The sequence below is a fragment of the Tympanuchus pallidicinctus genome, unplaced genomic scaffold (genome assembly GCF_026119805.1).
Source record: "Tympanuchus pallidicinctus isolate F22 unplaced genomic scaffold, pur_lepc_1.0 scaffold1, whole genome shotgun sequence".
NCBI lineage: Eukaryota > Metazoa > Chordata > Aves > Galliformes > Phasianidae > Tympanuchus > Tympanuchus pallidicinctus.
The window spans coordinates 86,318,857-86,384,408 of record NW_026294618.1 but is presented as its reverse complement, the minus strand read 5'-3'; the positions used below and the strand labels follow the sequence as shown (position 1 = coordinate 86,384,408).

At 38.7% G+C, this 65,552-nt stretch overlaps 1 long non-coding RNA gene across 1 annotated transcript; it reads left to right on the top strand.

Moving 5' to 3' along the window:
- The first annotated feature begins 8,078 nt into the window (after nucleotides 1–8,078).
- LOC128089250 (uncharacterized) lies at nucleotides 8,079–34,331 on the top strand. Its single transcript, XR_008210470.1, has 3 exons — nucleotides 8,079–8,147; nucleotides 31,737–31,932; nucleotides 34,202–34,331. It is a non-coding gene; the product is annotated as an uncharacterized LOC128089250 (long non-coding RNA).
- Nucleotides 34,332–65,552: the final 31,221 nt, after the last annotated feature.

Genomic DNA, 65,552 nt, shown 5'->3' with positions numbered 1-65,552 from the left:
GAATAGGCATTTGTTCCCTATTGCATAATGGTCATTTTTCCACGAATACTGCTTGAAGCAGTATAGAGAATACATTTGCATAAACCATTTGTTAGCAACAGAAGACTCTTTGTGAAGAACTATTAAAAAAACCACATAATCTACTTTTCTGTTCTTATGCAGGTTCCAGTGAGAACACAGAGCTCCTTTGTAAACAGAATCTAAATACAAGGGCTGGGTATGTTTTTCCTGCAATCAAGATTCCATAAATAATAAAATTGGAGTTCAAAACCAGAAGTACCTGATATTGTTAAATGTAATGTTAATGATTTCCTGGCAGTAGCTGAAATTCAGAAAGTTTAACACTACTAGCGTCCGTGCTACTTTGACCGAGGTGAACCCCTGCTCCCCAAGTTCTGCTAAATAAAGCTGTAATTAATCTGCAGTACAAATTTTGGTATCTCCAGTTCCTGGGGAAAAGCATTTTTATAATACATCAGGGGAAGCTTATTCTGTAAATTCAGTTGTGGGTTTTAATAGCCTTCATAACTCATTGCTGTCTCAATGATTGTCTGCTTTTATTGCCCATCTGAGCCCTTTCGTCGAGATAGGTGGCCTGGAAGGTTGCCTTTTTATGATACCACCTTTCCTCCTTAACGTTTCATTGCCCTTCCCCAGTAGCTGATCTCGTGCACGCTTCAAGAGGCCCTCCACCACCTCCATGATCACACGGATTGGGATAAGTAAGCCAGATAAGTCAAGGCAAACAAAGCCCAAGTGTGGCACACTGAACAGCCAAAGAGATTACTGCTCATGCGATTAACATCTTTTCATGCTCCTTCTCCCACTGCAAGATGGTCTTGTTTCCTTTTCACTGGACAAAAAAGTTCAAGTGCTTACTTGTTGCCCATCCCTGCAGTGAATTACTGTTGTGCTTCTCCCTATTCCAGGGAGCCCTTTTGGGGCTAGGAAAACGTGGGGCAGCACTGCATGCAAGGAAGCCCTGGAAAAAAGCTCTGCATGTGTTTTGCCAGGCCACCTATGAAGCGAACACATTAATGCAATCGCTTTCTGTTTTATTAATGGATAACTCCACTTTTGAAAAGAAATATGAAACTTCTGCAGATAACATATGCCTTCAGTGTACAGTAACAACTATTGGGGTTAATACAATGCAGCCACTTACTGCAATTATTACCTACAGTCAGGTGGACTAACTATGTATCGCTTTCAATCTGAGTGTATCAGTGCCCTGCCAGCATTCATTTACATTGGCCAGCTATGCTGGGTGCCGAATGCCTCCCGGCATCCCCAAAGCCAAGGTGCCCTCACTTTTTGTGGGGCAAGGCTGGACCTGGCTGCAAGCCTCACGTCACTGTGTCCTCTCCGCTGGATGTTCCAGCTGACTGCCTTCAACATTGTGAATGGAAAATAAATAAATCAACATTTTTTAAGTTGAAAAAAAAAAAAAAAAAGAAAGAAAGAGAAAAACGTAGGCAGCAACAAATGCAGGAGGCCTCTTCTCAATTATATGATCATTTCAATTATCCTCATTTAAATTAGTATCGTGATGATGTATAGTTAACATTGTTCTAGCCTCAGCAGAGCACCCACACAAAAGCCCTCTGAGATTACTGCTGCACTGCAGGCCAAACCCAACCTTAAACAGACAGAAATATTCCTTGTCCACCCCTTATGGTGCACCCCAGGCTTGGGAAAAGTCAGGATCCTTGATCCATTAACTTCTTAGTTATACAAAACAGCACACATTCAGCAAGAGGAACTGATATCTCTCTTTCTCAGCAGCTAGAGGACGATTAAATTTTGTCCTTCCTGGATTTTAAATGAATTTTTTTGGCTCACACTTGTTTGGTGTTTGCTTTCCATAATGTTTGTGTGATTAGACTTTGCTGGCTCAAATATTTGCAGAAAGTGGATTACTGGAAAACCTGAGGAAACACATTTCAAAGTAAGCATGAAATTATTCTTTCCGGATATGTCTGTTCACACATTCCATGCAGACACGGAGCCAAACCCATCTGAGGTCATTTGCCCAATCTCCACCAACCAGCACAGCCCAATGCAGTTTACCAGCTAATCCAGCTGAAAACTAAAAGCATGTCTGATTAACTGGACTGATTTGCAATCAACTTACATGCATTCAAAAAATCACACAAAGTCTTTAAGGGCTTTCTGCAGCCCCAGCTGAAGCTGATGGATGATTTTGCCTGTGAGGTTCACACTCCGGGATACAGAACACATCTCATGACTGCCTTCATCTCTGCTTCCCTCTCCTCCTGTCGCAGCTCATGGTGAGGAGGTGTTTAAAGCTATCCGTTGCCTCCCTGGCCAAACTGACCAAGGAGTGATAGCACTCAGTGGGAATAGGAAGGATTTAATTTCAGCTGACGTTTGATCAGGCCCTGGGGGGTTTGTTAAATGCCAAGTGGAAGTCACGTAAGATAATCAGAAGCAGTAAATGCCAAATGGAAAGCATGTAAGATAATCAGAAGCAGGTTTAAATATTTTAAAATGCATTGATGGCAGTATCAATATTGCTTTCACGATTCTTTGTTAACAATCTGTTTGTATTTTTCCTTCAAATTGCTTTCAAGACAAAATGAAAGAAGTGCCTATTTTATTCCCAGATTTATTCCACAGCAGATGGGCTTTAGACACTTTTTTTTTTTTTCTCTTTTCTTAGAAGGGTACGTCTGTATTCAACTCTAGAACATAAGAGCTCATTCAGTACTGGTCAACAAAGTAAATTTGGTGAATGATGGCGCAGACAGAGAACTGAACAATAAACTCTGAGGTTGGTAGTAGAAGCATATCACACGTATTTATTCTTCCTTAAATCTGTAGATCTGAGAGCTTGAAGACAGCATCCCTGAATTCAACAGTGAGCATCCATGTTAGAATGCAGAATTGGCCATGTAATAACGTTTTCTATTTACAGCATTAATATGGGATAGATTGGGTGGCTTCAAGCAGGCAGCTGCTCTGTGGTGGTGTGGGGGCTTTGTATTGTAAAAAATGCATGCTGCTCAGAGATCTCTCTTTTTTTTTTTTTTTTTTTTTTTTTTTTTTTTTATGTGTTTATGAAGTATACTGGCTGGGCTTCAGAACAGTCACTTTTCAAAAGTGTAAAGTTCCGCTTGGTTTTACGTTTGTTAACTGTGGTTTTCTGTCTGTCTCTGTAAAGCCCTGGCAAGAATAGAACTTATTTTCTGTTGGGTCCTTGAACTGATGGCTGTCACATGGGCCTTTCAGGCTGAGATTTTTTGAGTGATTTTTGTAGCCAGACACCTAACGGCATTTAGCAGAATTCCTGAGCTCCTCCAAAAATCCCAGCCTTTCCAATTCAGTCAAGATTTGGGTTCCTTCGTGGGCCAGCTGAAATTACTCTACAGAATAACTGTGCATAACAATGGATAAAGGGCAAGTCTACACATATTTTGTGCACTATTGCTCTTCTGGCTGCAGTGACTTGGGACTGGTGGAAAGAATTTGGGCAGCCAGTTGGAAAACTCAATCTTGCATATTTTTCTAAAAATAAATAATTGCTCTTTAAAAGAAAAAGACGAAAACATTATGAAAATAGTCCATTTATTCACAGTAAGCTATATGTTCCACATAGCCCGTATTCCACATTTATACTGATTTAAAATTGTATCTGTGTAATTCTTCACTCACAAATGTGTTAATTGAACATACATTTGTACTGAGAAAATGAATTATAAAAAAACAGTGCTACAAATGAAAGATATATTTTATGGTATGATGCAGGGAGGGTGATTAATGTGAGCCCCAAACACAAGAGCAAAGAGGATTACAGGCTTTTCCCTTCACACCCCAACAGAAGTGTTTTTCAGAATGGGTGCCTGGCCAGGGCACAGGGTTTCATGAGCTCTTGCATCTGTTCTCTCTGTCTGGTCTGACTTGTGTCCAAACTGAGGTAGTAGCAGTCAGCAAGTTGCTGTGTATCTTGCAGGAGCACTAACTTGTTAGATGAGTGATGATTCCAGACTCAGCATTCCCTCAGCTCTCACGTGTGACAGTGATTGCCAAGTCTAGTAGTGAACTAGATAACGTGGGAGGAACAAGCAACACTACTACTTTGGATTCCTTTTGAATTTTTGAACAGTGACACATCATATGGCCCTGTATTCTTTAGATAGCCTATGGCCATACACTGGCCGAGGAAGAATGCAGAGTCATTATTTCTCACTGTTTTCAGGCTTGAAATTAAAACTCTTCAGTTCATTGCTTGAGCAGCAGCCATGATCACCTTTTATCACAACCTGATTAAAGATGAGGTTAGCAGAGTAGCTATAATTTTTAGGAGAGACTGGGTATCTCTGGGTAATAATAGAAAAGGGCAGGATGCAAGGGGCAAGGCAGCAGTGGTACAGTTTTTCTGGGAAGGCTAAGACAGTACTCAGGCACAAAGTGGGAGAACAAGTTCTGCTGGAGGCATCTTTGCTGGTGCACTTAGGGGGACATGGCGTAGGTGTTGCTTGACCCTCATTATTGCTGAAGCCATTGGCTCTACTCATTTCAGGCCTGTGCCCTCCATAGAATAATGGAAAGCTGAGATGCAAACCTGCCTTTTAAGCTGGTGTTCCAGATGAAGCAAATTCATCCATGACAGAGCTGGAATGGGTAGAACCATCACAGGAAAGGGGTAGTCTCATTTATCTGACAATAATTCATTCTAATACTCCCAAGACACCCACCTACAGTATTTAATATTCGAACAGAAGAGTAACAGCCACCTCAGTGTGACAGCATCACCTCTTTTTTGGGCATCCCTTCTACCTGTTAAATTTACTGCTTTTTCAACCACTAATGCATCTGGGAATCCTTTCCAAATTCATGTGAGTTTTATTAAATGCTGGGTAATACATGACCCCATCAAGGGAATGCAGTGTCCACTTGGGAGATTTTTGTTATATTCAAACAGTTGTTGGCAATGCAGCAAACTCTGCTGTGGACTGCCGGGGGGCAGTCAGCCCAGGTTGAGCCTCACAATGATTGATTTGCACAATAGGAACAAAAATATTCCTGAAACTCTGAGATCACTCAACCCTTCCTGCCAGACTTCCATGAAATATAACATGCAATCAATTTAGCTTACAGCCAAATTCTCCCCTTTCAGCCCCTTCTTTCCTTTGGTGTGTCAGCGAAGATAGATGAAAGAAGCAACAAGGAATACAAACAGCAGTAGCAATGAGAGCAGCAATTGCTTGTGTAGGGAGGACTCGTGGTGCCAGGCCACAGCAGAACCCACAACTTGACCAAACACAGGAATGAATGAAAGGTCCTTTTCAAGGGGCAAAAGAACCGTGCTGACCTCTTGGCAGAAAGAAGAGACTTCAAAGGGTTTACAACAGTTAAATACCCAGTTACACACAGCAAAAATGGCTTGCTTTGGATGCTAACACAGTGAAACTAAACTACATCATAGTAAGAGATATAGCAAAAGGTGGAGGGGGTTACTTTCTGCTAGCCATTGGACAAATGTAGAAAAGGCTAATTCTGTCAGTTTGGTGTTAGGCACAGGATTTCAAAGCTGTGCATGTGAGGAAAGCATAGAAGTTTAGACAGAACAGACTTGGAAAAGTTAGGCACATGTTTTCTTTTCATTTTTCTCATCATACGCTTCTTTTGGAAACATTTGGCAGTTCCTTAGGTATGACAGAAACTATATTTGAGGAAGTTAGAACTAATGAAATGGGGTATTTAAAGAGAAAACTTCTGAATGATCCGAGTGTTTTATATGATTCATGAAAACTGTATTTAAAAGATGAAAAAAGTGCTAATTGCTTGAGATAGTTCTTTCTGCTGTTTTTCTTCACCTGAGGTTCAGGCTTTTCACTTGCTCAGTACTGCTTGGAAAGTATTTAATCACATGTGCAATTTTAAGCACAAGAGAGAGGACTTCTGCCTGCAGGGAGACTCTGCTCAGTTAGCAAGTGCATGAAACCTTTTGCTGGACTTGCAGTACTTAATGTCTGGATTACAAGGATTTGAGAGCAAGTCAGTCAGAGCACTTCAATGAATAAAGACTTTCCTCTTCAATCTACTCTAGCTGAGTAAAATAAGACCTCAAATAGAAATTAATTCATCTAGACTAGATTATGCATTAAGATAAGCATAATACGATAAGGACCAACTGACACAACTTCCATAAGGGCAAATTGTGCCACTCCATCTTTAAGGAATTCCTGGAAAAAGTGCATAAAGTGAGGAATGAAACAAACCTTTGGAACATAATTTATGTGGAATTTCAAATGGCTTCCAACACGACCCCATATGAGAGAGTTTGAAATAAATAGCACCTTCCATAGCAAATCAAAACCCACAGGATGCTGGGAATATCCAATTTTTATGAAGAAGCTAATGACAAAACATATTGGTTTATTATTTTAACTATTTAACTATTTTGGAAAAAGAGATTTAATTCTATTTGCCAACAAATGATTCTGAATCTTGATCAGCTAAAGAAGACCATCATATGCTCCTCAAAATAGTTGTATTCTCTGGAACTATTTGTTTTTCCATCCATCAGCATGCTCACAGCTCTAATGGAAAGTAATATATGTTAGAAAATATAACAAACTTCTCATCATTGTAATGGACTTTAATCTAACACAATTCCCTGAAGAAACAGATTTGAATCATTGTGAGTACTACAATTTAATGAATATGCCTTTCCAAAATAAACTAAGAGATGGATTAGGGAAATACTTTACAGAAGTAATATCTCACTGTAGTAATGATTTAACTGAAAACTATAATGATACATTTCCAGTTGCACCCTAGCTTGGTTTTGGATTCTTCAATATAAATTGACATGATATGAATAGAAAGCATCAGGAGAGGAATAACAAAACAATTCAAATTGTGAAGATTCATGAGTGATGACTTCAACTATGTGCATTTGACATCCTAAAGACAAGGTTAACTAAATATCAGGCAAAATATGCTTTCTTAAGTTTGAATTTTGGTATGCCTGCATTTAAATTAGTGGGCTTTTTATGTGCTCAAAATAAGCATATGCTTTCCAGACACATGGTTACTTTTTTCAGCCTTAGATAGGAATGCACTTTCCTGTCAGCCATTTGCATTGTTTTTTGGTTGCTACCTTCAACAGACTTTTCACACAACAGGCTGTAAGTCCCTGGTATTCACAGACCACGAGCTATGTAAATCAGAAGATCGATTTACATGGGACTTAAAGGTGATTTCAAACACAAAATATTATCAGTTAGAAGAGCAATCATCCATTTCTTCTTTGCCCCATTATATAATCATCAGAAAGCATCTCATACAATGCATGTAATACATTCAGAACATATAATTCTTTAAATTAAAGGAATTGTCACTTTGAATAGTATCAGTAGTAGTTAACTAGAGATGGTACATGCATTAGCCTGTTGATTCACAGACACTGATTATTGCTTATGTGTACAGCTGCAGTAGCTTGAAGATTGATTGCTATAGCACATAGGCAGCAGCTGCCATTTACAAATGCCAGCTAGTGCTTCTCATGGGAATTTGTGATGGAATACAGAAATAAGACAGAATTACTGCTCTTAACTGAACATCGTTTCTTTTCTTGCTTTTTTTTCCCCCTGCAGTCATACTACATGCCACCACAAAATCTTTTTACAACTCTAGCTGATTTTCAAATAAATTTGGCAGAGACACCTGAAGTTTCGAAGGAAATTAAGACCTTACAAGAAGTGTAAAAATAAGTGATCAAGAAGGAAAAAGGGGTTTTGAAGTGTCTTGTTTAAAGGAAGGGCTGCCACGTGTGTAGATCTAGGAATCTATGTATCCAAGAACTCTGAATGCTCCAAACAACAAGGTTTTGTAATTATATTAGATGCAAGCAATACTTTGTCTAGACAAATGTATGGTAACCATGTATGGTAACCATAGAGTCACAGCCTGAACCACTGATGGAGCAGCTGGAGAAAAGACTTGGTCAGCCATGGGAGCACAGGTGAAGGCAATTCAGCTGTGTGACTGGAAGGGTGGAGCCTGGCTGTACCTCTCAGACCTCATTTAAGGGCTGACTGAAACAGGGCAAAGGATCTTTTGTAGAGATCCCTTCATGGTGGAGCTTTTCTTTGCAATCCTGGAATCTTCTGATGTGGGTAAGTAAGCTTCTTCTTTTAAGCACTTTTCTTTTGTGCCAATTGTTCTACTGTTGTACCTCCGGTGAAGCACCTTTTTCCATCATGTTAAGCTATCTAGTTGCCATATGTGTGAATTTGTATTGTGCATTGTCTTGTGATCATGCAGCAGTTCTCTTTCTGTGGCTATTTTGCATGTAAGAGGCATAAACAATTCCCTTTCTTTTTGTAAAGATGCAGTTTCCTTGATTCAAGGTTAACAGAGATATAACTGCTTGATGGTTTGTATAATAAGGTATGGTCATACTAGAACTGTGTTTAGTTCAGGACCTGGTGCAGTACTTATAACAGTTTCTGTCTATGTGTGTATGCAGATATATGTGTGTGTACATGCATATATTTTACACAGTGTGTATCTGCATAGGACTAACCAGGAGTATTAGGTTGGAAACTTTAGTGTATTCAGTTTTAAACAGAACGTATTTCTGCCAGCTTTCCTCGCACTGAATAATATCTACTGGTGGCTTACTCTATTTATTTATATCAGATTACACATGGACTAAAGAGCTAAATCAGCAGGAGGAAAAAACACTGTCAAGCTTTTCAATTTTATCACCAAGTCTTGTGGTATTTGTTTTTTTTGTTCTGTGCCTGAGCTGCTGGAATAAGGGAAGTTCTTGAAAATCTAAGCTTCCTTTAAATAGAGTGACTTGCTAGCCTTCCAGCATGCAGATAAAAGTTGAACATATGAAGCAAATAACCTTGTGGGGTCAAGAAATGAGAAGTCATATATAAACATTTTTCTTTCTTCAGACACTCTCATGATATCTCATAATTTTGCAGTGCCAGTGATGAATGAATAATGATGTCAGGATTTCTTCCTCAAACTTTAAAATGCTATGTGGGGATCACTTCAGCCAAGAAGAAATATAGGCATTTGGTTTCTCTGCATGAAGAGATAGATCCACATAAACAATATGCGGGGCTGAAAGAAAAACAAATTGTACTATTACTATTGGGCATAAGTATGGTCCTTCATCTATGACAATTGTCAGAACTATTAATTTCCATTCTGGAATCAGATTGCTGAAACCATAGCAGTTTATTTTAATGAGCAAAGGTACTTGTACTTCCTAAAAAAGAAAACTTTGGTGTATGAGTTTTCTGATGATAGTTCTGTAAAACGTTGTTTCAGTGAGGCAGACAAAAAGACTGCAAGGGCAGAAGGGGCTGAAAAGCAAGTACGTCTTGCATGTAGCCTAAGGAATAATAAAACAGCAAAGTAATAACAGAAAAAGGCATTTGGAAATTTAAAAGGCAACGCTTTTTGTTCTTTGGCTGTGGGAAACATCTAATCAAACTGTGCAACAAACAGAGCTTGTAATGCTACAGCATGATAGAAAGTACAGGTGGTACAATCCTAGGTTGCAGTGAATGAGAACAAACTGAAATGCAGCAGCTTGTGGATGCAAAAAAAAAAAAAAAAAAAAATGCTGCTTGCCTTTGGAAGACCTCAGGTATGCAGGGATCTCCAGCAAGATATCCTTGCCTTTCCTACCAACTGTTACATGAGGTCTGGGAGGGGATGGATCCTGGCTTCACTAGGTGCAATCGCTCAGGTACATTGCTTGCACCTGTGCTCCCCTTGGTTGGCTCAGCCTTTCCACCAGGTGCTCAATCACTGCTTCGTGACATGACTCAGCATTTCTTCTATAGAAGTGCATCAGAAAATATTTACATTATTAAATGGAAACTAATATAAACATAGCTTCCTGAATTCAGGATATTAACCTGGTTAATAGAGCCTCATAATACTAGGCACAGTGGTAGTGGTTCACAAAACACTTTTTTTGTTGATCTGTGTGTGGACTGCAGTTCTTCATGAAGTCAAAGAGACTCACTAAACTTTTAAAAATAGCACGACAAACTGCAACAAGCTAAGAAACTTCAGGAGTACTCAGGAGTAATGGCCCAACAGAAACAACGTATGCTTTAAGAAACATTATTAATCCAAGTCACTGAATGAAAACCAAGTTTAATGCACTCAATTATGACTTCCCAGAAGTAACATTTTCTCTGTTGTGAAGGGTATATTAGATGAAGTCACCTGAAAAGAAGTTGGAGCCAAACATTTAGAAGGAAGGTAATCAGGTAGTGAAAAATTCCCCAGAATCTTCCTATCATTTCCCTCTCACTTATTATTCTACCTTTGGCTCATCCCCAAAATAAGCCATGTTTCCTGAGTTATAGTGCTTTGTGGCTCCTGCTGTTGTCTCTCTCACTCCTCCCAGTGAGAGTATCACATGGACATCATCCTTTGCAATTTTTTATAGCAATTTCTTTTCTAGCTGTAAAAGATTAAATTAAAGAACTATTTGACCTGCCTTTCTGAGAGTGGAGAGTGCCACTTTAGCAAGTTATATGTCACTGGAAGAATGTCAGCTTCATGACCCATTACTCACATGAGGCGCCAACTAGGAGGAGTGAACTGAGAGATCCAGAAGTTCTAAATTTATTGTCATTATATATTTAAAAATAAAAGAGACTCTTATAGTGTAGGGAGTAGGAGGCAGAGGGAAGAAAGCTTAAGAAGTCTCTCTGGTCATTCAAAGGCTTTAAATAATCTGTGTCTGGCAAGCAGTTTCCTTTCACATGGAACACTATTTCTGCAAGTTCACTTTCAATGTGAAAAAGGTAGAAACTTTTCTATTTACCCTTGAATAGGTTCAAAATAGGTTTTGGACAGGCTTATAACATCAGATGAAATTTGGATGGCTGGAGACACACCAAACTTCACTTCTGTGTCACAAATATTAAAAAATTCAGCTTCTCTGAAGCAAGGAATTCCAATTTATGACTGCTACTGAACTGCTGTCATTTCTTGCATCAGTTTGATTAAACTTGCTTTCATTTCAGGGGAAACAGTTTAGAGCAGCAATAGCTCCCAGATAGTCATTTTGTCCTATGACTGACATCATGATCTTTCTCCTTACTGCTTCTAAAGTCTTTCCAGCCTCATGTTTTTCTCATGGCTTTTGGGCAAACTCTCTGTGCTGTTGTTCTCCCCTACTTATTTCCACTATATTTCCTTTCTTCTGCTTTTATAAAGAGCATTTCCTGCTGATGCATCTATTCTGGGCCACCCCATCAGGTATATGTGTCCTTGAAACAGAACTGGGAAAACAAGTACAGCAAATTCCTTACTGATGTGGACTTTGCTTGCTTTGCTAACATGCTTCTGCTTTGTTGCACGCTGTTTATACATCTATATAAAGGTCTTGAAGAAAAGGACTTAAGGGATTTTGTAGTCTGCAGTGGGTTAAAAGACTATTAAGAGTCTGAAATCCGATCAAGGTACTACTACAGTAGAGAGGACACAAAGATATATCTGTGGACCAGGGCACAATAAATTTAAGTTTTAATGTAGAACCCCAAATGTCTGGTTCTGATGGGGATGGGGGGAAGCTGAAATACAAGATTCAGTGTAGTCAGGCAGAGTGGTTTGTGCCATTGACAATTCTCTCTTAGGGGATCTGGGAGAAAAAAGTGACCACAAGAGACTCAAAATGAAGGTATTAAAAGGGTGAGTAAAGGACAAAATCTCAGCCTACCATCTGGTGCGTGACATGCGATGTTTTGGAGTGCTCCAGTATGAAAGAAATTCCAGAGACCCTCCAGGACTGGAGGATTTTTTTAAAAACATTAAAGAGTTCAGAGCTGCTCCATGTTAGAGGCTTTTCTTTTAAGTGCATATAGTTTCACAGCTTCTCAGTGCCAAGGTTTCTTTTTCATTAACTTCGTATTAGATCTTATGAAGTAATAGTGACATATTGTCTCACATTAATAGAGAACAATATAACTACACGAGGCATTCATGAATTTTCCATCATGTTTTTGAGAGACATGAATGGAGAAATGCACCCACTGTGCCAAATTCTGCCATAAATTGTACTTGCATAACCCTGGTCCTGGCTGTGGTGTTTTTGGTAGGATTTTTGAGGGGGTAGGAGAGCAGAGACCTGAATCCAGACTGTTGATATACGTATCTCCTCATACACTTACAATGATTACCAACTTTTCTCCCTTTTCAGTTCTTCTATGTCCTTACTTAGAGCCTGATCCTGCTACAGCTGTTGCTCAGTCATTTCCCCAAATTGACTGAGATCCTCTCTGCACACACTTGAGATTTGTCTGCGTGAAGTTTCCAGTAATATTGGGACCTTTTCTGCTTGAAAAGAAAGACAGCCTAATTCATTATGTTTGACTGGCACCCAAAAAATGGAGCTTTAACCAGCAGTATATTGTTACTGCTACTAATGTTAATATTAATGATAATATTATTGGTACTACATTTTCCTATTACATTATAATATTAAAATGTTATTTTTATTATTGTAGTTTTTTACGTAGTCTCACTGTAGTGAGGCTGGTTTTTTATTTTTTATTTTATATATATATATATATATATATATATATATATATACACACACACATACACATTTTTCAGAAACCTAGTTTAACAGCTGCTGAAAATGGCCAATTTTCCAGGCTCTGGCTTTTGGAAGGGATAATCCCCAGCACAGTAGTAAGCCAAGACACTGTAGACTGGAAACAAAAGCGTATGACTCAAAAGAAAGGCTCTCATTCATGGCAGAATTACTGCAGCAGCTCACACTTCTGTGCTGGGACAAAGCAACCTCCAAAAGGGTGTGATCTTGGCAGAGAAGAAATGGTTTAAGTCCAGTTCTCTCCCAGTATGGTTTATGGTGTCTCATGGGCTGACAGGAAGGTCAGTCCCTATGAAATAGCTTGTCTTTCCCCAAGGAGCCATGAGAATGCTGTGCAGTGCTCTTTCCTCCAGATGTAGCCATGAAGAAAAAGGGCTCTCCACACAGTCATGCTAATGTAGAGCTTCCAGAACAGCTGCTGGCACTCCCAGTTATTTTGGCACCTAGAATTTTTTTTTTTTTTTTTTATAATACAGTGTCCTGCAACAGGCATGAAGTGTATTCAAGCACTGCAATTTATAATGTTATAGAAGCAAAAAAAAAAAAAAAAAATCCAAACTTAAAAATGGCAAAATGGCAGTGGAATACTTAGCCTTAACCTTAGCAAAATAATTATTCTTTGTGTGCTATACGTCATGTGATTTATGGTAAGGCTTTAGGAGAGACCAAATGAAACCCTGGGGTGAAATTGGCTCAGGATGATCAAGAGTAAGATTAATGAACAGGCATTCTTTACCCATACTATACTATATATGCTATTTTACTGGACAGAAGACTATTTTAATGCTAGGAGTCCTACCTATACATTTATATTTTAAGCTGTGCTTTTAGATTTTTTTTCATATAATGCAGCTCATATGAACTATACAGTGGGCTCTGTGAGGAACTCATGTTATCCATAGCTGTGGGCACCTTCCAGCTGCCTTTAGAGTCATGACATGGTACAGGTTTGTACTGTGTGTTTGTCCTCATTGTATGACCAATGTCATTGTAGAAAGTTGAATCAGTCTTCAGGTCTTCAGTGATGAGGAGTGAGAAGACAGGAACATGCTGTTGTATTGTCTCTTCCATGTCCCAGGCTGTGGCTACCCAGGGTGAATCAGTAATGAGAGCAAAAACACTCTCCATTACCATGGACAGGCCTTCTCTCTGTCAGAGCCTTGCACCAAAGCTGGCCATTGCACATCTCCCTGACAGAGAGGACAGACCTGTCCTGGGTCAACCATTGCATCAACCTCTCTGTGACGCGGGACTGCTGCCAGAATTCTGCCCACTGTGATATGGCCAGAGTTGGTGTTCAGCATTAATACCACACCACTGTGACATGACTTTTCCTCCATTCAAATGAGAACAAATAATAAAATAACAAACAGCAGCAACAGGCGATGTTTGGGTAGGAAATTAAGAAGCTATAGGGTCAATGTAAAGAATAACATATCAGTGAAGGTGAAAAAAGAATTCAAAGCAGCTTGCATTGTCTATTGCCACATTCTGAGGTTTTGTGTGGTGGTATCTGCTGATATTTGTGTGTTTGAAGGCTAAATTCTGGAAGAAAAATGTTACTTTCAGGTGATGTTTCAGGTGTTTGGCATTAAAGACAAGTTTGAAGCCAAATGCTATAGCCACCCAAATGTGCCAGATGCATTAGATGCTGGTCCACATATACATAGTTCTCTGTTTAAAATAGCTGAAGATATAAGCTTGCAAATATCTACGTTGAAGTATGGTTTTCCTCATGTTACGTGCAGAAATATTTGCAGGATTGGGCTCTTTATAAAGAAACAGAAAATTGACATTGTGGACTTGAAAGTTATGACTCATTTGTACTTTTAAATCCGTTTTTTTTACCCTTTTGGATTCAGAAATCAATAGCTTAATACTCTTCAAATCCAGTTTTTCTTGGAGACTACTCAGGGATCTAAATCTGTGAGAGACATTTCGAACATCCATTCATTCTGTGTTCCAGAATTTGTATTAAAATGTAGTAGAGACATTACAGTGCTTGTGCAGGGAAGCTTTCACTTCAGTATTGAGTTGGAATATAGCTATGTTACAGTAAGGAGCCTTTACTACAGAGATACCAAATGTGGCACAAGCAGAATTGGATTCATGAGAAATCCCTGGTAGTGCTTCGATCAACATATGAGGTAGATCCAGTGGATCTCCAGTCCTAACAATAAGAATAGTAAAGCATTTTGGGAGTCAGTTGCACATTGTCTTCCCCAAAACACTGAGAAGTTTCCATGAAGATCAGCACAGACAATCACTTACTGGTTTTCACGTAAAACCACAACTGACCACTTGCGCGTGTAAGAAGCACAGCAGGTCCCTTGCTGCCAGCTGAACTGGCCCTCCATTTCACTCCTCACTACTGAATTTTTTTCTACTCCAAATGGCACAAACTAGAGCTTCTCCCCTGACCAAAATCCACTGACCTCCCATCTCCAAAACTATTTTCATGTTGAGTGCAATCTCTTTGGGCAACCCTGCTTGGGATGCTGCTAATGGGAGGCCAAACTGGAGCACTGAGGCCCCGACTCGCAGCATGCTGCTGGGCCTTTCTAAATGTTCCCTTTTCCCAACACAAACCAAAATAAACAGAAATGTCTGTAATGATGATGAATGCCCACCGAAGGCTAAAATAATGTGCAAGTTTCTAATTTGTTTTTAAATACAGCAATTTTATTTGTGAGGTTTTTTGTGCAAGCCTCTCAAACACCATTAAACTCATACTCAAATATTTACAATGTGTTTATACTTACCATGTTCACCTCTGAACAAATTGTTTGACCTTATTTGCAAATGTGTTACAAGAACTCCCAATGACAGATGATCTTTCATAGGAAATCACAACATGTAAGTGAAATTGAAGCTATGCTGCTGCCCTGTGCTGTATGTTAAAGCGCTCTGATCTTCTTAAAACATAAATTTTGAAGTGCAGCCACCCTGGCAGACCCTGGGTGGAGATGGAAGAGAGTCCTCCTTTAACCTTCAGTGCACAAACGTGCACTTCACGGGTCAGTTTACACCACACGAGATGAGGGCACTCTGACATGTAAAACCTAAGGGGTTGATGCTACCCAGTCACTCAAATCACATAATTAATGTGCTTCTGGGTTCCAATAATAAACAATTCTGATGTCTACTCACTACAGCCAAACTTTCCTGGCTAAGTAAACAGCTCATTTCTTAAAAATGGCTCTTATCCAAAATGAAGTTTTTCAGCTATCAGCCAATCCTGCTGTGAGTTTATGTTTCCATGGTCAGGGGATCAACTGGTTTAGTTTTCCACTGATTAAGTTAAGATTGAAAGAACTCATTAAAGAATTATTTATGTTTCTGTATCTATAAATTTTATGCCAACATTTGCTCACATTATCTCCAGACACAGTAGTCACATTTAAACCAAATCATTTTAGTTAACTAAATATTATTCAAATTATAGAAATAATGGAAGGTATGGAATGCATAAAAGAAGATGTAAAAAAAAATTAGAATAATTCCAAAAAATACCTTTTTATATCTAAATGGCCACAAAGGTCATCAGAGAATAAAAGGAGGTATACTCACTGTGTTTCTTCCTCCATCAAAGTACTAGAAGGATCATTAAAGAAGTGTTTTCCATTTGCCCACAAATTACTTTGGTCAGATTCTTCTTTCATTGCTCATCGTCTTTACCAATGGAGCTCTTAATAGGAAGTAGGCGCAACAGTGCAATCTCCCCTTCCTCAGCTGATGCTGTGCATGCAATTTAGCAAGCAATAAAAAGCCTGAAGAGCCTAGTGTTCCAGCCCAGTTCTTCCATCCATGAATTTTATGTTGAAGAGTTTCCATTGATACCATTAAAACTGCTGTAAATCAGCAATTGTGATTTACAATATCTGTATCCAATAAGAGAATCAGGCCTATTGCAATTCTTTAAACAGAAGTCTAAGCAATACCTGTTCCCATTTGAGACTTAGTCTAGACACGCTGCATTCATCACTCTTTAGCCATCCTAAAGCCTTTCTGGAAAGACAATAATTCTTACTCATGTAATCATTGACTCTCTGTTGACATGACCGATAAGAAAGTCAATTGGTGTCAGCTGTAGTAGTGATATTGTGAGGGGAACATCTGCCCAATTTATTCCTGATGAGAGTTAGTCTTCATCACTGTTAATTGGATGGGGATGAAAGCTCCAGATCCTATTACAACTCCTTTGAGTAGACTAGTTACTCATAATTTTTTCAAATGGTTTATCTCCTTTCATTTGTAAAATTGCTTCCACTTGATGCTTTGGACCCAGGTGTCTTGAGTAATAATAAAAATTTGCAGCAAGACATTGAGGAATCCGAATGTTCTTCTCTACCTATCCTGATGGTTTAGGAGATGCTATATTTTCCTGAGCCCTTTATGGTTCAACTTTTCATGTCTGTTAATTAATCATCCTGACACACAGAGTTCTACCCTACCAAGAAATGTTGTAAATATCCTGCATATAGTTCTCAAATAGAACTAGCAACTAGGGATTTCTGCTTTGTTCTTTTATCACACACATGTTTTACTTTGATGTAAACACTGCTTCAAAAACAGTAGAAAGAGCTTTTTCATGTTATGCATAGATTATTTCATAAGCATGCGTTGTTAGACACAGTAATAATTAAAAATAGCTGCGTTTTCCTCCATATTTCTTCAAACATCTTGATTTTATTTATTTATTGAAGATAAACTCAAATGCACATCATTTTTTGAGTAACGTTCTTGGTAGAAGCAACTCGTTTGCCTGTAAAAATCATGAGGACTCATTTAATGTTTATTAATAAAATGAGTAGTAAACTCAATAAACTCTTTACATATTTTTAATTATACAATAACATTAATGATTATATAACAACATGATACAGTAACACTAAAATTTCATATTCAAAATTCATCTGGATCAAATCTGAAAATCTCTGGTATAAAAATTTAATGTGAAATTCAGAACCATTCTTACACCATCCTCAATTTTTGTCATTCCTGAATAGATCCTTGCTGTTAGGGCAAACCAATAACATGTATCAGTCTCATTCATATCATATACATTCACTCAAAGAGAAACTTAAGGAAAAAAACCCTAAAACCTAAAAATCTTTCAGAACTAGGATGTTTCTAAATGAATCTTTTGTTCCATGCAGTTCTGTGGATAACACTGGAGTGCTCTGTTAAACATTGACACACTTATTTTTAATTAAACATCTCTGAGTGCAGGTGGTACTAGATGGTCTCTCGATAACAAAGGCAAAGTTTAAAGGTTTTATTTGCTCTTACACCTGTTCGTGAAGTCAGAGATCCTTAACGATTAAGCTTAGCAGCGCCAAATAACAGAAAATTAGAACTGTGGGCTCTTTTTAAATCTTGGCTATTACAGCAGTAGTGGGTTCATTTTCGTTATATTTAATGGATTGGATCCCAAACTCAATGAACAAAATTATTTACAGCGCATTCAGGATGGCTTGGGCGTTTCTTTATCATTTGGAGTCTAAGTTTGATCTCCTTGCAAAGGCAGACCATCTTGGGCAACCCTGTGATCTCTGCAGAATGACATAGGTCCAAGTTGCATTTGTGCTTTACTGCTTCTCACTAAGATCCATGCACTTCCCATTGAGTCGGAGAGCCCTGTAGCTCTAAACTCAGCAGCTTCGCCTACTGATATTTTGCTTCCTAAGTTTAAGATTAGGGCCTTAGTGTGCTCAGCTTCGGGTCTTTCACTTTCAACTCCCCTTATTTTTCTTGTTTCTTTTCTAAACAAACTTCAAGAAGATTCTGCTTGCTAAGAGTTGTGCTAAGTGGCATGCTTAGTGAACTGTGTTACCCCTGGATAATTAAGAAGAGCTAAAAACGAAGCTTATTATAACTTAGTTATACAACTATTATTGACTCTGTGTAACTATCAACAAAACAGTCTCCCACTGATTATTCTTCAACTGCTATATTTGAAATACATACTAATAATACATTAGCTACTGCTAATATCTCTGAACAGTAATGAATTAGATTGGGGAGGAAATTTTCTGAAATACAGATCAGGCAGCAACTTTTTCTGTCAGATGTTTTTAGTGGAATTCAGTGAAACCAAATAGTGCCTCATCTTAAAAATCAGATCTCACTCAGTGGAATTTTCCATTACAATTTTATTTTCTCCGAAATTATACCAATTAGAAGAGGACAGGCAAAAAAAAAAAAATCTTTGATAATGTTGCAATTATAGTTTAGTAAACCATCCAGATGGATAGCAGATAATCTGATTTTGATGGATCTTAGGGTGTCCCTATAACTTTGGTGAGATAATATCAAAGTTATCCACTACTCAGAGACTGGCATAGATGCCTTCTTTTTCTCCATCAGCAAACAGAGGATCTGTTCTACATTCCTCTTATCCCCTCTCTCCTCTGATGCCAAGGAAATTCTTTCTATTTGCTCTGCTAGCATCGAAGTAAAAAAAAAAAAAAAAAAAAAAAAGTATTTCTGCTCTCTGTAATGCAGTGAAGTTATGTTGATTCAGCATTTGGGATTATAAAAATTTAGTATTGTTACAATGAAACACGATCTCACATCCCAGGCCGCTGCCTGGCCTTGGTCATAAGTGTCTGACAGTGTTTAGACTGAGCAGGTAAAAGTGGGTTTTCCCAGCTTGCCAAGCTCCACTGGGTCCTGAGCCATCCTGAGTACTGAGCACAGAAATCTGAAGTGCTCAGATGCTCCAAGAGCTAATGTTTTTAGGGACAGATGAAGAACTAGGAAACAAACAAGCAGCAGGACCTCCAAATTTAATTAAATATCTTAATAGGTAAGTGGGTAAATTACCTGCTGTTGATTGCTCATTGTTCAATGTTCAGGACTAAATACTCCTAGCAATCCTCCAGCAGTAATCATCTCAGCAATACTTATCAGAAGCTGACTGATGCTTTTTGTATGAATGACTTTGATAAAGACCCTACGAAGCAGAGCAGAGCAGACAACCATTTTAACAAGTGGAATGAACAAAGAGGTGTATGGCTTATCTTTTGTGGCATTTTCTCTGGCTTCAGACTATCTGACAGCGGAGCCAATGGGAATACGTACTTTCCATGATAACAGCTACATTTGCAGCCTGTATTTTCAGTGTTGTCTCCATCAGAGCGTGCAGAGTCTCCTGTCTGCTGATGCAGGGCAGGGCAGCCTCTGGCACATGGGATCAGCTACCACTTCAGCTATCCTGGCCTCAGAGTGCCAGCTGATTTAAGGCTGCGTCTTAGACTGGTTGTTTTCTACAGCTGCTCCTATTGGTCTCCAGATAATGTAGACTGTATTTTAGTTTAATTAATTAATTAATTAATTTAAAATCTTTGCTGATAGTTGCCACAGTTCCCAGTCCCAAAACAGCAGCCGCAGGGGAAAGTCCCAGGGTCACCTTTGTCACTGACATGATTTGTAGAGCACTGTCTTACTTCATCTATGGATTTCTTGTAAGGAAATACTAGACATTATTTTAATCTTGATTTTTATGTGATGACACCCACATTGTGTCCATCTGAAACCTTCTTTTTGGCCCCACCATTGGTATATGCTACCTGAAAATAATGGAACTTTTCTTTGTCTTGGTTGAAACTATACTTACTCTTTCTTGTTGTCTTTGCCACCTTCACTGCCATCCCCCCCCCCTCCCTTTTTTTTTTTTCACTTTGGATTGTGCTTATCTGATCCCATGAAGGCTAGTTTTTCTCCCTTGGAAATCACTGAAACAGATCTACAGTTAATTCTATCCGAATTCAAATTTGCATCTACTTCAGAATGAGCTTTCTTGGTAGTGCACTGTGTCAGTGAAGTTCCATAAAAGCAAAAGCAGAGTGCAAGGCCACGAGGTGTTTGATGAAACAATCCGGGCTGGTACAAAAATAATGATTTTTCACTCTCAGATATATTGCTTTATGAAAAAAAACATTGGAGAAGAGCCTGCAGTACAAGCCTTCTGGTAGTCACTGAATGCCAGCTTGTGGAAGACTTTCTCGTCAAGTCCTAAGAGTGAACACAGAGCTCCTATTTAAGCCATAGCTTATATCCAGATTCCTGACATTATTGCAGAAATGGAGATATGACACTACTCAGACTAATCCTATTCACACACACATGCACACACAGCTTAAGAAATCAGGATGGGTTTACTGGTCACATTAAGCTGAAAGCCACGTTTCAGCAGAGACTGCACATGAAACAGGATAGAACTTCGTTTGACTTCTCTACCAGTTGAGCACTGAGAAGATCTATGTTGGAGCTAATGTAATTGCATGTTTCTGTGACCAACAAATAGAACAATCTTACAACCTAGCTTATGATAGTAAAATTATTAGTAATTAACTGTATGTTGCTTAAGTAATAACATGACACCTTTTAGAAATAAGCTGTCCGTACCTGTATGAGAGGATGCATTTTTCATACACATAACAGCAGTGCAAGATGCTTGCAATTCAGGTTGATTCAATATTTGCAAGAGACGGTGGAAAATAAATGCACTGATCCTGCAGTGTTTCCGTATGTGAAAACTGGGATACTTACTGCTGCCAAGGATTGAGTTCCATCTCACATTTGACTTTATGTAAGATAAGCTAACTTGTACATTTTGATCACAAATTCATTGTGCAGTTAATAGATATGAAGGTAAAGGAAGGATATCACTGGTCAATCTTCCATGTATGGTTCTCGCTTACCAAGAAGAATGAGCTGTGGAGACTTCAACCCTTCTGCTTTTCAGGAGGGCGTAATCTTTTCTGAACAGCTGTCTGCAATATGGGTGGCTTCATATCAGGAGAGAGATTTCTGATACCCTCTGAGGTTAAGTTTTTAAAAATATTATTGAGAAAAATGTCCCTAGTTAGAAAATTCTTATTTTGGATAGTTAGAAGTGGAAACTCATGCCCTGAGTTTGAAAGCCATGTGTTACATTCCATGTGTTTCACACATGTGTAACATAGGCATGTTTTTATGAATCTTTTGTATATTCTGTAGCCAGACTCCTGTGTTTAAGCAAACGTGGAAACAACACAATACAGCTGTATAAGGAATTTTTTGTTCATAAGTAGGATCTATAGATTTTTAAAGCTACTCTTTAAGCAATAATGAAATCGTCCATACTGTTGGAATGTACTTCATGCGTTGATAAAATCTTTCATTCTTTTGGTCTGGAAAGAAAAGCCCTATGAACATTATAATGCCAACTTAGTGTTACAAGAGTTAGTAATAGTCAAGGCTGAAGGTGATATTCATTGCTAAGGTATCAAACCAGTCCCATGTACTTGGCAAGAAGTCTAGATTTGGTGTTATTCCCAAGATTAATACCATGTTATTAAATGAAATGTTTCAGAACTTAGGACAGTTGAACACTAAAAAAGATTGAAAAATGAAATAGGAATGTATGGCACTTGCTGGCAGTTTCCCCTGAACATTTTTTCATCCCTTCCCCTTTCTTTTAGACTATGAAAGGAACGGCTTAGGATGGTTGCAATAGAGAATGGGAAATGCAATAGAGAATGGCCCCATTTCTTGTACTAGATATTTTAAAATATTACTTCCTGAATTACTGCATTCTGAATCGTCCAAGAAGTAAAGTCCTAAAAGCTGAATGCATAACTGCTTGCCAAAATAAAGTGCTGTATTTGGACAATGAGAATTTTAAGGGATACATGTGAGACGATCTACATCTACGTGATAAATTGTCTACTGTCTTCATTTTCTGAGGTGATCAGCACCACTGCATCTGCATTCTGCAGTGGATTTCTGTGTGAGAAGGGCTTCCAAACATAGAGAAGAAAACAGGGAAAGAAATCTTCGTGAAGCTGCTAGTCTCCATGAGAACAGGTGGGATAGCAGAGGTGGGGCCAGGGCCAGATTTCTCCAAAATATTACTTCCTCCTTATTTCCTTGGAAACCACAACAGACATGAAGAGGACAACAACACTATTTGATAGAGAAAATTCTCAGCTACAAAAAGCTATTTTTCAACACATTTATCCACCATTAGCTGTGCATTTTAACTAGCATGAACAGTAGCCTATGTGTTGCACTCATAAAAATCTATACTATAAAAATCTACACCAGTGGAGGCGATCCACCGTTGCTGTCACCGCTGCTGAAACTCACCACCCACCACCTCACTGCGCTCACATGCACTGTTTGGTCTTCTTAAATGTTCAGCAAATGTCAATGAATGTCAATTTTTTCTTCAAGGAGGAATTTAGCTCCAACCCCTTTGCTTCACACGCACTTCATTGTTAGACACCAGTGTCTCAGACTGCCCCTCTGCTGCCATCTGTCATACTGCAACAACGTGTAGTGGAATGTTGGTGGGAAGGTCCAACCTCTATTGCCACATAACCAACATCTGCCTCTGGCACTGTGAACCAAAATCATAAAATAGGAAGCATTACTTTTGGAGCCGCCCAATGTAAAGTAAAGGAAAAACAGAGCTTTGTATGCACTATTAGAAAGATTTCTTTTTATTCTGCTGTTCCCTTTTTAACTCCTAGCATTTTTAATGGTGACCAATATGCACCAAGGCAAATAGATCCACAATAATTAAGCACTGACAAATTGTTTACTCAAAGTTACACTGCAAAACTCAAGTTTCCAAAAGGAATTTTGTCTGATACATTTTCACCTTGAAGCAAACCCCTCGTTTCACTGCAGTTACCACCAGCAAGTTTAAGAATGTGGGCTTAAGTGAAGGCACAAGTCTTCCCCATCCAGTTGTGTGGAATTCAAATCCATATGTAAATTTTTCTAGAGAAAAAATAGTATAATTGTTTTATTGGAGGAATTTTGGCATTGCATATGAATAATGGATTTTTCCTTTTCAAAACCACATTATGAAAAAAAAAAAAATCACTGAGGAAAAATGGGTGGAGAAAATTTAAAGAGATCCAAAATGTTTTACATATAGAAAGTCTATCTGAGGTGCTATTTAATCTTTTTTTTGCTCTTAAAAGATTTAGGTCACTTTTGATGAAAAAAAATTAGGAAGGAAAATCAATGCACACGAGTTTCTAAATATTCTGATTAAATGTTTTGATTTTGTGGATATTTTTTCTGGTTTTCTTTGATGGAAATGTTTCCTAAGTTGATCTAGATTTTGTATTCCCCAGACTGTATTTTCTAGCCTTTGTATTTAGTTTCTATCATTTTTCTTCATTCAGTGCTGTACAGAAGATGGAGTAATGCAAGTTATTAACTGAGACTAAGATGTATCTTGACACTGGTACCAATTAATAACAAATGAAAGATTTCCCACTTTTTCCAAAAGAGAGAAAACTGATTTCTTCAGAGGAACCTGTCATAAAGCACAGAAAAGAAGAAATTTGTTCCCTTTACAGAATTGTCTTCAAACATCCATATTTACACTCCTAGCATAGGTTCAATTTGCTTTCTGCAAAGTACAAGGGCTTGCACTGCTAAAAAATCTAGCTAGTGTGAAAAGCATCACTCACTCCATTATTCACTCATTTCTCCTTTCATTTTTGCCAAGAGAAGATAAATACGAAAACTTTGAGAGCTGGAAAAGTAGATTTAAAATAAAGACTTCTGTATGTCTTCACTTACAGCAAGTTTGATGATGAGACAAATTCAGTAAATGTAGTCATTTGGTCCAGCTTATAGCTATCTACCCTGTGTTGCTAAAGCAGTTGAAGCAGCCGGAGCCAATCACTTGCTCTGGCCTGAGGTCTGTATAAACATCAGTAGAACAGTCTTGTATAGATCTGAAGCTGGGATTGATTCAGCAGAAAGTTTAGTAAAAGACAGCTTGTTGGATTGCTGGCAGGATGCACAGAGTCAATATTTGTAATAGTAATTAGTTCTGGATCCAGGACAAGTGACTTGATACACATGTTGTGGCATTGTCCTCTAAGTCGTTCCTTTTGGAAGTAAATAGTTATGTTAATCTAATCTTGCACAAAGTCTCTTTTTCTTAATCTTAAACTTCTTTTGTAAGGGAATTAGTCTGATTTATCAGCTGCTCAGAGGACAGCTTACTCTTAACAAGTGAAGTATTCCTGCTAAAGACAACCAAAACTAATAAAGACAGGTTGTTAAACTTTAATAGTAAGATAAAAAAAAAGTATGCTGCAAGCTAACATTGTAGAATACATTTTGTCAATCAGAAACCAATGCTTCTCAAGTAAATGCTATCTAGACATTTTAGGAGGCTAGCTCCTTCCCTTTGGAAGCGTATGAAGAGTTTCCTACTTGAAGAGTGCAAAACCAGATGGAAGCAGTAAGATCATTTAGTCTGATCTCCAGCATAGCTTAGGGATAGGACTTTTGTAAGCTATTTCTCACTCCAAATAAAACATTTGATTTAGAAAACATTCTAGCCCTAATTTTAAATGGTCTAAGATGGGAATTCACCATAACCTTATTAATCTGTCCTAGTAGTTAATCAGTCACTGTTCTGACTCCGTCTAGCTCCAGTGCTCAGACAGTTAAGCTTCTTATAATTTGATCTTTTGCAGCTCTGAAGAATTATGACATTTATGTTGCCAAGCAAGTCACCCTTTCACATTCTCCTTGACACAGGAATCTATTGAGTTCCTCCGTCTTTTAGTATTTTCAATCCTTTCATTGTCCCTTCCAAATCTTTTCTACATTCTTCATAGTTTCTCAGTACTTGACAAAGAGTTAGAAGCCAGTTGCAAAATTAAGTGTCTAGTGACTTTCTTTGTCAGCACTCTCTAGATATAGCATTATTGAACATCTAACTAAAAGCCAATAATTTGTATTACTGACTTTATTTATTCCTTTATTTCATTAAAAAAACTCACATAACTGAAAATTTATGTATTAAAAAATTATATATTAGGATTGATTTTACCTTTCAAGTTAAAATATTGTTTCTAGGTTTGATAAAATTATATATAATAATATAATTAATTAATAATATAATGTTTGATTATATCTTAACTGCATGGATTTGAAATGATTTTCTGGACACACACACTCTTTCTGGTTAGGACTCAAATACTACCATGAGCTACACACTGAAACTTCCATTGGAATTAATAGCACAAGCCATCTGCCCATTGAATTGGCCCAAATTTCACAGATTCTGGTTTTGTTCTCAGATTTTTCTCAAACCAGAGACTCCCACTGAAGACAACCCTGATGTGACACTTAGTGTCACAAGATTTCTCCTTTGATGTCTCTGGCATTCTCAGTAAGATAGGAGACATGTTGGTCCATCAGCCTGCCACATTCACTGTAACCTGCGCGATGAGCACAGAGCCTGTGTGTGAAGCCTGCACTGCAGCTGTGAAAGAAATGAAAATGTGGAAATCCTGTGGGAGTAAAGACTGCAGTGCACGGGAGCCACTGAACCCATTGTTTGATGGCTGTGGAGTATTCAGCCTGGGGAGCAGAATTCCTTCCATACTGCAATAACCGTGATTGTATAAACATACAGCAGGTCCTGAATAGGTTATTCAAGAGGTAAATATTCTTTATAACTTATTTATACTCTTGTGCCTTCCCTTAGGGCTGGTGATGATTTGGGTCAGAGTTCTGTGTGGTAACAACAGAAAGAAACTTGGATGGAGTTTTGGAAATAGGATAGCTCATCTATTTCTCTAGGTACCTTTACTTTCAGATGTTTAATAATAACTTTAGTCCTCAGCAGGCATTCAGATTGCTTATCAACCTGCAACGAAACCAAGAAAAATAGAAATAAGAAAAATGAACAATTCAATAAGCTTTAGATAAAACACAACTAGACTTCTTTCCAAATGAATTCCATATGGTGAGTCACATTCTGCTTTGCATTACATGAGTATAAATCTGGAGTCACTCAGTTGATTTTGCTGGGGTAACTGCACTGAAAACAGGCAGCAGAATTTGTCCCAGTTTGTAAGAGATATAACTTACACTATTGTTGTTGATGTTCTTGCAATGCGCCAATATACTTGCAAATATTCGGTTCTGTCGCCACAAGTTAGATGTTCTAAAATCCTTATTTTGCACTCAGTAAGCAGGCAAAATTTGGATGGCTAGAACACAGAGCCAAGGTGCTCCTGGAACTTGTTGTTTTGCTTTCTAAATACCAGCAGTATCTGCAATGAGCTGAGTATAAGTGCCTGTATGTAAAGTGACTGAGGGAATCATTTGATAGTAATCAGAAAAACAAAAAGAAATTCTGATCTCTGATTTTTCTGTATGCATGTGGAAAAGTTAACTAACTTCCTCCTCTTTTTCCAAAGCCCAGCAGCCATGCTCAAAAACCTAAATTGCATGCTTCTAATAGAAATCTCAGCATGGTTAAGAATAATTAACGAGCGTTCATTAACCAAATGTGCTAGAGTTCAGACAGACAGCTGAATTATAGCAACTTAATAAGTTACTGCCTGGCAGCAGAACTGCAGTAACAGTTGGTTACTGGCTATATCTGTCTTTAGTCTATTCCAGTTGTAAACTGATATAAAGTAGATTAAAACTCTGTGAGTCTTTTTGCCTCCAAGTCTACCAGCTTGACAGCATAGATGCTACAGGACAGCTGATAGGTGGTAACTGTATAGTTCTCTGTCCCTTCAAGGGGCCAAAACAGAGAAAACTCAATGTGAATTTGATACTGCATCTGACTGTTGGTTGCTGAGCTATGAATCAGTCACTGCAGAGCTGGAATTAGCTACCCAATCTCTCCGAGTACTCTTTATGAGTCAGACTCTGTGAATATTGATTCAAATATTCCATGTAATTAGTTACACAGAAGACAACTGAAGCGTCTGAGAGTACAAGCCCATGACCATGCACCAGTTGTTAGATCTGTTAAACCTGTACAGTTTCTGTTCCTGTTCACCCTAGTATCTGTAATTCTGTATCCATCAGAAGCAATGCCATTGCTCCTGGTAACCCTATTTGATTGTTCTTGTATTTTTTTTGCTGGAGATTAGAAGATAATGTTGAGTGCAGGCAATAGAACGGTGGAATTCTGAAATGTTTCACAAGCTACTGGCAAATCTTTCTTCTTCCTGAAAGAAAAGCAAAAGCAAGATGGAAATCAAAACAAGTCCACAATCCAAAAAGGTAACAGAAGTGTCCTGCCTTTGTGTTGAATGACAGCTGATGGTTCTGTTCAAAGAATTCTTTCTTTCTTCAGCTTCTCTACCTCATCCTGCCTCCAAGTTGAGGTTTCTCTTTGTTGTTCAGAGATCAAAGAGTAAAATGTACAGATGCTGATTTTAACCAAAGGAGCCCTAGAGAGTGATCCTTCTTGCCTTGTAAGTTTAACTAGCTTTAAAATGAAGACTGTGTGTATCTGCTGAAATAGCTCATACTGAAATTCAAATGCGATTGAAGAAACTGATTTTGTAGTATCTGCTTAGACACAACTCCAGATGCCATTAAAAGAGACCAGATGTCAAGTATTTTCTGTTATATTCTAAAACAAGGAGCAATAAAAGTTTCTATTTGACTTTACTCATTTTAACCTAATGGTGAATCACTGTGCAGATATGCCCACATATTTTAGCAATATAATCATGACATAGAAGGTATGGATGCACTACAACATCATAATAATATCAGCGTGTCCAAGACAGTGTTGAGGGAAATGATCTCCAGATTCTCTATCTTCATTGTTCTGGTCACAGATGAAGATTTGGCTTGACAGATACATAGGACTGAATTTTTCCAAAGATTCTACCAAAAGAGAATAGGAACTGTGTGCTTTGTGTGGGGCCAGGCTCACTCTCATTGCTTATTTCATGTCGCATATTCAACTTTGTCAGGGCTAAGAGGTTCATTAATATATTCATTTTGATTATGGAGAAAAATACTTAAAAGATCTGTCTTTGTACTTTATGCAAGAGTTAGCTTCAGATTTACCTCTCACTTATCTATTAATGTAGCTTCAGCCTCTTTTGAAGCACTGAAGTTTCATTTAAAGCATATGAATGCTTGGATGAGATTGCTGCCATGTTTAGAGTCAAGTTCTTGCCTGGAGATTCCTTTGGGCCAGAGCCCAAATGAACTGACAGCGACATTGTGTCAGATGGTGAAGATCTGGTTCAATGGGGTGATGCTGGGATACATTTCTCTTTTTGCTAGTCTTCCAGAATTTCCCAAGAATATTCCATTTCCTTTAAAAAATGTTTGTGAGGTGAAATCACATTTCACTGCATTTGATAGCGTTTTATGAATGTGTTGAAAACATATATCTGATCTGTCACCCTATGGTGGGTGATTAAGATTCTACTTTCCATGGGATAGTTGCTAGATTTGCAGCTGGTACCAGGTGTGTGATGGATAAACTTTAGTTGGAATTATAATGATACTGTATATTTCTGAAGCAGATCAAACAGAAATTAGAGAACCTGCCAGTTTTGTAGGCAGGATTATTAAGCAGTTCTAGAAAATGACATTCTCCATCTGTTTTGTGTGTGTGTGTGTGTGTGCTACTTGGGCTTTTCTGAGGTTTTCTGCAGCTTGGTTTGTAGCACTGCTTAAAAAGTTGGTTTTTCAGGCTTCCTGGGTTTCACAAAAACCTGTTTCAGTTTTGGTTTGAATGAGTTCATACTCAGGAATTCTGTGCTGATTGTTAGTGTTCAAAATCCAAATCTCAGAGCAATCCTATGCTAAAATGATTGAGCTTTATGCTGTTGGTTTGTTGCTGTTGTTGGAACAAGGGAACTTTCACCCAAACCATAGCTGTATGGAAGGGTCAACTGAGAATTGACACTAATTTTTCTAAAACCCATCTCAGTTTTCTAGGTAGGGTATATAAATGAGCAGCACAGTCCTATATGAACACTTTCACTCACAGGTCATTTCATCTCATATCACACCACCAATTTATGAAAATATCTTCCCTGTCTCCTGCAGTGCTTGAAATGTTGGTCTGAGAATAGACCAAAAGTAGGTTTATATATGTGTGCATATATGGATGGAACCTTGCCCATGCATTGACCTGGCTGGAGAGATGCAAGTTTGGATCTGGAAGACATAGTTGAATTTTCCTGATTCCAGTTATCCTGAAAGGGCAGGCATTATTTGAATGTAGTGCTATGGTGATGTGGTTGTATGAAACTTGGCTTGCAACTAGGCATCTGAGAGGAGGTTTTTACCTGCTTGTCTCTTTTAGTGTGGTGCCTCTCAGAAAATAAATGGTCAACCTGGGAGTCAAACTGAGGGTTGGTGTCCTTAGCTCAGACTGTCTTTGCAACCCATGCAGCCAGTCTGTCCTCCTCTCACCACACAGTTACAGAAACATCACATCTGAAATCTGAAACTCCTCAGCAAGACATTTTTTGCCCTGCTCTGCTCCTTCACAACCCATCCATTTGGGGAAGGAATGAAAGCTTGCAGCCTGCCTCCTCCTCAAAACATTTCAAACTTTCACTTATCTTTACTTAGAATAACTTGCCTGAGTGGAGCGGGAGTCCAGGCAGTCCTAATTTGTCTATTTGCCAGAACACTTTGTAAGCAGTCATCCTCTTATCTTTTGTGTGAGGAGTGGGAAAAAAAAAAATGACCTTACTGCGTTAGCAGGTCATGTCATAGGTCATCCTTTCATTCTCCTCACAATCAACTACATTTGCAATCAAAGAGACGGCACATTTTCCACTAGCAAAATGCTCCTTTCAAAAGCAATTGGAATGCTTAGTGTGCACCACACTTGTCCCTAGCCCATGAATTTTTAGGGAGAGAGGAGAATTAGAAAACCTGAAGGATACAGTGGATTTCAATCTTTCTGTTTCATGGAGTGATATCATAACATGTTGCACAAGACTTTTTTTCCCTATCAAACCTTCAGCAATTTCCTCTGTTTTTATTGCTTATTTTTTAAATTCGTGATTGTCAGAGCCATCACGAAGTGTAGGGGTCAAGTTTGTTTGCTTTTTTCCTTGTAATTTAAGCATTTCGTCCTGTCAGGGTTCACTTTTCAGTGACCTCTGAATTCATCTAAAATTGCCAAAAAGAACCCAAGTGAATACAAGTGTGGGAACTCATCTGTTTGTCATCTCCACGCGGGGCAGAGCTGTGGCACAGTTTGCCATTGATTCTATGTAAAAGGGTGAGCGTGTCTGTGCTGGCGGTGATGGTTGCAGGCTCTCTGAACTGTGTAAAGTGTGTTTGTTAGGCTCAGTATTAACAATGAATCTGAAAGCAGGCATTTTTATGACCCAAAGTTTCTTAAAAGAGCAGTAGCTTTTGGTGCCTTAGATATAATACATTTGAATTGCAACATCATTCAGCTGGTTTCAGCCAGCGTGATCTCGAAGTACCTTTGAAAATATCACAGTGTGCTTTTGTTTTAGGAAATATATCTTCACTACCTGGGACTGAGAATAGAGCAAGACCAGAACCAGGAAAAGATGTGTCTCTAATTCTTTTCCTTTGGAACTTTCTTGAAGGTTTTTTGTTGTTGTTGTTGTTTTGTTTTGTTTTTTTTTTTTTTTTTTGTTGTTGTTGTTAAACACATGGCTGTTTTTTTGTTGTTTGTTTGTTTGTTTGTTTGTTGGGTTTTTAAAAATTTTCTTTGGTAGATGAAGGCTTACATGGTTTTATTCCTGAGGTCTATGAACTTGGATGATATCAATCTGTTTCTCTTGCATATCTTCTTGCATGAATAGGAAAATTGTACATTTTCCCTTGCTTTATTATCATTTATTAATGAACTGACTGTGTATTTAGAACATTTGGGTCTGTTTTAGTCTGTTCGTAAGCCTGTATATATGGTGAATTTATTAATGGAAAAATGGTACAAGTAAACTAAGTAGTAAAATCCTCATATGTTAAACAGCTGTTTTAAATATGAATATAGTGTGTATATATAGCATATAAAACCTTCAAAAAGAACTCCATGGAATGCAGGAATTCAGTTTTACTCCATTTAGATTACAGTTTAGGTTCACAGATATTATACAGAAGTTACGAGGGAAATCAGTTAAGCATCAGATTTAGGGCAAATTATTTACAGCAAAATATTTATTTGATTATTATCTAATAATCTAATTATTATCTAATAAGGAACTAATTATAAATTAGTTTCTTTCTGGTACACAAATCATTTGCAAATAAATTAAAATTTTATTTTAAAATAAATTTTGCTATTCAAATACAGCCAGGTCCATAATCCATTGAAGGCTCTGAATGACTCACATTGATTCCCATGGGCTTGAATGAGGGAGTCATCCAAGCCCTCACTGAAGATACTGAGAGATGGACTGATTCCTCAGTGTGTATATCTCAATTTCTGCTTATGGCAGTGGCTTTCAAATATTTTCAACTTCTGGACTTCCGGCATTCATCTAGTGAAGGTACAGCATCGTGTATATAAATCTGTAGAAAATTTCTTCTTGTCTCTGTTACTTTTCATAGACTGCCTGCATGGACACTGCAGATCACAGGATAAAAAAAGATCTTTCTCCTAGAGTAACCCACTGCTAATGAGAAATGAATAGCCATTCAGTTACCCAGAATTCACTTCTCAATTCCTCCCAAAATATTTATTTGAAAACACTTTGGGTCCAAATACTGGTGCAATTGCATATCTCAAATGTAGTTAAAAGATGTTTTCTTTCTGGGAAAGAAAATAATTTTCATGACTCTCATATGACTGTTTGGGAACAGTTCTGCACACAGTCTGACCTATCTCATAAAGCTCTGCCATATGCCAGTTGGTATTTCCTCATTTCCTTATTTTTTATGTATTGTTTTGTACGCTTGACAAACAAGTAATCAGATGAAAAAAAAAATAGCCTTTGACCTTCTTTTCAGACTGACAGATAGTAGTTTTGTATTTATTTAGACAGATTCTGTTGGGAACAATCCTCCCTGGTGCTCATTACTCAATGGACTGACATTTGCACCCTCTTTGGAAAGCTTTAAGATCACTGATCCATGCTAAACAGTACATTCCAGCAAACTCTTGTGCCAAGGGGCATTACTTCTAACACATATCACCTTTCAGGACAAGGGAGAAATGAAACTGTATTATCTAACATCAGTACATCTTCTTTGCCTGTGGCTATTGTTAGAATAAGCAGATTCAATTAACTTCTTCAATTCCTTATCAATTTTTTAGTTTTCTCTTAAGCAGGGCAAGCTAATAAATTCAGTGGGATCCTCACTTTTCTGCAATCTGTTCAGTTTCTCAGTGTGTTAAGGTGAAACTGTAGCAATCACACACCTAAAGGTGACATACAAAATGAGGAAAGGTGACTGTAGACCTTTTAAGGAAGATATAATGAATTCATTTACTCATACATTTGTTTCTTTGTTGGCTGTCTAACACTATGTAAATAATATCCAGATTTATCTGTCAGTCTCTTTTGGGAAAACTTAGGTTGCAGTTGAATTTCTTTGCAATTTTTCAGATCCTATGACTGACAAACTAAAATTTTTGTGACTATCTTTTGGGGCATTGATACCAAAAAGGTACAGAAAGAGACCAAACAGTACAGAATTATCAACCAGGGTAGATAAAATTTAAACCAACCTACACTAATTTTGTTATTTCTCTCTCTGATTACACTTCCAAAAATAATCACTCGGTTAATTTCAGTTTATGCATAATAGAGACAATGTGAAATAATAACTGAAAATGACTAGCTGGAAACAAAATGACCTAGGTACTCTTAGCTTTTCTCCACATCTTTTGAAAAATTGCTCAACTACACCTCCTCCCATCTTATACTTTTATCTCTGCATCCCTTTAAATTGCAAACTTCATTGGACTGTGCTACAATAATCTGTCTGAAGTTGTTTGCATGTAATGCAACATGAAATTCTTCTTTGGATTATTTTCAGAAGCAGCAGTACACAACAAGATGATATTGTTTCATTTCATAGTTAGTGATGTAACTTCTTTCATTTGGTTATCTTATTGTTCTGATAGAAGTTGTTACTTCTGTTCACTGAAATTTGTCCTAAAGATTAATCTATGTAGGTTGCTCCAGAAGTAATGCCTCCTGCTTATATCCACGGAAACTGCAGCAGATACTATAATAACACTATTTAATAGAGAAAATTCTCAGCTGCAAACTACTATCTTTCAACACATTTCTCCATCATTAGCTATGCAATTTCGCTAGCAATGGACAACAGCCTGCATGTCGTGCTTGTAAACATCTTCACCAGTGGAGGTGACACACTGTTGCTGTCACCACTGCTGAAGTGTGTTCACATCCACTGTTTGTTCAGCAAGCATCAATGATGTCAATGGGTGCCATTTTTTTTTTTTCATGGAAGAATTCAGTTCCACCCCTTTGCTTCATACACACTTCCCTGTGAAACACCATTGTGTCAAAGTGCCCCTCTGCTGCCATTTGTCACATGACAACAACGTGTAATGACATACTGGTGGGCAGGTTTAACCTCTACTGCCGTATCACCAATATTTGTCGCTGATGTCATGGGTCAACATAATACACTAGGAGGCATTACTTTTGGAGCAGCCCTTCTAAATATCTGCTGTTGCTCTTTTAATCTATGATTATTTTCTTTACAGTCATTATTAGAACATTCTTTCTTCTGCTACCTTGTGTATGATTGAAAATTATTCTAATTTCTCTTTCTGCGGTTTAGCTCTTCTTTGAAATGTGGTATTGATTACTGGGAATGGAGCTTCACTTATAATTTTGGCAGCACTAGTGAGAGAAGGACTGTTGCACTTTTCCAACAGAAATATTTGTACTGTATTATATGACGTTCCCTTCCCTTCCCTTCCCTTCCCTTCCCTTCCCTTCCCTTCCCTTCCCTTCCCTTCCCTTCCCTTCCCTTCCCTTCCCTTCCCTTCCCTTCCCTTCCCTTCCCTTCCCTTCCCTTCCCTTCCCTTCCCTTCCCTTCCCTTCCCTTCCCTTCCCTTCCCTTCCCTTCCCTTCCCTTCCCTTCCCTTCCCTTCCCTTCCCTTCCCTTCCCTTCCCTTCCCTTCCCTTCCCTTCCCTTCCCTTCCCTTCCCTTCCCTTCCCTTCCCTTCCCTTCCCTTCCCTTCCCTTCCCTTCCCTTCCCTTCCCTTCCCTTCCCTTCCCTTCCCTTCCCTTCCCTTCCCTTCCCTTCCCTTCCCTTCCCTTCCCTTCCCTTCCCTTCCCTTCCCTTCCCTTCCCTTCCCTTCCCTTCCCCTCTCTTTCTTCCTTTCGACCCCACCTGCATGGTACCTTATGCAGTTTGTAAATCACTACTATTTTCAAAGACTTTTCTGCAGAATTGATTATTCTCTGTCTTGAATTTTTGCATGTGGCTATTCCTGACTTTGTTTAGAGCCATTGTCCATACTAAACTGCATCTCGCTTTGTTTTTAAAGCCATTTGACCACTTTCTTTGTCAGTCTGCCATCTAGTTTTCAGTGTGCCTGCAGCTCCTCCAACCTTTTCCATTGCTTAAAATTGTAACAGGAAATTTTATTAATTTAAATATTAAACTGGCTGAGGAGGACTGCTAGGAAATGCCACATCATACAGCCTTGTATTCTGGCAGCGGACCATTTCTCATTTCTTTTTAAGTATATTTTTCCAGCAAATTCTGTACAGTAATTTTGAATCCTATAGACATCTGTCTTGGATCAACAACTATCTTGTTTCCCTAATTTGCTCGCAGTAATGTCACTTGAGACAACATAAAAAAACAAAAACTTTCTGAAGTGGAGATATAAGTACTTGTGTTGCTCTTCTGCCCACAAAGTCTCTTGCTTTACTGAAGTGGGAAATCAGGATAGTTTGACATGAATTGTTCCTGACTAATTCAAGTTGGCAGCTACATACAAAGCCAAGTTCTATAGTTTTATGGGAAAAAAGTATTCTGCACACAGAGGCACTATTCTCTCTTAATAGCATTCTTGAAACTCATTAATTGCAGTAACATTCACACTGTTAATGCTGCCTCTTATTAGGATTTTATCAAAGGTCTCACAATTCAATCTTCAAATTATTATCTAGAAGTCCCTAAATTTGCTTTTTTAAAGGCTGTATTTCTAATCTTATAAGTGAGCAATTCTTCATAATGAAACCCCAAATGTACTTCAAAGGTAGGAGACAAATGATAATATCAGTGGTGAGTAAATGTTTTTAAAGTCCCCTGATTTTGTGAGACCTGAGATTTTTCTGAGTTTAAGGATTGTGGTAACTGTTGCAATAAATATCACTACAAAAAGCAATGCTACAGAAGCCATTCTCTCCTTTCTTAGCATTCTGCAGAAGGAATATATTCTGTTCTATTGGAAATTAGTGGAGCTCAACTGCTACAGCAAAACCATAATAATAATGGGTAGCTCATTCACAAATTAAGGATTGCTAGCAAGGTAGTCCCAGAGTCACAGAATTGCAGGGCTTGGAAGGGATGTCACGGTATAGAGTCCGATCCCCCTGCTAGAGCAGATACCCTACAATAGGTCACATAGGTAGGCATCCAGATGGGTCTTAAATATCTCCATAGAAGGATACTCCACACTTCTATGGATAACCTGTTTCAGTGCTTTGTCACCCTTACCATAAAGTTCTTCCGCACATTTGTATGGAACCTCCTACATTCAAGTTTTAGGACATCGCTCCTTGTTCCTATTGCTGCACACCAATAAAAAGAGCATGGTCTCATCCATTTGCCTCCCACCTCTCTTTTGATATTTATAAACATTTATCAGATCCCTTCTCAGTCCTCTTTTCCAGGATGAACAGATTCAGGTTACTCAGCCTTTCCTCATACAGGACAGAGTCAGGTAGGTAATCACTCATCTACTTAGATCATTCTGACTTATTTTTGTTGTTCATCTTGACCTATTTTTGTAGTAAATGAAATACACTCCAGAAGAGGATAAAAAAATCACACAAGCTGCTGAAAACCTGGCATATATTTGAGGACCTGAATGGGAACTCAGTGCTTCAGAAAACCTAGTCCTGAATTAGTTTATCTTGTGGTTTGTGGGAGTCTTTCACACAGCAACAGGGGAGAGAAAGGCATATTAAAAGGTAGATAAATGTGATTGCAAAGCCACGGAAGTTGGAACAGGAAGGAGTGAGGGTCAAGAAGGGAGGATTGGCATCATGTGAAACAATCTTTTAAAATTGTGTGGGTCTTGAGAATCCATAGCATTTGTGCTCCCCACTTGCTCATCTATTCTCTCACACTGTCTGAGGTCAGTTTCATGAAAGTTATGAACTTCCTCATTTGAGCTGAAATATAAAATTACTGTGAACCAATTTTCTTTCTCACTTGCATCAACATAGTAGAGACAGTTGGGTCTCTTCCCCGTAAACCTTAGGTTCATTTGTACTACATTTATCCACACAGTCTAGTTAACAAGTTACAATCTTAGGTAGCTTACATTATTTTATGTCAACAGGAAAACCAACTTTACAATGGTCTTAGAATATACAGTAACACACATTTTATCTCTGTGTTTATTAATCCCTGAACACAAACTTTTATTGTATTGTGTTTGATAATATATAGTACATATAAAGAGGCAGGAGACACTGCAGATCTTAGTGGTTTATTAGACCTGGCCCTTTATCACGCTTTAAAACTTATCCTTCCCCAAACCACAAAACAGCTTCATCCTGAATCATGGGTGTTAACTGTGAATCCACAGAGGGGACTTCTAAACATTACTGCTTGAGAAACAATGATTCCTCTGTATCTCTTCTGAGATAATTTATTATTCTGGAGAAACCTCCATCTGTAAATGCCTGGTCCTGAATACAGTCAGTTTTACCTAGAATCTGGGTCCTGTATGTAAGTAATTTTTGTTTAGCTATAAGGGCAGAATTAGTGAAATATTTTCAGAAATTCTCATGTGCTCTGATTCCTATTGCGAAGACACATCTCCCTCATTAAGAGGTTCAGAAGACTATTACCAGAAATCCTACTGCATTTTCAGAAAGACCTTAATGAGTCAGACCAGACTTATATTTGCTCTTGGGATAAAGTGCACGGAATCTGACAAAGAAGGGAATTATAATAAGCAGTCCTTAAAACAGTGCAAAAAGGGCTTGGTGCCATTCCTCTCAGAGGGAGGCCTTCCCTCTCCTGGTGGAAAGAAGCCAGATACTGAGTTGGGAAGAAAAGAATATGAAATAATATTTTTTCTAGCGTGATTCCAGTACCTGGATGATGATCTGATGGCTTGGATGGGAGCGAATCCAGATTTTTAACAAGACCAACTTTCCTGATGTCTTGGATGGGAATTAATCCATTTTTTAACTAGATGGACTGTTTTGTTGTTTTTTTTTTTTTTTTTTTTTTTTTTTCTTTAGTAGAAGAAGGAAAGAGATTTATTTGCCAGCTGGGGACAGATTTTCATACTGTCAAATTAAGCTGCTCCTCACACCTATTTTCATTTATGTCTACACCATAGTCTTGATGAGACAGGCCCGTAAATCTCAGCCAGAAGAATAATAAGACCAATTAATTTTCCCTCTCCTACAGTTGTTGGCATCCTCTTCTACTCTGTTCTAATGGTAGAAGCTCATGAGCCAGTGCATTAACAGTTATCCCAAGCTTTACCCCGCTCCAGGGTCGAGGGCACCAGTGCTCTAATTTCCCCTAGACATGCATAGCTTCATCAGCGTTTGCTCTGAGGTTAATATGATGAGGCACTGACAAGCTGCGCAGTGTTGAAATGCCATGACATCTCCCATGGGAGTGCTGCTTCCGTGTGGTGAAAACTGGCCCAGAAGCTTCGTTCCTCTACTCTTGCCCTCCCCAGCCAGCCAGTAGTCCTGCTGCACCCATGGCAACTCCTCATGGTCCCTATTAAAGGCCACGAAAAATATTCTCAGTGACTTGAGTGCAGCTGATTGGCAGGGCAGGTCTAACTATGAAAGGCAAAAAAAGAGCCGTTTGTGAACAGCAGTCCCATAAGCTTGTTCAAAGTGGTCCTGTAAGGTTGTTTGTTTCTGTTGCAGCTGCAGGACCAACCCTCAGCTCACTGAACTGTGGACTACGTGAACTACTCTGTGCTTTCAAGGCCTCCATTTCAAAAGTTATCAAGTAACAGACTAAGCACAGCAGTTCATGATGCAAACACAGTAGGAAGGTCCGCAGAGGCCTTCATTCCTCTAAAAAGTTTTTGTATTCTTTGTTTGGGTTAGAGCCTTATTATCCTCCAAAGTGCTGCACACTTACTTCATACCTGAGCAGGAGATTTGAATTTATGTGCCAGGACAGACTTTACTTTTGTTTTCTAGCACTAGTTCAGTGTTGACAAGCACTGGTCTAACCATAACATTTTCAGAAGCTGTTCACTAGTTCCTTGTTACTGCGTGTCTTTCACTGAACTACATGACTCATACGAGTCCACTGCCTCATCTTTCAGCACCAAGCACCAGTTACTGCTGGGCTTGGGAGATATTTATCAAAGACGTGACTGCTGATTTACTACAAAGAGCTGCCGAATTCCTCCAGGAACTGTCTTTTGACCTGCTGCTATAAATTCTGTCCAGCAGAATTGCCAAAGACTTTTTGTTAACAAAGTACCACAAAAAAGAAGTCCTGACTTCAAAGGACCCAAGTATTTTAAAGTAAGAGATTGTGCCATGCTTTGGGTGTTAGGCTAAACTGTATAATTAAATATTATATCTCTTGAATGACAAGCAATACATTAATTGTTTTTTGTTTGTTTCTTTTTTGTTTTTGTTTTTTTCTTTCTATTTTCACTTAAAAATATGGTCTGTGATTATTACTTTTTGGACACTTTAAAAATAGTGATGATATTTTCTACCTGAGTAGCCAAATGCATATGCCATGGCTCATATCAGTGTATGATCTTCCTCTGAATAATGAAGCAAAAAGTGCATTCAGATACTTGATTCTAATTATTTTTCACATTAGGAAGAGTATTAGACAGAGCTGCTTTCCTCAGAATAGCCTATGCTCAGGTGGTACCCTCCTATTTTACCACACAAACAGGAGAGGAAGCTCTAAATCAGAGGAATAGAGTGCATATAAATGTCAACATTTGCACAAAGGCAGTCAGAAAGAGCACTCTGGGGAACTCCTGGTCTGGCAGGTGTTGGAAACTGAAAAGTAAAGGCACAAATTTGTCTTTGCAGCACATGCAAGATGCCAGTAGGAAATCTTGCACACTGAGGGACAGCTTGGTCCACGTGTCAGTATTCAAAACTATTTGAAATTTTAGATAATGATTTGTAACCAATAAAACCAGTTGTATTTCAGTCTCTCTCCTTCCCCACCCCACCAGCCCACAGAATCTCGTAGAGGGTTTTTTTGTAGTATTGTTGATTAGTGTTCATGCATGCAGCTTGGACAATCTCTCCAGACTTGCTGCAGGGAAGGGAGCATTGCAATGAATTCATATTTTATAGGTGGCATGGGGAGCAGAAGATATGGCACAGTTTTTGCATAAGGGGTAATTGGTGGCAATAGAAAGGAGTATGAGTGGAGAAAGAGGATGTGGAGACAAAGAAAAGTCAAAGACACAGAATAAGCTGGTAGTTAAAGCAGAAAAGTAGGGAGTGAAATGTGAAGTGTTAGTGGAAAGAGAAAATGAAAAGAAAGAACAAACAGCAAAGAGGTGGATAAAAGATGCAGCAAATACAGAGTATTTGAAAAGAGAGGGAAAAAAAGAACATCTCACATCTGCTCATGGGGTTCAAATGACTGTTTCTGCTTAAATTCACAGTACATGTGTGAACACATAGGTTCCCCCGGTGACTTTGAAAATCTCAGCCAGGAAATCCATCTTGCCAGAAACAGTACCTCAGACAGGAAGCGTTACCTCTAGAAAGGCCAGTTCAGGAGCTGAATCACACCAACCAGCCAATTTTATTTTATTTTTCTAATGAAAAAAAAAAAAATTAGGCAAGGAAAAGAGAAATCGCTGCTACCTGTCTAATAAGAGCATTTCAGCATGTGTACATGCTCTAATATTTTCCACTGGAGGAATACAGAGCCTTTCTTCATTTCCCATTGCCTTTTGGGACTTGCATTATGCACTGAGCTCAGCTTCTTCTCCTGGCATCTGCCTCTCCTCACTGTTGTTTTTCCCTCTTAGCCTCCATTTTGCAGCTGAAGGCAGCTGCTGGGTGCTGGGGGGGGAGATGGCCTCCTGTCCCTGCTTCCCTTTTTCTCAGGCACCTTCATGGGAGGGCTGGCTTCTCTTTACACTGGCTTTCCCTATCCCAAGTCTCTGCCCTCATGTCCATTCCACTGGTGGGATTCAAAATGAGATGAATCGGCATGACCGTGTCTCTTTGCTCATGCTTCTGTAAAGCTGTTAGCTTAGTATTATAATGAGCTGCAGCACCTGTCACTGTTATTATGCCCTACAGATGAGATGACCCTGGAAATAAGCAAGGGCATCTCCTGTAGACAAGTCAGCTCCCTGCAATGCCTTTCTGTGTCTCTCCCACCTATTTTCAAACCAACACTCACTGTAAGGTTTACACTAAAATAAGGCAGTTTTTCAGCTGCAAGTTACTAAAGCTCCTCCTCTCCTCAGTAATATAATTCCCATCTGATTTAAGGTAATCATCTGGTCTGTGAATCTTCACACCCATTCAAAAAATGAAAGGCAAGACAGGTGCTGCTCTACCAATTTACAGAAAAGAATCATCAGCTGGAGCTTAAAATACAGCATATTTAGCACACGTGTCTAAAATTAAATGAGCAGTAGTTGTTGGTTGGAATCATGGTACCTTTTCACCAAAATACCATTCTGGAGATGATCTTCATTCCTGTTTCACTGGATTGGTTATTATAACTTAATTGCAAAATTCAGAATTTGGCACTTTCTCCACACACTAAGTGGAAATCTGGTTCTTCGTATTTCCCTGATTAGCGTTATTTATAACAACAATTTTCCTGAGCTGGTGGTGGAAGTCAGACAACAGACTATTTACACATGTTTTTTATCAATTACCTTGCTGAATATTCCAGATGAAACCAGTGTTTGTATTGACCAGAATCTGGACTGTGCCTAAAGAGCTATTTTAGTGAAATGAGTATTAAGTAAGCTTTGGAATACTAAGCCAAAAATAGATTTTTGTATTTAAATAAAATACTCTCCTTAGCCCATTGCATGCATAGCGTACCATTAAGCTGTTATTTCAAAGACCAGCCTATTTTCAGACTTTCAGCATCTGTAAAAAAATTAATAATGATAAAGAGGGAATTCATACTTTTCAGGCTTTTTAAAAAGGCCATTGTGTAAGCCATCAGCCTCTACAATAGGCATCTGTCCGAAAAACGTTCCTCAAACTTCCACATGAAGTGGTGCTGTGTTCATTAAACACCCTGCTTTTATACACCACGCTGGTCAAAGATAAAATGCTTTGGAAGAGCCTTCCCAATCAGATTTGTGAAGCTGCACACATTTCTGTCTTGAGGAGGGCTTACCTGGATGTTAACAAGCTGTGGCAGACATGGCACAGATTGATGGCTGCTTCAAGAGCCAGACAAATCTGTTGCACAGTGAATGTTTCAAAAGAGAGGGAGGATGGGAGAGTTGTCTTCCTGGCAATAACTCACACTGCATATCCGTGTACATTTTGCAGAACTGGGCTAAGGAACTTGAGGGTATGTCAGGACTGCAGCCTTTTGTGTTTTCTTTCCTTTTTAGGTCATAATAGAGCTGTATAATTAAATGGAGATTATTGGAAACATTATTTAGCAGTCATTATGGAGTCATTAGGTTTCTGCTTGGGCAAAAAGATAAGTCCCCTTCCTCTGTCACACTTAATGCTTCTATCAACAGCTTAGAAAAGTGGTTCACAATGAATTGCCACTTAAGTAGTCCTATCTTCCCCAACAATCTCCCTCCTGTTGTTCTTCCCTGTGGGCTAGCTCAGAGGGGCAGCATACTCAGCTTTCCTGATGTAATGCAGACTTTCTGATGGCTTTTGGCACTTTGCAATTGCTCCTGTGGTGGGGAGGGGAGGGCGGGGACAGGGAGGCTCAGGGAATGGGACTCCCAGGGAATGGAGTCACTGCTGGTCCTAACAGTGCCGCCTTTCTCATACTGTGCTTTGCAAAGAAAAGACTGCACTGTGTGGAGCTGCCCTCTCAGGCTCCCTGGGCTTCCTCTGCAGTGATGCTTCCCACCACCGAGCTGCACAGCATACGCAAATAGCACCAGGTTGTTCCCTGGGGAAGGGCTTGTGCCACCTCCCTGCTTTCCAGGCTCCGTAACTCTCCGGTGACGGCTCAAGCATTGGATTTTTGAGAACTGGATTCCCTCCATACCGTATAGTGGAAGTGGGCACAAATCCCGGTGTCATTACATAGCAGCTAATAATTCTGCAGAGACACATGCGTGTGCGTGAGGACATTAGAGCCAGCCGGAAAAGGAAACGTCTGTTTTGTGGGAAGTTCCAGGTTGTCAACATTTCATTTCCCTCAGTTCTGGAACGAAATATCAACATTACTAAAAATCTGGCCAAATGGGATGGTGCCACAGAGGGAAAGAGGGCTGCCTGTGACTGCTCGGCCCTCTGCCTCCAAAGCAGTAATTTGCTTCCTTTGTGTGCTTAAATTTGGAATTTACTGCTTGCATCTCATCTACGCTGGTGGGTCTTTGCAATTCCAGGAGCACTGGGGCTTTGGTAGGGAATTCAGCAGTTAGTTTGAATGGCAGCACAGTCAGCACAAGAGGAGAAGACAAGTGAGCTGGGGAGTCAGTAAAGGGGAATCATGGAGTCATGGAATGGCTGGGGTTAGAGGGGACCCAAAAGATAATCAAGTTTCAACCCCCTTGCTGCAGGATGGGTTACCAATTGCTACATCAAGCACCAGCTCAGGCTGCCCAGTGCCCCATTCAACCTGGCCTTGAACACTTTCAGAGATGGGGCATCCACAGACTCTCTGGGCAGCCTGTGCCAGTGCTTCACCATTCTCTGTGAAAAACTTACCCTGGCATCTAACTGAAATCTTCCCTCATTTAGTTTAAAACCATTTCCCCTTGTCCTATCCTTATCCATCTGTCTCAGAAGCTGATTTCCCTCCCTCTTACAGTCTCCCTTCAAGCACTGGAAGGGTATAGTGAGGTCTTCCCAGAGCCTTCTGTTCTCCAGGCTGCACAAACCCTCAGCCTGTCAGGGGAGGTGTTCCAGCCCTCTGATCATCTTTGTGGCCATCTCCAAAAGCTCCATGTCTTTCCTGACTTGGAGGTCCCAGACTTGGACACAGCTAGAGCCTCACAAAGGCAGAGTAGAAGGAGACGATCCCCTCCCTCACCTTGCTGGCTACCCCTCTTCTGATGGAGCTCAGGACATCATTGGCCTTCCAGGCTGCAAGTGCACAGTGCTGGGTCACGCTAAGTTTTTCACCTAAACATGACTGCAAAATACTTCCATTGCACAAGCCCCTCAAATACTTATTTTTTTCTCCCTAGAAAACAAGTCTTTCCTCTATTTTAAAGGAACTCCCCTTCTACCCCCCCATCCCAAAATGAAAGCAGCGTTATACCTCTTTCCTTTCATTTAGATTTATGTATGCTGTTGCAGACACCTCCCTCAAATATTACTTTTGCTATACCTTGGAAATATTTAACAGCTAAGCAGTGACAGAACTCTGAGAAGGCTGACACTGAATCTGAGTAATGAGCAACCACAAACCCTTGTTTTTTTGGAGGAAAGTTATCAGAATGATGATGTGATACATCCAGTACACTGAACTGATACATCCTCTGCGTTCTTGGAGCCCCGCAAGGCAGCTGGTCCCACTGTGTACATCCAGTCCCAGTCTGAATTGCAAATGCAGCTCACACTGGCACGGCTATTTTGGCAACATCAGCGGGAGGAATGGCATGCAGGGCTGACAATGCCTCCATGGGCACGTGGGGAGGCCTAGGCAGCTGCCACAAAGTTTGATAGTAATTACCCCAAACTTTCTCTCTATTATGCATGAGTGGTGACAGGCTCCCATTGTTAATCAGAGTAATTAGGATTTAGTTGGGGCATGACAATAACCTGTGCCTTATAAAGGCCTGAAGGCTATCCATTTTTTTCCCTTTTCCTAGGAGTCCCCATTGTGATTCCTAGAAGCCCACCAGGAATGCAATCAGGAAATCTGCAGTGAATCCGTGTCCCTAAATCTCAGGCTTGACAGGCTGAAGTCTGACAAGCTATTAGAAAAAACTCAGGATCATTAGGGTGCCTAAAGCAGACTTAGCCTGTTTCTGTCTGTGTTCATTGATTTATATGCAGTGTGATATTGTTTGAAGCTTAGATTACTCATGCTGACACCAGCTGACATAGTTTGTATGATAAAGTGACAAAGCATGGCTCTGGCTAAACATGCATGCCTTTCTGTCTTTGCTATTTCATTGCCTTTGACTCATTCTGTAGCAACTAAAGAGGGTTCGGTATTACTGTGAGGAATAAAAATAAAGCATTTAAAAAAAATAATAAAAGATTTAAGTTGAATTTGATCTTACATAAAACTGGTTAGGTACATAATACCTTGTTTGACTTTTCAGTTTACTTCAGGGCTATAAGAAAGAAAGGGACAAACTCTTTAGCAGGGTCTGCTGTGATAGGACAATGGGAAATGGTTTCCAACTGAAAGAGGGGAGATTTAGATTGGATATAGGGAAGAAGTTTTTTACTGTCAGGAGGGTGAGGCGCTGGCACAGGTTGCCCAGAGAGGTGGCGGATGCCCCATCCCTGGAAACATTCAAGGTCAGGCTGGGGAGCTCTGAGCAACTTGACTTAGCTGTAGGTTTCCCTGTACATTGCATGGGAGTGGTATGGATCACCTTTAAGTGTCCTTTTGAACTCCAATCATTCTATGATTCTATTCCTAGGTGCTACTCAAGGTCTCACACAAAGAAATCACATTGGATTGGGAAGTTTCTGAACGGACATGTTTCTAGAATGGCATTGCATTCTTATTTGCCACTTGCAATGACATCTGTTTTTCCAGTCTCCCCATCTTGTTTCTTCCACTATTTAAAAATTACTGGCTTACAGGATTCAAATCTCAAAGTGGAAAATAAAGAACTCATTCAGCTTTTCTTTCCCATTGGAGGAATTGCTGACCTCCCACACTCTCAGGAAACAAACAAACAAATAAACAAAAAAAAAAAACCAAAACGCATTTGCTTTGTACCGCTATGCATGGAGAACATAAATGCGTAAGCAGTGTTAGACATGCTGATCCATATCCACATAATATGTGTGTGTGATACTTTTTCCGCATAAATTCTCCAGTTGATGAAAGACATTCACTGCGACCTCTAAAAAAAATAAGGATTCACTTGTTATTTAAAGAAGACAGAAATACAGGAAAGCAGCTTCATAAATATTTCTTTATGCTTACAGACATTAAAGAAATTTGGCATGGCATAAGCTTTGTTGTATTCCTGCCAAAAGATCAAGAGACATTTAAAGAGAGTAGTCAAGTCCCAAGTTTTATGTAAATTTGGCATTGCACTCTTATTTTTAGTAGCTGCATTAATAATAAATGGCTTTATATTTCCATTTATTAATTTAAGAAGATTGCTAAGACACAAAGTATGAAAACATATTGTGATTTTCCTAAGCTGTACACAGTAACTGAAGCTGCATGTAGAATCTGCTGAGACTTAATGTGCAGTCTCCATGCACAGATCAGCTGAAGAAGGCTTAACGTCTTGTATTACAATATCTTGCATTGTATGAAAGGTGAAATATATGCAATCAAATTGATGTTTCGGTTTAGCCAGGCATGCTATGGTTCCCTTTGTTTCACAAAGATTGTCTTAAATCATTTGCAGAGAGCTAACAATTCAGTGTGGTATCTTGCTCTCAAATTGCTTACTAAGATTTAATGAAAAACTCTTTTAATATGCTTTCAGGAATAATCAAAAATACTCTTTTTTGCTATTATAGAATGCCTGTCTCTCTGTCAGGTCAGTATATAGTGCTAGTACTACATCTGCACCCCATTCTAAGTTATCTTATGGATGATCAAGAACAAGACAGAAAAAAAACCCAGTATTTCTGAGTCCTATTTCCAAGTCTGACCACTGGAACATTCTTTGTAATCAATAAAACTATTAAAATTGTGAGGTATTATTACTTCAGAATTAATTCAGAGTATATTTTATCAGTATTTGTCTTCTTAATTTTTTTTTTTTCCATGATCTGTCATCAAAAATTTGAGTTAACACAGTTAACTCAGCCCAAATTTGGGAAACAAGATTTACGACCTTCAGGGGATTGTCCTTCACTGGTGTTGCTAATTCTGTGGTTTTTAGGTCTTTTTTTTTTTTTTTTTTTCTTTTTCTTTTTTCATAAAAAGGAAATGTGTTTTGTTTTACTTCAGTTTACAAGCATTTGTCTGGGAAATATAAGATTATGAAGGAACACATTTCAAGTCCCACGCTGCGTGCACTAGTGCTCAGTATTCTGCTACCACATTTGAAGTTCCCTTATGCCGTGTTTCATGATGTCCCAGACAAATAAGAATGAGATCACATTTGCTAGAACTGCTTAATTGTCAGTGGTCTGACCCTGAAAAAGACAGAGCATGTTAGATCTTTATCACCTTGGATGGGTCTGAAGTTGCACAACACCTGGCAGAGTTTTGTCTTTTCACTTGACTCCCATGCCATGCCTATTTTCTTCAGTATACTGCAAACATATAGTTGTAGTTAGCACACATCTTTACTTTCACTTTTAAGTAAAATGCCTGTACCTAGCAGGCAATATAATAATCAGGAGATGACATTGTGGTGGATGATGATGACTCCAACAAAGGGCTTGAGCCATAAATGGAAAGAGACAGAAAAAATCATTCTGTTTTTTGAAATTGCATGTGCTGCAAATGCATGTAATGTCAATGAAATAACACATTTTAAACAACAAAACACAATAGGGTGAATGCAATAATGCAAGAACAGCTGTTACAACAACAACAAAAGATAAAAAGCGTAAAACAATGTGTTTGTGACCCGTGTCCTGCTGCCTATACAATTGATGGTTGTTGATTATGGTTGCATTTCTCCTTAGTAAAATTCACAAACATGGAACAGACCTTCAGATGGCAACGGTTTATGCCTTTCCTGACAGTCACGGCAGTTAATAGTGTAGACTATGTCTTCTCCTGTTCAAACCAATTGATGTTTGTGACATAAGATGTTCTTGGAAATGACAGATACGGCCCTTTTGTACTGAAGCTCAGAAACTGTTCTAAGGACTTACAAACAGTTACAAGTACAACTTTTCAAACCAGATCCACTGCCTATTCCAAGCACACAGAATTAAAGAAATCAATTACAGATTGATATGCTTTTTCAGAGAAAGTTTTCTGGCTGAGTGCCAGCTTTTCATTAGATGTAAATACCAATGAGAAGCTCAAACTGTTTCATAAAGGCCTTAATAAATATATTAATAAAATTCCACAAAAGAAAAAAAAAATCATGAATGTATTTCTGTACCAAATGCAAAATTCATTATCCATTCACCCATTCATCCTTGGAATGGCTCTAAATCCGTTGTCTTTTTAGATGGTATTGGCAATAGTTTCATCCTTGAAAATTCCTACACCTTCAGACAAAAATAAACACCTTTTTAACTCGCAGACCTTTCTGGTGAGGAATCCCCTTTTGGGGTTCCTTCTAAGGACTCATTACTTCTATCACTTCAGATGTCTGAAGCCCCCACATACTCTCTCCTACAGCCTGTCTCCCTGAATGGACAATCCACGCTGGCCACCAGTGCCAGTGTAGCAGAGTGGCTCAATTGACAGAGGGTTTTCCTATACCACAGTCCTAGAAATTCCTTTCTGGATTATGGAAGAAGTGGTGTCTACTGAAGAAAAGATTTAATGAAAAACTGATGACCAAATAAAGCACTAGTCTCTTCTCAGTGAAATCCTTGTTCAAGACAAACATCCCATAAATGTTAGTAGAGAGCTTGAGTAAGTTTAGAAGAACAGTACCAGCTGAGCAATACTTCACACCATTTTTGGGGAATGCCATCTGTTTGCTCTTGCTTTATAACATTCCCGAGTGTGGTAAACACTTGAGATTGCCACTGCTGGCTATGCCAGCTGGCTTGCCTTCCTTCTTCTGTTCTGCAGAAGAATCCTGGCAAGTGAAATATTTTCAAAATGTGTTTCTGACACAGTGGTGGAAGAGTTACAGCTATTGTTTGAAACAGTCAGGAAAAAATTAGTAATGTGTTCCCCTTGCTGGAAGAAATCGTATCTTAATGGAAAAGTTCTGGATTTTGACTCTGGACGATAGGTATATTTTGAATCTTTACAATGGAGACAGTCTTAGCAGATGAGTTTTAGTGGAAATACTTGTTTTGATAAGTGAAGGAAGCACAACAATTACTAATGCGTTTTACTACTTGAGACTCTCTTGACTAACATTCCGCTAGGATTATAATGTAAATACATAACTGCTTTTCCTCATTTCAACATGCCACTTGTGAACAATTTTGTCATAACAAACCCCATCTTCCTTGCTTTTCATTTATCTCCCTAAAATAGAAATGGTCTTTTTCCATTTATCCTGCTAGAATAAACATCTATTAATTCTCCCAGGTCACAAAACCTTCAGCTTCTGAAGGTTAGAAATGTCTGCACAGTATGCAGCTCCTTTGGTTTAGTTCTGCCTTGAATCAACTCAACAGAAAATGTCCAAATATTTGCCCGGTAATGGGAAAAATGAATGTAATTGATCCATGGCTCTTATGTACAACATCAAAGTACTTAGAGACAAGAAGCTATTGTAAGACAGTGACTAATAACTTTATGAGGGGATTTCCATTAGCAGGCCCACAAGGAAGATGATTCTAATTTGTGAGTGTCTTGTGAAAAGTTAAAACTGTCATGAGCTATACAAGGAGTTTTTCATAAAACTGAAGTCATGGAAGGAGACATCGTTTCTTATATATATGACCTTGGAATACCCCAATTAAGGTCAGATACATTGTAAATTATTTGAATACATGGAATCCTTCTGTAAAACCCTCCATAACACAGTTCAGAGTTTGCTACCCCAAATCTTCCAAATAACTGGATTTTTGATAGTTCTGTGAATAGCAATGGGTGAAACTGAGTAATTTTGGAAAGTTTTAAAATGTCGTGGGATATAGTGATCATTTCCCTCATATCAGAAAGTGCAATCTGATGGAAATGTAGCAGCTCCCAGTACAGTGCCATCCATCCATGAATCTGCCACAGATGAATACTTGATGTGACTTTGCTAGTGATATCTAGACAGTGTGTTGAGAATGAAAGAAATAGAAATAAAAGACTGAGCATGGAGGTGATTCTGCCACTGTTGCCTTTATTTTTACTTTGCACACAGTTTGTGAACAGTAGCAGCAAATGTACAACCCTGCAGAATCTCCTTTGCAGTTGTATTTTCATAATATTCTCAGCTGAAGGCTGCATTTCAAAATTTAACTCTGGTTTAGGAAGCTTAAGCTGATGTCAACGTCTGCTTAAATTATTCCTTTAGGCTCTTAGAGATAATATTTCATCTCTACATTTGTAATCATATATGCAAGAAACATACATGCATAATGTATTTCTTCCATATGATCCCATACATCACCAGAATTTAAGCTGTGACACCAGCTTTGGATTTTTTCCCACAAACTGAACTGTCCATCTCAGAAATGCATATATGGAGGAAGGGGAAAGGAAGAGAAAGAACATCATTGTCTTTTCTACAGCCTTTATAGATCATAGGTGTAGGAATAAGATACCAAGCCAGAAGATATCAGTGTAAAAAGAGAGATAAAGAACATATACAATCATGAATTTCTTGCTCTGCATTTCACTGGGGATGCTGGGTAGGAAGAAAAGGAGATATGGCTTGTTCCCTGAAAAGGCACATTACAAATTCTTCCCCATTTGTGTCATGTACTATAAAGGACTGCATTTTTTCTGAGACAGAGTACTTTGGACTCCCTGATGTCATTCAACTTCCTTCTGCCTCTTATTTTAGCCTATGCCTTAGCAGTATATTTTAGCCTTAAATTAGAGGCATGTTTTACCCTTGTTTTATATGCAGAGATTCCTTTGATGTAAATGGGAGCCCAGTGCAAAGATGCAAGGTTTATCATGGGCCTTTGAATGAATGTGACATGGCAATTTGTCCAAGATATTCTCATGCGAGAAGAATGAGATCCCATTGTGGGAAAATCTAGGGCCAAACACTGCATAGAACTGACGTCAATAGGATTGAACACAGTGTGAAATTATGGCAAAATCCAATGTATTAGCTGTTTGGTGCCAGTGTTTTCTTCATCCACACACTACCCTTTTAGTTTTACTGACGGAGACTGCGTATCGGATTGACCTAGGAAACCTAACTCTCATTGCAAGAGGATGAAAGGAAGACGATCTCAAGGGACTAAGTGACCATGTTAATTGGATACATGTGGATAGAATCCAATCCAAAGCTCATAGAAGACTGTAGAAATGATTCTGAAGACTCTGGGATGAGCATCACTACGAAATCTTAGGATTAGGATCTTGAAACAGTCAGTGAGCACAGAAGCCCCTGTCTTACTAGATAAAAAGACAAGATGAGGTTTTTGCAATTGAACATGCTCTCCTTTTCAATCAAAGCATCTCCAGGTTCTTTTTATCTTTTTTTTCTTATCTTTTTTTTTCCTGTTCACTCTCTCTCCCTCTTAATAAGGCAAGTTTTGCTGACCTTTACATGGCCTCTAAGAAGAGATTCCATTAAAGAGTAAAGTTCTAAGCCCCAAATCATCTCCTGCAGAAACCTAAATAAAAAATACAAACACTTTACAGAGACATAAAAGTTCCCCCATCTTCTTATGCAGGCAGCTATTTCATCAGTGTTGTTCGAGCCCTTTGGCTATAATAGTGGTCAGATCTCCTTTGCAATCCCTCCATAGGGTCTTAATCTCCAGATACATATAAATTACATTCATTCTTTTAGTGCAGGACAGGATAATGCAGTGGAAGACAGGAGGAATTGGTTTGGAAGTTCTGGAGTTTATGAAAGGCATGTGAGATAAGAAAATGTCAAGGAAAACAGATCTTGGGCAGAAGCAGATGTTTAGCTTACGGTTGCAACTTTGATCCTTCTTCGCATCTCTCTTATATGTTGTGTATACAGAGCCAGTATAGAGCCTGCACTGTTGGTGTACTGAAAGGGCCTTGCAAGCTCACATAAAGATGAGTGTATAAGGGGGTTGAAGTTGTCAGATTCAGCTTCTGTAATTTCCTCATGAGAAAGAAGGTACAATGTTAGCTAAAGTGCAAACAACGCTGAGCCTCTAACCCACTTGTATAGCTAATCAGGGGAATCTAGGTTGATATCAGCACTAATATTGAGGAAATATTTCTATGTGTGTTTGAGAGAGACACCAGGAATAATAGCTGTAGCAAAACCTAGGAAAAACTCCTATGCAGTAAAAAACTATCTGATGGACTTGATTCTGTAGCTATCCAATGTGGTTGGATGATTTATATCAGGATGAGGATCTGGCTTTAAACGGGCAAAGAGAGAGGATTTTGAACAACATAAACATTTAAAATTAGTTCAGACCTTTGTTAGAATAGCAGTGCTTAAAGTGCTGTAGAACATGTGAATCTACTCGTACCTGTGCATCAGCTTTCTGGATAATGTCTTCAGTATCTCACAGGTACTGAAGCTTGCCAGCTGTGTATTTCCACAGCTGCTTTTTATTGAAAGACACAATAAACACTACAGTCGTGTAAATCCTCTATAAATAGCTGTAGCAAAAGCCATCCCTCCACCCTGTTCGAAGTTAAACACCTTACTAACTCCCCTGCCCTCTCTACTAGCTTGTAAATTGAGTGTGCTAATAGCTACCCTTTTCTGAGTGCTTTGAGATCTTCTAAAGAGAGCTGCCATTTACTAGCCAAAGTCCAAAGCATTAACAATAGTTATTCATTACTCACCATTTCTGAGCCATCATTTCCAATCCACCTCCATTGTTCCCAGCAAGGAACTAAAATAATTAACAGCAGACAGCCTATTAAGAAATGGAAAGTGTTTTGGTTGTTCTCTATTTGTGGGTATGCATTGCTACAGAATGGGAGCAGCCAACTCTAGTTGGGAAAATATTCTGCTCACCACAGACTTTTTATCTTTATTGTTTACCAGATTGTGAATCTGAAAAATTCGGAGATTGTCCAACATGTTTAAATTTTGATGTCCAAAATTATATAGCTGCCACGAATAACTCTGCTTAAATAAACTCCACTTAACTGTCATAAATGATTTTTTTCTGTTAAAGCCAACCATTTTTTTTCCCTTAGATTCTCTATTCCCAGCCCCTCACTGCAGCACATGAAGCTCTTTAGTCCTCTCCAGAAACTTTTGGTGCAGTCATTTGTAAGGGGAGATTGCTCTGATGTAAGTACAGAACAACAGAAATATCAACTGATTTACATTTTTTTAACCATAAAATAAAGCAAAACTAAAATAAAGAAAACCCTGTGTTGTCCTATACACAAAACTCATGTAAGACTTGTCTATGGGTACTGAGGCAGTCTCAAAATCAGTCAGAGAGGTAAGACTGCTGAAGGCTGCAGAGAAAGCAGTCAAATGGTTGTGGATGGAAAATGACTAATTTTCCTCCAGTATCTTACAAGTTAAGATATCAACAATCGTTGAAATAGCTGTTTGTTTAGATCATTATGAGCCATTTTTGCTACTATTTCAGACCAGAAGAAGGACTCCCATGCCTGGAAGTTTGCATTTTTTTTTTTTTCTGATGAGACTGTCCTAATTGAGGACACTACTTCTACTCAGTTTTCCTATTTTTATACTTTTATAGGGGCAGAAAACTTATTATTATGAGGGACACAGGTCTCTTCAGCTCTGAGCTCTCTGTGGGAGGTGCAGCTGGATCCAGGATGGGAGTCTAAAGGCTCCTGGAGCCCAAAGCTCAGGCCAGGGTACTGTGCATGATAGAAATAAAAAGGATGGATTCACACTAAGAGTTAGTCTTACCAGAGTGAAAAGTCTGGCCTTGGGAAGGGGATGATACTTGGATTGTATATGTGGAAGGCTTGAAAAAGATAGAATGTCTTGAGAAATCTCCTCAAGGGAGAGAGAGAATGATGGCTGAGATAATTACTCGATATCCTGAGATCCACACCGTTCTGCCCACAACTGGGCAATGCTCTGTTCATCACTGCTGCCACATTTCAGACCAAAACATTTTAAGCCTAAAGTCTAACTAAAATTCTTTCTAGATTGTTTTTTTTATTTTGTTTTTTTTTTTTTTTGGGTGGTCTAGACAAGCCAGTGCCTGAGAGCAGCTTGCCTCAGCTTTGCTGTTGCTCTTTGCATACCTCACCAGTCTGTTTAGGCAAATATAACTAATGATGTCAAATGGGGACAAAGAACTATGGCAAGCATGTAGCACAGACAGAGTCCATATTGTCTGCACAAAGAATGCTTTCTATGAGCTATCGGCTGCTGCTTTTAATTAAAAAACAGTTAAGTGGATTCCTACCCCTCCTGAGAGGAGCAGCTTCACAGATACTGCAGCAGTTAATCGCATGCCAGCAGTGCCAATAAGCATGAAGGTTTGGGTGACTGAGGAGTGTGGTAGGGCTATTATAGAAATAACTGTTAATTTTTCTCCCACTCGTTTGGCAGTCAGGAAATGGTTTGCATTGCCAGCTAGACACAGAGGATTTCTGTCTGCTTACTCCATGCCTGTGACACCGTACAGCCTATCCTGCAGGGCTTTATGAGTGCTCCTCAGCCCGGAGCCACCTGTGACTTTAGGCCACCCCATCCCTACTGGGGATGGCTGCTATCCTCACTGATTTTCCTTTGGGCTCTCTTCTGGAGTAGTTAACAAAGCATCCAGCTGGGATTGCCTGTGTGCTGTGAATGGTTTGGAGAACACCAGCTCATTTAATAAAAACTATTAATGATGACTACAAGGGCACGATTTATTTTTTTCAGATAGCTTTTGGGGATGATGATTTGATCCAGGGGATATTCTGCTTGATTAGCCACAATGCTAAGGATTACACAAGAACAAAGGTATGAGATGCATAGTAAATTTTTTAATACTTTTTTTTCTCTCCCTTTAATTTTCTAGATCACTAATTACAAAATAGGAAGATTTTTTAACTGAACTGTATATTTTTACACAAGATCCCCACCCTACTGCCTTTTCCTCTATTTTATTTCTGATTTGCTTGGTGGAGAGGATGATTTCTTCCTTATGAAAAATAGTAAATAAATTGTAAAAGCACGTGTTATAATTTTTTAGGAATGGAATATACTTCACATGCCTACTGAGTGATGTACGTGAAAATCCACATACTGTACATGGTGCATAAGAAGGCTTTTTTACTAGTATTTTTTTTTTTTTTTTTTAAAATGAACTGTGCCTAGAATACTAAAATTGAAACCTTGCTCTGGGTGGTCTTTATTTTTGGCTGAAGCCTTCTAATAGTTCCATAAATATTAATTTATGAAGAACTCAGAACACAACTGAGTGTAGAATTGACCACTTTCTTGGTGTTCTCACATTACTTAAACTGTATTATTATTATTTGCTTATAGAACAGTGGGAATACTGTTAAAAAAATTAAATGGGACTTTTATCATTGAAAAAGTTTGTGGTTTGCTTATTTGGATCAAAAAAATATCAACTGAGCACATGCAAATAACTTCAGAAATAAAGTGCAACAGTACTAGTTTTGACACCAGCCCCATTTGTTTCCTCTGAAATGTTTTGCCAGTCCAACAGCCAGATATTTCAAGAACAGACTCGCAAGGGAAGATTAAATGTGTGTGTTTTTATAAAACAATGACATCTTGTTTTCAAAGCCCTGCGAGCTTAAAATGGATATTAGAGCAGTCACATATAAACTGCAGTTCCCAAGGACAACTGTTTAGCTTAAGTGCCATTTAATGTTCTCCTAAATGGTTCCGCTGTTTAGTGTGCAATATATCTTCTAGATTAGACCTTTAATCCTTTACATTGTGCTTGCTGTGTCAAAAAGGGCTTCATGCCAACTTCTTCCCATTGGTGGGTCTCTTTCTTTCTCTTTTAACAGGCACATGAAGAACTTCAAAGTCTTATGTTTTGCCTCTTTGAATCCAAACAAGTGATCTAGTTAAAAGTTTTGTGGACTGAAATCTTTAAACAGTTTTATGTTTCCCCCTATCTTTCTGTTTTAATTTTAGAGCTCCCGTGAACACAAAGAAGAGCAAGAAATACTGAAAAAAAGTAAAAGAGGTACTGTTTTTTTTTTAGGAAAGAGGAAAAAATGATATAGGTGGATGCATATAACTTTAATGGGGACTTCAGAGGACTACAACTTTCAAGCTTCAATGCCATAAGGTAAGGAGAATGCAACACCGCAATGAGAGTGATGCACAAAGCAGAGAAATCATTTGGTACTCTTTGTTTAAGCAAAGCAGGGTATGAAACTAAGACCATCTTATCAATTGTTGCTGAGCTGGCATTTGCATGGACTAACGCAGAAGACCCTAATTATTGATAAACCTGAAGTGGAAGTACTGCTTTGCAGCATAGGTCAATAGTGGGTTTCCGGAAGCTAGTTCTGAATTTCTTAGTCTTGGCTATGCTTGCATTTGCTCCTGAGAGGAAAATAAATTTGCCCTATATGGCCTAAAAAGCAAAAACATCTGCTGGTATTATGAGCAGCCCTATTGTCCGAGTCCAGCAACAGGGAGGTCTGCACTTGTTCATTTCTGCTTTCTTGCTAAGCATCGTGAAAGCCTATGGAATCATTATCAAGGCTCCCCAGGGCAGCAGGGGAATGAATTCAGCAATCCAACAGGTAGCTAAAAAAGGCCACCCCAGTACCATGTCTAGCAGCATAATATGCTATATATAATGCAAGGGAACCATGTTTGAGAACTAACTTGGTACACGTGCTCCAAAGCCAATGATCTCTGGCTAAGGGAGGATCTCTGCTTCTGGGAAGGTTAGCTGTGGTAGCTGGCAGCTGAAGGACATGGAAAGTGAGACTCAGTGGGTGGTGAGGAGGAAAAACTGACAATGCAGAATGAGCATTTGGTTAAAAGAAATCCCACCTCGCTTGGCCTGATTCAGTAACGAGAACATCTGCTTTAAGGAAAGACTTACTTCTGGCTATTCTGACTTGTTATAGTTGATTCATTAGTTAAAAAATGGCTATGCTCAAATGTGTGAGGCCAAGGCAGCTTATTACTGTCAAGTCTGTTCATCTGTTATCCTGAACTGTTACCTACAAACAGACAGATGAGTTTATTTTGTAATATAGGTCACTGAGAAAAGGAATACATTTCACCTTTTATTTTATTTTATTATTTTTTTTTTAAACAGGCGTTTTTGTTGTTTATTTGGGAGCTTATGAGTAAGAAATACATGTCATATTTGGGTCCAGATGTACACACACCCAAAAAGCAGAAGTTAATCCCCGAATTTTCATCATCAGATATTATTCGTATCTGGACTTGAACATTAATAGAACATGAAATAAAATTTCAACTGTCAGAAATGAAATGGAATCCTATCAGTGCTGACTAGGAAAGAAAACAGACAAAAACCTTCCTGTAAGCATGAGACTTCCAAGTCCCTATACCAGCTGATGCTTCTCCTGGCAACGAGGAGGAAATTAACCCCCATATTTACTTGTGGCCTCTTTAATTTCTTCTTTGTAGCAATAGGAAGGAAAAATACCTCTTGTTGTGTTTATGTGATCCCATTTATATACTACTACTACTTTGGTTTCCAACAAATATCAAATGTTTTCCAGATATCTCTGGCAGGTCTATAAGGAACGGCCTTCCATAATGAAGACTTGCCATTCAGATCCAAGTCTAAGATTCCTCTTTCTGAGTAATTTTCATCCTATATATGAAAATATTTCAAACAACACAATTATATTCTTGAAAGAATTAACTGATTTCTTTCTTCACTACTTTTTTTTTTTTTGTAAAAATGTCCCGGGAAGGCTGTTTACAATTGTTGATGTGGTAGATCTCCTGTCAAAAGGAGAATGAGTTGAATTTGTTAACAAAATACGCTCTTTTGTCCACAGAAATCTGTGTATCTTCTTAAAGCCACTAAGTAATTGCAAATCAAGAGTTAGATCAGTTAAATCTGGTGACCTATTCAACAGAATTGGAGTAGATAGGGTTTCTGATCTCTATCTGGAAGTATACGCAGCTCTTCTAGTGATAAGGGACTGTAACAAAAATAGGCCATTCAGTGACAGTGAGGCACGGTAAAGCATGCCCTTCTCACTTGGGATAATGATTTTATCTACCTGTTTTTAAAGATCTTCATGAAGAAACTCTGTATTCCTTCTAGGTAGTCATCTCTCCCTGCACTTCTCTCAATGAAAACACCACCCATGCTGTAATCTTTCGTACCACAGTCTTTCTTGCTCCCACTTGAACACATCATTTTTTTTGTCCTATCTGCCTTGCATGTGGGGATTAGCTTGTTCCCTTCCTCTTTGCAACAACCTTTCATACCCTTGAACACTGTTTATCACATCTCCACTCAGTCTTTCTTCCCAGTGCTAACAGACGGAGGAAATCTTCAGTTAACAGGAAGATGGTGTAGCTGCTTTCCTATCAGCCCACCCTCGTCTTCATGGAGATAAGCAGGATTTGGAGCGCTGGTGATTTCTGACGAGTGCAACAGCCCCTTGAGGGATGTTATGAGATAAAGCAGCGCTGAAGCTTTTCTAATTTATCTTGAGGATAAAACTGGATAGTGGTCATAATCAGAGTTGGGGGCATATAAAGATAGCTGGGCTGTTCCTCGTGTGCCTCTGATTTGTGCCAAACACGGCTCCAGCAATCCGTAGTATTTCCCCACAGTAAGGTGGTGATTTGACATTTTCTGCTCAAATAACTATTCATGATAGCCAAGGACTTTAGCTGTGAGATATCAACCGGACCAATAGCTTTCATATTTTTCTTGCAAGTTATTTAACTACTCCATTAGCTTATCAGTCACATATATTAGACAATCCTTATGTATTTTTAAAAAACGAATATTGCAATGTAGAAATTATCCTTTGTTCTTGCCAGAGACAGAGATAAATTGTGTTAAAAGATGTGGGAGGTATTCAAGAAATAGTTAGATGTTGTATTGAGGGATATGGCTTAGTGGAGAAATACTGGTGATTGGTGAGTGGTTGGACTGGATTATCTTGGAGATCTTTTCCAGCCTTAGTGATTTGATGATTCTGTGATTCTAGGTCAACATGCTTTGAATTCAGTAACGACAGATTTATGGATGATGTAAAATTCATTGTTAGGAAAGCTGCGTATTCACAGGAACATACTGCTATCAGTTTTTTACATTTTTCTGAAAATAATATTTAAACATTTGGAGCTGTACTCAATAATGTATCTTGCCTTCTTTGTGCAGCTCTCGTGATACAAAACAGCTACAAACCAATTTAATTGCTTGGTTAACCTCAGTTTATTATGTCTTTGTGCTGCTGCAGTGGTGGAAAATAGCCTAGCTGTATCAGGTTTTCAATCTCTTATTAATCAAAGGTATCCAATTGCCTCCTACTAAGGCATTTAGTGTGCTCAGTAATACACTTTAATCATCATCTTTGTCACTTATATTTTGATATATATATTTTTAAATTATTAGTAAGCTTCAACCTTTATAATTTTGCACAGTGCTGAAGGCTGCTGGTTTATATACTGGTGTGTATTAGTGGAGAAAAACTTGAAAAAAGCACACAGCTTGTGTCTGAAAATGCCTTTTAGATAGCATTGTTCATCAAAATAGCATATTTAAAAGTCATTTCAGAAGATGAGGGTAGAAAACCACCCACTGAGCTTTTGCTCTTTGTATGCGTATGAAAGCACAACTGTACTGCTCCTTAAAATGAAAAAAAAAAAAAAAAATTTCAAAGATAACATCTTTGCTTTTGAATGGGCTTCCCATCAGCTATAAAAAAAAAAAAAAGGACAGACATGCCAGATGTAAGGATGGATCCGTGTTAGTGGTAGCCCATAACAGAAGAAAGCATTCATCTGAAACACACCATTGTGTGCATGCTGTAGGAAGACTGTGGATGTCTATACTTTCTTCCTACGCACAGCTGCAAAGATAACACTGTCTACTAGTTAAGGGCTCCATGGGGAATTCCTTATAACAGTTCTGTTCTTTCAATTCTTATTAAGGTTTACATCCCCTTTTCAGCTGATGACCAACTCACTAGCAGAGTCAACTGCTGGCATAAATCCCATCAGCAATTATAATGTTGACTTGACAGTATCATTCTCACAGTGAGAGTATGGTCGGGCTGTAGAGTGAGTCTGGCTGGATCACTTTACTTTTTTCTGTCCTTATGCTGCATTAAAAATTTCACCAATTCTTACCTTCATCTGTTCAAATTCCTGTGACGATGATACAATTTTATGATGCGCTAAAAGAATAACTACAGTGTTATGATACTCTCAAACTTAAAATGCCTTGAAGAAGCACAGCTACATAGTGCTTTATCCAAAGCTTACTGAAGTCAGTGGGAGGTTTTTCCATAAATTTTAACAGACTTTGGATCTGGCCTTGAGTTATTTATTAATGACTAAACCAGGCGATGCACTTTCTCCAGTTTAGACAAACCTCCTGAATCTGCCAATTAGAAATTTAACAGGGGTGGTACCTTCTGGTTTCTTTCAGTAACCACTGCTCTTACAAATAAAGGCTTGCACATTTCTAGTCTGTAGCACTTATAAAATTATCACAGCTTAAATGGAGTGTCAAGTTAAAAACAGTTTTCAGGTCACCTGAACCACAGTGATAGATGTCTTTGAGGACCACTCCTGCCAAGTTGTGCTTCTCTAGGTTCTACTTCTGTGCCTGAAGGCTTGCAGAGAGTGCTTGGAAAATACTTGTTAGACTTCTCCAGCTATGGAAGAGTTTCTAACGATTTCATAAGAGAGACCACACTTTGAGCTATGCAGCTCAAGAGAGCTTAAAGAAAAAATTAGCAGGGAAGTTGTCAGAGCCTTGAATAGAGCAAACCATGAAGACTGGATGCACTGAGATAAGAGCAAAGGACAGAATACCCGACTTTCCTGCCAGGAGCATAAATTTAACTGGAGTTCATAATGGAAGAGAAGCATGTTCAACTGGAAAAGAGACGGTGGAAGTCAGAAGATACTTAGTTTCAACATTTTCCAAGAAAATAAGCACAAATTTTGATATCTGAATTTATGTCATAGAAGGAATTCTTGCTGGTAGGTACTTGTATAAATTTCTTCTCTTCGAAACATGAGTGTCTATTAAAAGTAAGCTTTAAAAACTGTTTTGATTACCTTAGTGCATTCAACAGTTTTTTGATTTTTTTTCCATATTCTGCTGTTATTCTAACAAAGATTAGCTAGCCCATTATTCCACATATGATTGCTTTGAAGAGTTTTACACTGTAAAGTCTGTGGAATTAGTAGATGTTGCCACAGAAGGATGTGGATGGAGAAGTTTGTCAGCGCATGAAAGCTACGCATGCATATTCTTCAGTGTATGGGAACTGCTGAATCATGGCCTGAACCTGATTGATCACCTGAGGCAAGCAATGAGTCAGCCCTGGGAGCTCAGGTGAAGGCAATTCACCTGTGCTGCTGGAAGGGGTGGAGCCTGGCTCCATCTCTCCTAGACCCATTTAAGAGCTGACTGCCAGTGGGGAAGGATCTCTTTCTGAAAATCCCTCCTTTGGAGCTTTACAGCCAACCCAGAACAAGGGTAAGTACTCTGTCTATTCTCTTTTTGGTATAATAACCTACTTAGCCAAAACTCTTTTGTTTATTTTATAAGTATAGCATCTGTATATTTATTGATTATGCTTTCTGGGATCAGTTTATCAGCAGGAGTAAAATAAGGGCTCAAATGTAAAGAAAGAGGAAGCAAAGAGACTTTCTTTTAATTCATTAGATATTCAAAAACCAAGGGACTAAAATATTTTTTTTTTTTTTTTTCTTCCATATTTATTACCTTAGCTTGGCCTGAAATCTCTCAGTGGAGAATTACTCGTGCTGAAGCAAAACATTTGCCGTTGGACTGTCTAGAAAAATGATGTAGCTATCTAAAAAGAATCCTCAGTAGCCTCATGGTAGTTTTGCACCCTTGTTCCCCATCAGTGCATTTGGTTTAAAGTTTCTTTACAGTTGGATCAACCAGACCCATTCATTAACCCTCTCTCGTTTGAGCAACATTTTAGATGCTGAGTTATGTTTTTCAGATTTTCAGCTTTAACGGGTTTTGGAATTTTGGGATTTTCTTCCCTGATCAAGTTCTTCTTGTCAGGTTTCTGATTAGTATGGCTTGTTCTTGGGTAGTGTCAGCCTTTCCCTGAGATTTGTGTTACTGTCTCAGTTGGGTTATGGCAAGTCAAGAAAAGAATGCAAACAAAGTGCACCTTGACTTGATCCCTCTTCATCTTTTATAAAGGGAGGCAATGAGGTTTTTGTGAGGGCTATTCATCATTCCTCTGGTGGCCTAATCACTTCACTTAGTTTATGAATTACTGCCAGCAAAACTATATTGGTACAGCCTGCAGTTTTGCTCTTGGGTTGACAGTGACACACTATTCACACTGGGAACAGCAATATACATTACAGTGCATGCACTGACTTAACAAACCTGATGATGCCAAGACATTACTAGTTGGTCAAGACCTTAAATTCTATGGCAGTAAATGGAAATAAACTTTCCATTCAAAGTGTAAGAGCTTGTGAAGCATTACTGAATTAGTTTTTTACAGATCAGCAAAAATTTCTTAATATTTTAACATAACTTTGACAGTTTGAGAGAAAATATCCTGTGAAATCAGGTAAGATCTTTCTCAATGATTGCCCAAACTTATTTGAAGGAAATCACAGCAGAATTGGAATTCATTTTTCTTACTTATATACTGGCCATGCAAACAACCTCTCTTCTATTGTGGATGTCTGTCAATAGGTCTAAGCAGTAGTCCTTATTCATGAAACGTTATGGGACGTAATACGAAGAAAATATCTTATACAGGGTTGAGCTTGAATTGTTTTTTTTTTGTGCTGCAGTATTGTAAAACTATGGATTTTACTGAAGATGTTTTTTTTTAAAATAGCAAAAAAAAACACAACAGACCCTGTACCTTTGTGTTCTGAGGGTCTTCATAACTTTTATGCACTCTTGATAATGAACATAAGTGCAAACTGCACAAATTCCTGTTCCTGATGGCTTTAGAGCCCCTCCTCAGTGCAAAATACAACTGAGAAAACAGTTTAGGAAAAATCTGTCAGCCATTCAACCATAGCAATTTTGAATTGCATTAGCTAAACCCAAACTGTTGGGCTAGGATGGATCCCTGGATCTAGCTCTACATACTTGCTAACTTTAGGTATGTCGAAATCACTTCTAGTGAAGTTTAGCCAGCATAACTGCCCTGTAACTTAAACACAGAATATATAGATTCCAAATTTAGTCAAAACTTTACAGCGCATGTTAATACCTCTTTTGAAAGTGAATTTTTTAAGCTTTATGTAGAAAAAAACCTGTAGACTTCATGATCAAAATGCAAGAAATTGTCTGCTTTTGTATTCAGGGATAGCCTTGCTATAAATGGTCAGAAGGGGGGGTGGGGGAGGGAAGCATTTTATTATCCGCAATACTATTGCGTGGTTTGAGAGTAGGAGCCAGACTTAATATTCAGTGCATAGGACTTCTCACTTCCTCTTCTCCCTGTAAATGTGTATTTGTATGTCCTATGAGCACAAGCATGTGTGAGCATATGCTGACAAGGACTACTAACTGGAGGCATTTAAAACTTTTTTTACAAAGTAAGGGAATACTCCATCTCCACTGTAAGCGCAATTTACATTTATATGGGAAGAATGCCCATATATGCTTTATGTGCATATAATGCTGTGCATAGCTTCATAGGTTGACGATGGACTCACCAGTGGATGATCTCCCATAGTCATGGCTACTACCCATAGTGGAAGTTGTGTTTCCCTTAATCATGAAACACAAGCCTTCTGTGTTTCCACAGAGGACTCCTGGCTGTGCTGGTCAAACTGCTTCCAGAGATGTCAGCAGTTGTAGAGCCCTTTCATACACTGAAAATATGAACCCACACCATTTCAGGCAGCATTTGTGTTAGCAGTGGAATTTTTAAATAGAAATAATTGGTTTTGCTGGCTATGGCTGTTACATCTGGCATAAATTTGCCCCAGTGAACCCTATTTTTAAAAAGCAAACCATCTGAATTGAGGTTCCAGATTATACTAGTTACTGATCTTTCCAAACTTCATCCATTCTTGTGAACAACGCTTCTGTGGTGTTTTCTTCCCCAAAGGATATGCTATGGGTGCAACCCAAGCTTTATTGTGCTTAATCTGAACCAGAAGTCTGAGCTGATTATTTTAAAAGGCATGCTGTTTCTTAAAAGTGATTTTCTTCCTGTCTTCATGCTGTGTCGATAAGAATTTATAAGTGGACCTCTTTAATGTTTTAGGCTGGAGTGATACAGAATAAGGCAGTGTGTGTCTGAGTACTACCCAGCCCAAGGAGAAGTCTGTAAACACAGCAACAGAAAAGTCTTTAAAAATATCCTTTTATCTTGACGCATACACACCACAGCTTTTAATTTCTGTAAACATTACATGTTGGATAAAGTTATGCCTGGTTTATAAAGGAATTAAGTAATGACATAGGCCTGGGATCAGTAGTGCTGTTGACAGTCACAGTAAGCCCAGAGCATGGGGAGAGCAGAGGTCAAGATGTGTCCCCTGCACCTTTTCAAAGGATATCTCTGCCTAGCATGCCAACGTAGTCACCATCAAATTTTCCTCCCCCTTCCATCTTTTGGTGGCACAAACTGTGCCACAGAGCACTTGGGTCCATGCAGCTCTAAGCCCCTCAGGGTGATGAAACTGCAGCCATAACTAGTTACCCTGCACACTGATTGTTCCATATATTGGGTTTACCTCTGAGTTTTGGGCTTGTAATAAATAACATGGCAGGTAATATATAGGCAGATTCTTAGTCAATGCTGGATGTGCAGCATGGGTGCTGGTTTTTTCGGTACATTCCTGGCTGATTCTAGACTCCCATCAACCAACTTGTATTTGTGTTGTTGCAACAGATGGTTCTGCATATTGATCTCCTTGTAATCTGTTCTCTCTGTTAGACAAATACAGCTACTATAAAATCTAATTAAGTGTTTTTACTCTTTAAATATATCTTTCAGTATAGAAATATTTTCTGTCCAACATACAATATTTGCAAGCCATAAAAGAAATCTTTTTGGTGATAAAAATGTCAATTTGCATAACAGTCTTACTTTTTTAACTAGCAAAAGCAGACCGAAATCCTCACAAGCAGCAGATTGCCAGGCTCCCTCCATTATCAGCAGCTAATTTTACCCAGTGCCATAAACAAGATAAGTAGGGATGTACTAAAGTAATTTTCATCAGCTGTTTTAGAAACCATTATTGATTTGCAACTCAGTAATCAGGTCTGTTTCTATTCCTAATCCAATAACATGCATAAGTGATAAGTTTGTAGATAGCAGACAATTTGTTAAATTCCTGGTGTCCCAAAGTTTCATGGTCAAATTTCCAAAGTGTCTCTAATGTGTCTTGATTATGTCTTCATTATGTCCTGATGCCAGAATATTAGTGCTTAAGCAGTTGGACTAAACTTACAGTACTGAAATCACATATGCACCACATGTGCATATCCCTCCCCACAGATGCTTATCTCCAGTGTTACATGTCAATGTGGTACTTAGGGGCATAGTTTAGTGGTCATTATTGGTGGTAGATGGACTAGATGACCTTAGAGATCTTTTCCAATCTCAATGATTCTATGACTCTAAATACAAATTTTATCTTCAAAAATGTTGTGTTCATATATTCATGGGAATTAGAGAGGAGAACATGATATCTTATCCTTCAGAGTCTCAAACCCATTGTTAATTTATTTTTTTACTTATTTCTCATACCGAGTCAGCTGTCAACCTTCTTTTGTGCTCAGTT